A 66,071-nucleotide genomic window follows, 5' to 3' on the forward strand; every position below is an offset into this window, starting at 1 on the left:
CAGCAAAATGTGCTTAAGAGCATGGCAAATGCTCTGCAAACAAATGTGGATAGGGAAATGAACAGGGGTCAAGTCCTGGGAAAAAAAGTGTGGGAACTCACCCAAGATCCACTGCAAACACCCCCCCCCCCCCCCCCCCCCGAAAAAATATATATATATTTTGCTGAAAATTCAGTGCAACATTTATTGTAAAGTGCCAGTTTACACAAACAACTGCAAAATTAACATGAAATAAACAAATATATATAGGGACCCTCACCTATCAGACAATGGGGGCATATCCTAGCGATATGCCCCCATTGTCTGAGATGGAAAACCCCTTTAAAATACAATACATGTGAATGGGCTTTTGAAAGCTACGTGTAGCGGGGGAAAAAAAAGCACAGAAAATCTAGCATGCTGTACATTTGTGTCGCTGCAGACTGAGCCAAATGTACACATTGTGATCAAAACAAAACAAAAACTCCCCTTATATATAATTTACTTACAGTTCTGAAGTCTCAGGGGTGCTGACAGGCTTGGCCTCAGTGGTGCTGACAGGCTTGGCCAAGCAGAAGGAGTGTGGGACTGTGAGGCCTTTTTTCTCCAAGCTGCTCCGGATCAGTGCTCTAGGCAGCTGGGCTCAGGGCTGGAAGTGGGCACCGCACAATAAGAAAAAAATATTTTTCATTACACCTCAGGTCAGACCACCAATCAGACCCCCAATGTTAATAAGACCCCAATAATACCCCAATAAGACCTCAGATCAGAACCCAATATGAATGACCCCTAATCGGACCTCAGATAAGACCCCCATGCCTCATAGCAGCCCCCAGTGCCTCTCCATCAGCCCCCCGTCAGTGCCTCTCCATCAGCCCCCCCGTCAGTGCCTCTCCATCACCCCCCCCGTCAGTGCCTCTTCATCAGCCCCCCGTCAGTGCCTCTTCATCAGCCCCCCCGTCAGTGCCTCTTCATCAGCCCCCCCGTCAGTGCCTCTCATCAGCCCCCCCGTCAGTGCCTCTCATCAGCCCCCCATCAGTGCCTCTCCATCAGCCCCCCCGTCAGTGCCTCTCCATCAGCCCCCCCGTCAGTGCTTCTCCATCAGCCCCCCCGTCAGTGCCTCTTCATCAGCCCCCCCCATCAGTGCCTCTTCATCAGCCCCCCCATCAGTGCCTCTCATCAGCCCCCCCCCCCCGTCAGTGCCTCTCATCAGCCCTCCCCCCGTCAGTGCCTCTCATCAGCCCCCCCCCCCTCAGTGCCTCTCATCAGCCCCCACCCCCGTCAGTGCCTCTCATCAGCGCCTATAGTATAAATAAAATATGGAAAAAAAAAAAACACTTACACTTACCTCTCCTGCTCCTGGACGCAGACGCTCCTCTTCTACTGCTGTAGGCTGCGCACGGAGTGACGTCACAGAGCGACTCACTCGGCTCCTGTGCGCAGCCCTCACAGCCGACAGCCGAGGACCAGGAAGGCGGCGGTGAGTACAAAGCCTTCACCGCTTCCTCCTGGTCCTTTTGCCCTGAAAGGGAACGGCGTTCCTGCCATGAAAAAAGTGCAGGAACGCCGTTCCCACGCGTTCCCCCTCGACTCGACCGCTGGAAATGAATTAATAAAACATATAAGACCTTAAAAAAAAAATTAGGAATGATGTAGCAGGAAGAGGTTGAGGAGGCGGTGAATGGGTGGATGTGGCCGTGTAGGCTCACGTGGGGATCTAGGTGGAAGCGGCAGCGAAGGAGGAATAGGTAGCCACACAGATGTTTGGTATTTTGTATTTTTACATAGGGGTGTCCCCCAAAATATTGGAAGATATAAAAAAAAGAAGGAATAAGTGCACTTGAGTACAAGGATGGATGGTTGAGGCTGTTAGAACTGTCTATTCTGCACAAGGTACAGACAAGTCCTGAGGGATCCAAGTCTGGTTCATTTTATTGAACGTGAGCTTGTCCACGTTGGCTGTGGACAGGCGGCTGCGTCTGTCTGTAATGATGCCTCCTGCCGTGCTAAATACACGTTCAGAGAGTACACTGACTGCAGGGCAGGCCAGCACCTCCAAGGCATACAGGGAAAGCTCTGGCCATGTAGACAATTTGGAGACCCAGAAGTTAAATGGGGCAGAACCATCAGTCAGTACGTGAAGGCGTGTGCACAGGTACTGTTCCACCATGTTGTTCAAATGCTGCCTCCTGCTGACACGCTCCATATCAGCAGTTGGGGCCGGTTGTTGCGGTGAGGTGACAAAGCTTTTCCACATGTCGGCCATGCTAACCCTGCCTTCTGAGGTGCTGGCGCTGACACAGCTGCGTTGGCAACCTCTTCCTCCTCCCCTGCCTTCCCCTTGTGCTTCCACTTGTCCACTGGCGTCTGTCAGGAATGCTCTCAGGAGCGCATCTACCAGCGTGTGCCTGTAATCGCGCATCTTCCGATCACGCCCTAGTGAGGGAATTAAGGACGGCACATTGTCTTTGTAACGGGGATCCAGCAGGGTGGCCACCCAGTAGTCAGCACACATTAAAATGTGGGCAACTCTGCTGTCGTTGCGCAGGCACTGCAGCATGTAGTCGCTCATGTGTGCCAGGCTGCCCAGAGGTAAGGACAAGCTGTCCTCTGTGGGAGGCGTATCGTCTGCGTCCTCTGTATCCCCCCAGCCACGCACCAGTGATGGGCCCGAGTTGCGTTGGATGCCACCCCGCTGTGAACATGCTTCATCCCCATCCTCCTCCTCCTCGTCCTGCAGTAGTGGGCCCTGGCTAGCCAAATTTGTACCTGGCCTCTGCTGTTGCAAAAATCCTCTTTCTGAGCCACTTCTAAAAGACTGGCCTGAAAGTGTTAGAGATGACCCCTCTTCCTCCTCCTTGTCCTGGGCCACATCCTCTTCCATCATCGCCCTAAGTGTTTTCTCAAGGAGACATAGAAGTGGTATTGTAACGCTGATAACGGCGTCATCGCCACTGGCCATGTTGGTGGAGTACTCGAAACAGCACAACAGGGCACACAGGTCTCGCATGGAGGCCCAGTCATTGGTGGTGAAGTGGTGCTGTTCTGCAGTGCGACTCACCCGTGCGTGCTGCAGCTGAAACTCCACTATGGCCTGCTGCTGCTCGCACAGTCTCTCCAGCATGTGCAAGGTGGAGTTCCACCTGGTGGGCACGTCGCATATCAGGCGGTGAGCGGGAAGGCCGAAGTTACGCTGTAGAGCAGACAGCCGAGCAGGGGCAGGATGAGAATGCCGGAAGCGCGCACAGATGGCTCGCACTTTATGCAGCAGCTCTGACATGTCAGGGTAGTTGTGAATTAATTTCTGCACCACCAAATTCAGCACATGCGCCAGGCAAGGGATGTGTGTCAAACCGGCTAGTCCCAGAGCTGCAACAAGATTTCGCCCATTATCGCACACCACCAGGCCGGGCTTGAGGCTCACTGGCAGCAACCACTCGTCGGTCTGTTGTTCTATACCCCGCCACAACTCCTGCGCAGTGTGGGGCCTGTCCCCCAAACACATCAGTTTCAGAACGGCCTGCTGACGTTTACCCCGGGCTGTGCTGAAGTTGGTGGTGAAGGTTTGTCGCTGACCGGATGAGGAGGTGGTAGAGGAGGAGGAGGAAGCCGAGTAGGAAGAGGAGGCAACAGGAGGCAAAGAATGATGCCCTGCGATCCTTGGCGGCGGAAGGACGTGCGCCAAACAGCTCTCCGCCTGGGGCCCAGCCGCCACTACATTTACCCAGTGTGCAGTTAGGGAGATATAGCGTCCCTGGCCGTGCTTACTGGTCCACGTATCTGTGGTTAGGTGGACCTTGCCACAGATGGCGTTGCGCAGTGCACACTTGATTTTATCCGTTACTTGGTTGTGCAGGGAGGGCACGGCTCTCCTGGAGAAGTAGTGGCGGCTGGGAACGACGTACTGTGGGACAGCAAGCGACATGAGCTGTTTGAAGCTGTCTGTGTCCACCAGCCTGAATGACAGCATTTCAAAGGCCAGTAGTTTAGAAATGCTGGCATTCAGGGCCAGGGATCGAGGGTGGCTAGGTGGGAATTTATGCTTTCTCTCAAAGGTTTGTGAGATGGAGAGCTGAACGCTTCCGTGTGACATGGTGGAGATGCTTGGTGACGGAGGTGGTGTTGTTGGTGGCACATCCTATGTTTGCTGGGCGGCAGGTGCCAACGTTCCTCCAGAGGCGGAGGAAGAGGCCGAGGCAGCAGCAGAAGAGGGAGCAGGAGGGGCCTGAGCCCTTTCTTGGTTTTGAAGGTGTTTACTCCACTGCAGCCCGTGTCTCGCATGTAGATACCTGGTCATGCAGGTTGTGCTAAGGTTCAGAACGTTAATGCCTCGCTTCAGGCTCTGATGGCACAGCGTGCAAACCACTCGGGTCTTGTCGTCAGCACATTGTGTGAAGAAGTGCCATGCCAGGGAACTCCTTGAAGCTGCCTTTGGTGTGCTCGGTCCCTGGTGACGGTGGCCAGTAGCAGGAGAACTGTTTTGGCGACGGCTGCTCTTCTTTTGCACCCTGCTCCCTCTTTTACTACGCTGTTGGCTCGGTCTCACCACTGCCTCTTCCTCCGAACTCTGAAAGTCAGTGCCACGACCTTCATTCCATGTGGGGTCTAGGACCTCATCGTCCCCTGCATCGTCTTCCACCCAGTCTTCCTCCCTTACCTCCTTTTCAGTCTGCACACTGCAGAAAGACGCAGCAGTTGGCACCTGTGTTTCGTCATCATCAGAGACGTGCTGAGGTGGTATTCCCATGTCCTCATCAGGAAATATAAGTGGTTGTGCGTCAGTGCATTCTATGTCTTCCACCCCTGGAGAAGGGCAAGGTGGATGCCCTTGGGAAACCCTGCCAGCAGAGTCTTCAAACAGCATAAGAGACTGCTGCATGACTTGAGGCTCAGACAGGTTCCCCGATATGCACGGGGGTGATGTGACAGACTGATGGGCATGGGTTTCAGGCGCCACCTGTGTGCTTTATGCAGAAGACTGGGTGGGAGATAATGTGAACGTGCTGGATCCACTGTCGGCCACCCAATTGACTAGCGCCTGTACTTGCTCAGGCCTTACCATCCTTAGAACGGCATTAGGCCCGACCAAATATTGCTGTAGATTCTGGCAGCTACTGGGACCTGAGGTAGTAGGTTCAGTAGGACGTGTAGCTGTGGCAGAATGGCCACGTCCTCTCCCTGCACCAGAGGCTCCACCAACACCACCACCACGATCATGACCGCGTCCCTTATTAGATGTTTGCCTCATAGTTAGCGTTCACCAAGCAAAGTAAAAAGTGGTTAAGTCAACTAAGAGAGGCCATAGGCCTAACTAACTGGGACAAAGTCCTCAAAAATAAAAATACAGCCACAAAATGGGATATCTTTAAAAACATCCTAAAATCTCATTGTGAGAGGTACATAGGGTATGGGAATAAAAGGTTAAGGAACAAAAAGAAACCAATGTGGATAAACAGAACTGTAAAGAAAGCAATAAATGACAAAAAGAAAGCATATAAACACTAAAACAGGAGGGTGGCACGGAAGCACTGAAAAACTATAAGGAAAAAAACAGAACATGTAAAAAACAAATAAAAGCGGCCAAACTAGAGACCTAGAGATTAATTGCCAAAGAGAGTAAAACTAACCCTAAAATGTTCTTCAATTATATAAATGTTAAAAAGTATAAATCTGAAGGTGTCGGCCCTTTAACCACCTCAGCCCCCAGTGCTTAACCCTTTCATGACCACGGGTCATTGATGCCCCAGTGTCCAGGTCAAAATTTACAAATCTGACATGCGTCACTTTAAGTGGTAATATCTTTGAAACACTTTTACTTATCCACGCCATTCTGAGATTGTTTTCTCGTGACATATTGTACTTCATGACAGTCATAAATTTGAGTCAATATATATCACCTTTATTTATGAAAAAATCCCAAATTTACCAAAAATAAATAAAAATTTGCAATTTTCTAAATTTCAATTTCTCTGCTTCTAAAACAGAAAGTGATACCTCATAAAATATTTATTACATAACATTCCTCATATGTCTACTTTATGTTGGCATTATTTTGGAAATGTTATTTTATTTTTTTAGGACGTTAGAAGGCTTAGAAGTTTAGAAGCAATTCTTTAAATTTTTAAGAAAATTTCCAAAACCCACTTTATAAGGACTAGTTCAGGTCTGAAGTCACTTTGTGGGGCCTATATAGTAGATACCCCCATAAATGACCCCATTGTAGAAACTAGACCCCTCAAGTTACTTAAAACCAATTTTACAAATGTTATTAACCCTTTAGGTGTTCCACAAGAATTAAAGGAAAATGGAGAGGAAATTTCTAAATTTCACTTTTTTAGCAGATTTTCTATTTTATAAATTTTTTTTCTTTAACACATTAAGGGTTAACAGCCAAACAAAACTCAATCTTTATTACTCTGATTTTGCAGTTTACAGAAACACCCCACATGTGGTCGTAAACTGATGTAAGGGCACACGGCAGGGCGCAGAAGGAAAGGAACACCGTATGGTTTTTGGAAGGCAGATTTTGCTGGATTGGTTTTCTGAACGCCATATGTTTTTTATTTTTCTACCAATCGTCTTGTGCAGGGGCTTATTTTTTGCAGAAAGAGTTGAGGTTTTTATTGGTACCATTTTTAGGTACATAGGATTTTTTGATCATTCATTATTACACTTTTATCTGAGGGGTTACAGCGTTCATCTGAGGGGTTAGGTCATGTAACAGTTTTATAGAGCAGATCGTTACGGACGTGGCAATACCCAATATGTATACTTTTTCTTATTTATTTAAGTTTTACACAAGAATAGCATTTCTGAAACCAAAAAAATGATGTTTTAGTGTCTCTATAGTCTGAGAGCCATAGCTTTTTTATTTTTTGGGCGATTGTCTTAAATAGGGTATCATTTTTTGCGGGACGAGGTGACGGTTTGATTGGCATGCCTTTTTGATCGCTTGCTGTTGCACTTTTTGTGATGTAAGGTGACGAAAATAGCTTTTTTGGCACTGTTTTTTTTATTTTATTTTTATGGTGTTTATCGGACGGGGTCTATCATGTGATATATTTATAGAGACGGTCGTTACGGACGCGGTGACACCTAATATGTGTATTTTATTTTTTAATTTTTTTTATAGGAAAAGGCAATTTCTTTTTTTAATTTAAATTTTTTTAAATTTATTTTTACTTTTATTATTTTCACTTTTTTTATCAGTTCCCTCTTGGATCTTGAAGATCCAATGGGGCTGATAGTTGTACTATACTTTGCAATGCTCTTGCATTCCAAAGTATAATACTTCCAGATGTCCTGTAGGTGGCAGCACTGGACGCCTTTGCCATGGCAACCATCGGGTGCTGCAATCACAGCGCTGCAGCCCCGATGGTTGAGAGAGGGAGCTCCCTCCCTCTGTTAACCCCATGGATGCCGCAACCGCAGCATCTATGGGGTTACAGGAGAGTGTCAGCATAGAGCTGACACTCTCTGCTGATGGCGGCGGCTCAGTAATGGAGCCGCCGCCATCACACACAGCAGGGGGATCGGGGGCAGCGCTGGAAAGGGGGGGGGGGGATCGGGGGTACGGCCGCCAATATTGCTGCGGCAGGAGAGACTGAATGCGTGGGGCGGGGAGGGGGCGGACCGCATCAGGGCAGCTGCCTCTAGGAATTAGCTGCAGGCAGACACAAGGGGGGGCACAGCCACAGATTGGGGGAACAGATCGGGGGGGGGGTATTACGAGGACCCTACCTGATTTCATACTCTGATCTGCAGAGCGCAGATCAGAGCATGAAACCGGCATTTTTTTCACTGCCGCGATCCGATTGGTTAGTCTGCACAGACTAACCAATCGGATCGATTGTCGGCAAGGGGCCACTCTGATTGGTCCCTTGCCGGCATTACTGGCCTGTATGCTGTCCGTGACAGCAGCAGGACACGGGCAGAAGCTTTAATCCAAGCGCTTTGCAGCGCTTGGATTAAAGAGCTGGCTTGACATCTATATACGTGGTAGCTGCACGGGGTATGTGCAGCTATCACGTATATATACAGATTGCGGTCGTGAAGGGGTTAAACACCCTGAAAGACCAGGCCACTTTTTACACTTCTGACCTACACTACTTTCACCGTTTATTGCTCGGTCATGCAACTTACCACCCAAATGAATTTTACCTCCTTTTCTTCTCACTAATGGAGATTTCATTTGGTGGTATTTCATTGCTGCTGACATTTTAACTTTTTTTGTTATTAATCGAAATTTAACGATTTTTTTGCAAAAAAATGACATTTTTCACTTTCAGTTGTAAAATTTTGCAAAAAAAAACGAGATCCATATATAAATTTTGCTCTAAATTTATTGTTCTACATGTCTTTGATAAAAAAAAAATGTTTGGGTAAAAAAAAATGGTTTGGGTAAAAGTTATAGCGTTTACAAACTATGGTACAAAAATGTGAATTTCCGCTTTTTGAAGCAGCTCTGACTTTCTGAGCACCTGTCATGTTTCCTGAGGTTATACAATGCCCAGACAGTACAAACACCCCACAAATGACCCCATTTCGGAAAGTACACACCCTAAGGTATTCGCTGATGGGCATAGTGAGTTCATAGAACTTTTTATTTTTTGTCACAAGTTAGCGGAAAATGATGATTTTTTTTTTTTTCTTACAAAGTCTCATATTCCACTAACTTGTGACAAAAAATAAAAAGTTCTATGAACTCACTATGCCCATCTCGAAATACCTTGGGGTCTCTTCTTTCCAAAATGGGGTCACTTGTGGGGTAGTTATACTGCCCTGGCATTCTAGGGGCCCAAATGTGTGGTAAGGAGTTTGAAATCAAATTCTGTAAAAACTGACCAGTGAAATCCGAGAGGTGCTCTTTGTAATATGGGCCCCTTTGCCCACCTAGGCTGCAAAAAAGTGTCACACATCTGGTATCTCCGTACTCAGGAGAAGTTGGGGAATGTGTTTTGGGGTGTTATTTTACATATACCCATGCTGGGTGAGAGAAATATCTTGGCAAAAGACAACTTTTCCCATTTTTTTATACAAAGTTGGCATTTGACCAAGATATTTATCTCACCCAGCATGGGTATATGTAAAAAGACACCCCAAAACACATTCCTCAACTTCTGCTGAATACAGAGATACCAGATGTGTGACACTTTTTTGCAGCCTAGGTGGGCAAAGGGGCCCATATTCCAAAGAGCACCTTTCGGATTTCACTGGTCATTTTTTACAGAATTTGATTTCAAACTCCTTACCACACATTTGGGCCCCTAGAATGCCAGGGCAGTATAACTACCCCACAAGTGACCCCATTTTGGAAAGAAGACAGGTATTCGCTGATGGGCATAGTGAGTTCATGGAAGTTTTTATTTTTTGTCACAAGTTAGTGGAATATGAGACTTTGTAAGAAAAAAAAAATAATCATCATTTTCCACTAACTTGTGACAAAAAATAAAAAATTCTAGGAACTCGCCATGCCCCTCATGGAATACATTGGGGTGTCTTCTTTCCAAAATGGGGTCACTTGTGTGGTAGTTATACTGCCCTGGCATTTTCCAGGGGCCCTAATGTGTTGTAAGTAGGTAAATGACCTGTGAAATCCGAACCCATGCTGGGTGAGATAAATATCTTGGTCAAATGCCAACTTTGTATAAAAATATGGGAAAAGTTGTCTTTTGCCAAGATATTTCTCTCACCCAGCATGGGTATATGTAAAATGACACCCCAAAACACATTCCCCAACTTCTCCTGAGTACGGAGATACCACATGTGTGGCACTTTTTTGCAGCCTAGATGCGCAAAGGGGCCCACATTCCTTTTATGAGGGCATTTTTAGACATTTGGATCCCAGACTTCTTCTCACGCTTTAGGGCCCTTAGAATGCCAGGGCAGTATAAATACCCCACATGTGACCCCATTTTGGAAAGAAGACACCCCAAGGTATTCAATGAGGGGCATGACGAGTTCATAGAAATTTTTTTTTTTGGCACAAGTTAGCGGAAATTGATTTTATTTATTTTTTTCTCACAAAGTCTCCCTTTCCGCTAACTTGGGACAAAAATTTCAATCTTTCATGGACTCAATATGCCCCTCACGGAATACCTTGGGGTGTCTTCTTTCCGAAATGGGGTCACATGTGGGGTATTTATACTGCCCTGGCATTCTAGGGGCCCTAAAGCGTGAGAAGAAGTCTGGAATATAAATGTCTAAAAATTTTTACGCATTTGGATTCCGTGAGGGGTATGGTGAGTTTATGTGAGATTTTATTTTTTGACACAAGTTAGTGGAATATGAGACTTTTTAAGAAAAAAAAATAATAATTTCCGCTAACTTGGGCCAAAAAAATGTCTGAATGGAGCCTTACAGGGGGGTGATCAATGACAGGGGGGTGATCAATGACAGGGGGGTGATCAATGACAGGGGGGTGATCAGGGAGTCTATATGGGGTGATCACCCCCCTGTCATTGATCACCCCCCCTATAAGGCTCCATTCAGATGTCCGTATGTGTTTTGCGGATCCGATCCATGTATCCGTGGATCCGTAAAAATCATACGGACATCTGAATGCAGCCTGACAGGGGGGTGATCAATGACAGGGGGGGTGATCAATGACAGGGGGGGTGATCAATGACTGGGGGGTGATCAGGGAGTCTATTTGGGGTGATCACCACAGTCATTGATCACGCCCCTGTAAGGCTCCATTCAGATGTCCGTATGCGTTTTGCGGATCCGATCCATCTATCAGTGGATCCGTAAAAATCATGCGGACATCTGAATGGATCTTACAGGGGGTAACCAATGACAGGGGGGTGATCAGGGAGTCTATATGGGGTGATCACCACAGTCATTGATCACGCCCCTGTAAGGCTCCATTCAGATGTCCGTATGCGTTTTGCGGATCCGATCCATCTATCAGTGGATCAGTAAAAATCATGCGGACATCTGAATGGAGCTTTACAGGGGGGTGATCAATGACAGGGGGGTAATCAATGACAGGGGGGTGATCAGGGAGTCTATATGGGGTGATCACCACAGTCATTGATCACGCCCATGTAAGGCTTTATTCAGACGTCCGTATGCGTTTTGCGGATCCGATCCATCTATCAGTGAATCCGTAAAAATCATGCGGACATCTGAATGGATCTTACAGGGGGGTAATCAATGACAGGGGGGTGATCAGGGAGTCTATATGGGGTGATCACCACAGTCATTGATCACGCCCCTGTAAGGCTTTATTCAGACGTCCGTATGCGTTTTGCGGATCCGATCCATCTATCAGTGGATCCGTAAAAATCATGCGGACATCTGAATGGATCTTACAGGGGGGTAATCAATGACAGGGGGGTGATCAGGGAGTCTATATGGGGTGATCACCACAGTCATTGATCACGCCCCTGTAAGGCTTTATTCAGACGTCCGTATGCGTTTTGCGGATCCGATCCATCTATCAGTGGATCCGTAAAAATCATGCGGACATCTGAATGGAGCTTTACAGGGGTGTGATAAATGACAGGGGGGTGATCAGGGAGTCTATATGGGGTGATCACCACAGTCATTGATCACGCCCATGTAAGGCTTTATTCAGACGTCCGTATGCGTTTTGCGGATCCGATCAGTCTATCAGTGGATCCGTAAAAATCATGCGGACATCTGAATGGAGCTTTACAGGGGTGTGATCAATGACAGGGGGGTAATCAATGACAGGGGGGTAATCAATGACAGGGGGGTAATCAATGACAGGGGGGTGATCAGGGAGTCTATATGGGGTGATCAGGGGTGATCAGGGGCTAATAAGGGGTTAATAAGTGACGGGGGGGGGGTGTAGTGTAGTGTAGTGGTGCTTGGTGCTACTTTACTGAGCTACCTGTGTCCTCTGGTGGTCGATCCAAACAAAGGGGACCACCAGAGGACCAGGTAGCAGGTATATTAGACGCTGTTATCAAAACAGCGTCTAATATACCTCTTAGGGGTTAAAAAAAACACATCTCCAGCCTGCCAGCGAACGATCGCCGCTGGCAGGCTGGAGATCAACTCTCTTACCTTCCGTTCCTGTGAGCGCGCGCGCCTGTGTGCGCGCGTTCACAGGAAATCTCGGCTCGCGCGAGATGACGCATATATGCGTGACTCTGCGCAGGGCTGCCACCTCCGGAACGCGAATCTGCGTTAGGCGGTCCGGAGGTGGTTAAAGAGTAATAAGGGGGATTCGCAGAGAGCGACGAGGAGAAAGTAAAGCTGTTAAATATTTTTTTCTCCAGTGTATTCACTGAAATGCTGAATGTTGAAATAAATTTGCCATTAAAAGTGTCCTGTCTGACCCAGGAAGAAGTACAACAGCGACTTAAAAAGATCAAAATAGACAAATCGCCAGGACCGGATGGCATACACCTCCGTATCCTAAGGGAATTAAGTAATGTCATAGCCAGACCCTTATTTCTGATATTTGCGGACTCTATACTGACAGGGAATGTCCCCACAGGATTGGCGCATGGCAAATGTGGTGCCAATATTCAAAAAGGGTCCAAAAACAGAGCCTGCAAACTATAGGCCGGTAAGTTTAACATCTGTTGTGGGTAAACTGTTTGAAGGTTTTCTGAGAGATGCTATCTTAGAGCATCTTAACGGAAATAAGCAAATAACGCCATATCAGCATGGCTTCGTGAGGGATCGGTCATGTCAAACTAATTTAATCAGTTTCTATGAGGAGGTAAGTTCTAGACTTGACAGCGGCGAATCAATGGATGTTGTATATCTGGACTTCTCCAAAGCATTTGACACTGTACCACATAAAAGGTTAGTATATAAAATGAGAATGCTTGGACTGGGAGAAAACGTCTGTAAGTGGGTAAGTAACTGGCTCAATGATAGAAAACAGAGGGTGGTTATTAACGGAACTCACTCAGATTGGGTCACTGTCACTAGCGGAGTACCTCAGGGGTCAGTATTGGGCCCTATTCTCTTCAATATATTTATTAATGATCTTGTAGAAGGCTTGCATAGTAAAATATCAATTTTCGCAGATGACACTAAACTGTGTAAAGTAATTAACACTGAAGAGGACAGTATACTACTACAGAGGGATCTGAAAAAACAAAGAAAGGGAGCCAAAGCGCCAAATAATAAATGTGATAAATCTTTTATTGAGAAGAAACAAGTATAAAATACATATAAAAAACATGTGAGAATGCGGGGGGACAAAAAGAGGGGGGAGCAGGGAGGAGAAAAAGAGCGCCACCCTGGGGGGACCACTCCGGTCTGGATAATGAAAAATATGAGAGGTCAGCGGGATGAAAATGTATAGTGAATAGGTAACCTACCCGCAGACAACTCTGATGGTATAATAATCAGATGGGTCAGTATGAATAACAGAGCCCGAAACCAGGCTGAATGTTAGCGCCCGGCCATAGCAAAAATCAAACATAAAAATCAGTAAATGAGTGAATAAAGACCGGGAGAAACAGTAAAGCAAGACCTCACCTCAAACAGACAGGAGTGGACCGACCAGGATGGCGCTACCCCAACGCGCGTTTCGGCGTGCCTTCGTCAGGGGGTGAAGAGGGATCTGGATAGATTGGAGGCTTGGGCAGATAAGTGGCAGATGAGGTTTAACACTGACAAATGTAAAGTTATGCACATGGGAAGAAATAATGCAAGTCACCCGTACATACTAAATGATAAAACACTCGGTAACACTGACATGGAAAAGGATCTAGGAATTTTAATAAACAGCAAACTAAGCTGCAAAAAACAGTGTCAGGCAGCTGCTGCCAAGGCCAATAAGATAATGGGTTGCATCAAAAGGGGCATAGATGCCCGTGATGAGAACATATTCCTACTACTTTACAAATCATTAGTCAGACCACACATGGAGTACTGTGTACAGTTCTGTAGGAAAAGAGAAATGTAGCAGCTCTCACCTGCCCTTCCTTTAGTTGTGAGCACGGATGGCCCGTGTCAGGTGCGGGCAGCAAATGCAGAAAGAAGTTGAGAAAAATCCAGCTCCACATTAAAGGAATTGCGTTTATTCAGCTTGCGGTTAAAAACTCATCCAAGAAATACAAAATTTAGCAGTCTTGTCTTGTCTACATGTTTCGGGCTATCGGAGACATTTCCAGCCCTTCTTCATGACACAGAAAGACATTAAAAGTGAGACCTTTTAAAGGGGAGGGTGCACCTGTGTTCACTGATTGTTTCCACAGGCCTGTAACCGCCCCCAGGAAAAGGTGCCACACTTCCAGTTAACTCTTCTCATGAAAATTAAATGAAAGAAAAAACAAAAATATATAACCATATGTATGCATAGAGAAAATAAAAGTATAATCACTACGAAAAAAACTATGTCATACAAGGGTATACATATATAGAGGATACATGGGGTATGAGCCAGATATACAGCAATATTCTAGCAAACCATGGTGGAATGTAATGGAAATCAGGTCACCAGAAATGTGTTGTAGCATTCTCAGGAAAGGAAGAAATTCACATGCCAAAATATTATTAGCATGAGAATTATTGCTGCAAAATCAGATCTAGGCGTTTATTGAGCCCCTCAGGTTGGCGTGTATTCAGTGAAAAAATCCAAAAGGATTCCCTGTTTAATAATTTTCTTCTATGGTCTCCTCCACGTTTAGGCAGAAAAACTTTTTCTATGCCTTGTACTATCATATCTGATGTGTCCCCACCATGGCAGACAGCAAAATGCAGACTAGCTGCAGACACATTGCGACTGCCATGGTGGGGCACATCAGAGATGTGTTTGCGTATCCTAGATTTTATTGCATTAATAGTACAACCCACGTATTGCAGTTTGCACTTTGTGCAGGTGATCAAATATACAGCGTGGGTTGTATTGCAGTTAAGATACGCTTTCATTGGAAAGACTCTGTTGTTTGCAGTTGAGGAAAAGGTTTTGGATTTCATCATATGTGTGCAGCAAATGCATCTGTGGTGTCCACACCTATAACTCCCCTTGGTCCTAAGCCACACAGGTTGCGACTTTTTGTCTTCTTGGTATAGGCTAGGGCTGACATAGTTTGCAATTGTGGGCGCCCGTCTGGCTGCGCATTTAACCCCATCTGCAACTATGTCAGTCCATTCTCTGTCATAAGACAGGACAGGAAAATGTTTTTTTATAATATGACATATCTGTTGGTACTCTGTACTATATTGTGTTACAAACAGATTCCTTTTGTCCTTGTCCTTGATGATGTTGTTTGTGTTTCTATTTTTGTTTTCACTATTAGTGCCTATATCCAGTAGTGGAACCTCCTTATGCACAGGATTTTGCTGTTTAGGATAAAGGAGGGATCCCCTTTCAATGGTTGAGACCTGAGCTATAGCATCTTTTACATGTTTAATGCTGTAGCCTCTTTTACCCAGTCTATGGCAAATATGTCCAGCTTCCTCCATGAAGCCAATTTCCTCCGTGCAATTCCTTTTTGCACGGATGATTTCCCCCCTGGGTATATTGGCAGTTACATGTTTAGGATGACATGATGTCGCATGTAATGTGGTATTACCTGCCATAGGTTTCCTATATGTGCAGGTGGATACCTGACTGGTGGCGGGGTCCCCCCTCAGGCGCAAATCCAAAAAGGCCACCTCCAGCGTGTCAAAATGGACACTAAAGGAGATGGTATCCACACAGGAATTGATGTAACCACAAAAGGATGGTATGGCCGCCACATCGCCCGTCCAGATCAGGATCAGGTCATCGATGTAACGGCCATACCACCTGATGTGGTGCCAGAAAGGGTGGGTGTCGATGAAGAGAAAACACCTCTCCCACCATGCCATAAAAATATTGGCGATGGAGGGAGAGAATTTAGCCCCCATCGAAACCCCCGATGTCTGGAGATAAAATTTGTTGTTGAACATGAAGAAATTGCGCCTGAGGAGGAAGTCCACCACCATCAGGACATATTCCTGCAAGCCTGCAGTAATGTTGCCATATATCTGTAGGAACCAGGTTAGGGATTTAATGGCCAATTCATGGGGAATATTGGTATACAGGGACACCACGTCTGCTGTGATCCAAACATAATTTGAGGACCATTCAATGTTATCGATTGTTTGTAAAACAGACGTGGTGTCCCTGAGATAACCCGGTATTAATGGTATGAGTGGCTGAAGTATGGAATCAACCCATTGTGACATTCTCTCTGAAAAGGAGCCAATGCCCGCTACAATTGGCCTAAGGGGAGGTGGAAAAACATTTTTATGTGTTTTGGGAAGTGCATGGAACACTGGGATGACTGGGGACATGGTATAAATATACTCTGATTCTTTTTTGGTTAGGAAGCCTGATTGGATCCCTAACAGTACAGTTCTGGGCTCCAGTGAACAAGGCAGACATAGCAGAGCTGGAGAGGGTCCAGAGGAGGGCAACTAAAGTAATAACTGGAATGGGGCAACTACAGTACCCTGAAAGATTATCAAAATTAGGGTTATTCATGTTAGAAAAAAGACGACTGAGGGGAGATCTAATTACTATGTATAAATATATCAGGGGTCAGTACAGAGATCTATCCCATCATCTATTTATCCCCAGGACTGTGACTGTGACGAGGGGACATCCTCTGCGTTTGGAGGAAAGAAGGTTTGTACACAAACATAGAAAAGGATTCTTTATGGTAAGAGCAGTGAGACTATGGAACTCTCTGCCTGAGGAGGTGGTGATGGTGAGTACAATAAAGGAATTCAAGACGGGCCTGGATGTGTTTCTGGAGCGTAATAATATTACAGGCTATAGCTACTAGAAAGGGGTCGTTGATCCAGGGAATTATTCTGATTGCCTGATTGGAGTCGGGAAGGAATTTTTTATTCCCCTAAAGTGAGGAAAATTGGCTTCTACCTCACAGGGTTTTTTTGCCTTCCTCTGGATCAACTTGCAGGATAACAGGCCGAACTGGATGGACAAATGTCTTTTTTCGGCCTTATGTACTATGTTACTATGTTACTATGTAAGTCTTTTAAAAATACCTAACCGCCAATAAAAACCCTGATGTAGGGTATTGCACTCAACTTTTTTTTTTTACTCTATATGACAGCTGTATTTGTTGCCTAAATTTCACAGTAACTTATGCACGTCTAATCCCAGATGTCCAGTATATCAGAGGGTTTTTTAACCCCAGTAAGCAAAAAGCCGTATTTGTGGCCTAAATATGACACTCACTTATGCAAGTCTAATCCCAGATGTGCAGTATATCAGAGGGGTTTTTTAACCCCAGTAACCAAAAAGACGTATTTCTGGCCTAAATGTGACACTCACTTATGCACGTCTAATCCTAAATGTGCAGTATATCAGAGGGTTTTTTCACCCCAGTAAGCAAAAAGCCGTATTTGTAGCCTAAATTTCACAGTCACTTATGCACGTCTAATCCCAGATGTGCAATATATCAGAGGGTTTTTTCACCCCAGTAAGCAAAAAGCTGTATTTCTGGCCTAAATGTGACACTCACTTATTCACGTCTAATCCTAGATGTGCAGTATATCAGAGGGTTTTTATAACCCCAGTAACCAAAAAGCCGTATTTCTGGCCTAAATGTGACACTCACTTATGCATGTCTAATCCCAGATGTGCAGTATATCAGAGAGTTTCACCCCAGTAAGCAAAAAGCCGTATTTCTGGCTTAAATGTGACACTCACTTATGCACGTCTAATCCCAGATGTGCAGTATATCAGAGGTTTTTTTCACCCCAGTAAGCAAAAAGCCGTATTTGTAACCTAAATTTCACAGTCACTTATGCACGTCTAATCCCAGATGTGCAGTATATCAGAGGGTTTTTTCACCCCAGTAAGCAAAAAGCTGTATTTCTGGCCTAAATGTGACACTCACTTATTCACGTCTAATCCTAGATGTGTAGAATATCAGAGGGTTTTTATAACCCCAGTAACCAAAAAGCCGTATTTCTGGCCTAAATGTGACACTCACTTATGCACGTCTAATCCCAGATGTGCAGTATATCATAGGGTTTTTTCACCCCTGTAAGCAAAAAGCCATATTTCTGGCCTAAATGTGACACTCACTTATGCACGTCTAATCCAAGATGTGCAGTATATCAGAGGTTTTTTTAACCCCAGTAAGCAAAAAGCCGTATTTGTGGCCTAAATTTTACAGTCACTTATGCACGTCTAATCCCAGATGTGCAGTATATCAGAGGCTTTTTTCACCCCAGTAAGCAAAAAGCTGTATTTCTGGCCTAAATGTGACACTCACTTATGCACGTCTAATCCCAGATGTGCACTATATGAAACAGTGTTTTTTCTTTCTCCCCAGTAAGCAAAAAGCTGTATTTCTGGCCTAAATGTGACACTCACTTATGCACGTCTAATCCCAGATGTGCAGTATATCAGAGGGTTTCACCCCAGTAAGCAAAAAGCTGTATTTCTGGCCTAAATGTGACACTCACTTATGCACGTCTAATCCTAGATGTGAACTATATGAAACAGATGTTTTTTTTCCAACCCAGTATGCCCCAGTATGAGAAATCCGTATTTGTGGCATAAATTTCACAGTCACTTATGCATGTCTAATCACAGATGTGCAGTATATCAGAGGGTTTTTTCACCCCAGTAAGCAAAAAGCTGTATTTCTGGCCTAAATGTGACACTCACTTATGCACGTCTAATCCCAGATGTGCACTATATGAAACAGATGGGTTTTTTTTCATCCCAGTAAGCAAAAAGCTGTATTTCTGGCCTAAATGTGACACTCACTTATGCACGTCTAATCCTAGATGTGCACTATATGAAACAGATGTTTTTTTTTCTCCCCAGTAAGCAAAAAGCTGTATTTCTGGCCTAAATGTGACACTCACTTATGCACGTCTAATCCTAGATGTGCACTATATGAAACAGATGTTTTTTTTCACCCTAGTAAGCAAAAAGCTGTATTTATGGCCTAAATGTGACACTCACTTATGCACGTCTAATCCTAGATGTGCACTATATGAAACAGATGTTTTTTTTTCTCCCCAGTAAGCAAAAAGCTGTATTTCTGGCCTAAATGTGACACTCACTTATGCACGTCTAATCCTAGATGTGCACTATATGAAACAGATGTTTTTTTTCACCCCAGTAAGCAAAGTGCTGTATTTCTGGCCTAAATGTGACACTCACTTATGCACGTCTAATCCTAGATGTGCACTATATGAAACAGATGTTTTTTTTCACCCCAGTATGCCCCAGTATGAGAAAGCCGTATTTGTGGCATAAATTTCACAGTCACTTATGCATGTCTAATCCCAGATGTGCAGTATATCAAACTGAAGTAAAAAAAAGTTCGTTTTCAGTAGTGGTTGGCTCAGGGCAGGCTTAAAAAATTGTGCACTGCACCCACAAAACACATTTGCTGTAGATCGCTGAGTAAAAAAGCAGTTCTTCATAAGATTTCTCCCTGATCTCTCCCTCAGAGCAGCTGCAGCCTATCTCTACACTAATACAAGCAGAGTCACGGGCTGCGCTACGTGACTCCAGCTTAAATAGAGGCTAGGTCATATGCTGCAGTTAACCAATCACAGCCATGCCAATAGTAGGCATGGCTGTGATGGCCTTTTGGGGCAAGTAGTATGACGCTTGTTGATTGGCTGGTGTGCAGCCTTTCAAAAAGCACCAAAAAAGCACCGAACTCGAACTTTTACGTAAATGTTCGGGTTCGGGTCCGGGTGCCGAAAAACCTAAAGTTCGGTATGAACCCGAACTTTACAGTTCGGGTTCGCTCAACTCTAGTCATCAATTCTTGGAGCGAGAAGTTGATTTCCTGAAGTTCCAGAAGGTCCAATACTAATCCCCTCAAATACTAAATAGAGATGTCCTGAACTATTTGCCGGCGAATAGTTCCCGGCGAACATAGCTTGTTCGCGTTCGCCACGGCGGGCGAACATATGCGATGTTCGGTCCGCCCCCTATTCGTCATCATTGAGTAAACTTTGACCCTGTACCTCACAGTCAGCAGACACATACCAGCCAATCAGCAGCAGACCCTCCCTCCCAGACCCTCCCACCTCCTGGACAGCATCCATTTTAGATTCATTCGGAAGCTGCATTCTTAGTGAGAGGAGGGACAGTGTAGCTGCTGCTGATTTAATAAGAAAAATTGATAGCTAGGCTAGTGTATTCAGTGTCCACTACAGTCCTGAAGGACTCATCTGATCTCTGCTGTAAGGACAGCACCCCAAAAAGCCCTTTTTAGGGCTAGAACATCAGTCTGCTTTTTTTTCCCTGTGTAATCTAATTGCAGTTGCCTGCCTGCCAGCATGTGTGTCAGGCTCACAGCGTATACTGTGTCCACTTGCCCAGTGCCACCACTCATATCTGGTGTCACAATAGCTTGCATTAAAAAAAATATATATATTTTTGGACTGTGAAATAATAGCAGTCAGTTGCCTTAACGCGTGTGTGTTTCAGGCCCTGCCAGTGCAAAGTGTCACACCAGTGCAACTCATATCTGGTGTAACAGTAGTGTACATTAAAAAAAAACTAGAAATTTGACTGTGAAATAATAGCAGTCAGTTGCCTTCACGCGTGTGCGTTTCAGGGCCTGCCAGGGCACAGTGTCACACCAGTGCAACTCATATCTGGTGTAACAGTAGTGTATATTTAAAAAAATAAATAAATTTTGACTGTGAAATAATAGCAGTCAGATGCCTTCACGCGTGTGCGTTTCAGGGCCTGCCAGGGCACAGTGTCACACCAGTGCAACTCATATCTGGTGTAACAGTAGTGTACATTAAAAAAAATATATACAATTTTGACTGTGAAATAATAGCAGTCAGTTGCCTTAACGCGTGTGTGTTTCAGGGCCTGCCAGTGCACAGTGTCACACCAGTGCAACTCATATCTGGTGTAACAGTAGTGTACATTTAAAAAAAAACTAGAAATTTGACTGTGAAATAATAGCAGTCAGTTGCCTTCACCCGTGTGCGTTTCAGGGCCTGCCAGGGCACAGTGTCACACCAGTGCAACTCATATCTGGTGTAACAGTAGTGTACATTTAAAAATAATAATACAATTTTGACTGTGTAAGGACAGCACCCCAAAAAGCCCTTTTTAGGGCTAGAACATCAGTCTGCTTTTTTTTTTTCCTGTGTAATCTAATTGCAGCTGCCTGCCTGCCAGCGTGTGTGTCAGGCTCACAGCGTATACTGTGTCCACTTGCCCAGTGCCACCACTCATATCTGGTGTCACAATAGCTTGCATTAAAAAAATATATATAATTTTTTGACTGTGAAATAATAGCAGTCAGTTGCCTTAACGCGTGTGTGTTTCAGGGCCTGCCAGTGCACAGTGTGACACCAGTGCAACTCATATTTGGTGTAACAGTAGTGTACATAAAAAAAAAACTAGAAATTCGACTGTGAAATAATAGCAGTCAGTTGCCTTAACGCGTGTGTGTTTCAGGGCCTGCCAGTGCACAGTGTGACACCAGTGCAACTCATATTTGGTGTAACAGTGGTGTACATAAAAAAAAAAACTACAATTTTGACTGTGAAATAATAGCAGTCAGTTGCCTTCACGCGTGTACGTTTCAGGGCCTGCTAGGGCACAGTGTCAAACCAGTGCAACTCATATCTGGTGTAACAGTAGTGTACATTTAAAAAAAATAATACAATTTTGACTGTGTAAGGACAGCACCCCAAAAAGCCCTTTTTAGGGCTAGAACATCAGTCTGCTTTTTTTTTTCCTGTGTAATCTAATTGCAGTTGCCTGCCTGCCAGCGTGTGTGTCAGGCTCACAGAGTATACTGTGTCCACTTGCCCAGTGCCACCACTCATATCTGGTGTCACAATAGCTTGCATTAAAAAAAAAAACTTTTTTGACTGTGAAATAATAGCAGTCAGTTGCCTTCATGCGTGTGCGTTTCAGGGCCTGCCAGGGCACAGTGTCACACCAGTACATAAAAAAAAAAACTAGAAATTTGACTGTGAAATAATAGCAGTCAGTTGCCTTCACGCGTGTGCGTTTCAGGGCCTGCCAGGGCACAGTGTCACACCAGTGCAACTCATATCTGGTGTAACAGTAGTGTACATTTTAAAAAAAAAATACAATTTTGACTGTGAAATAATAGCAGTCAGTTGCCTTCACGCGTGTGCATTTCAGGGCGTGCCAGGGCACAGTGTCACACCAGTGCAACTCATATCTGGTGTAACAGTAGTGTACATTTAAAAATAAAATAAAATTTTGACTGTAATAGATTGAATAGCAGTTAGTTGACTGCAAGTGTGTGTCAGGCCTACAGCGTCTGCTCTGCCAACTTCTGCCAGTGCACAGTGCCACTCATATCTGATGTCACAGTAGCTTGTACGCATAGTACCACTAATCGAAAAAAAAATGATAGGCAGAGGCAGGCCCCCCCGCAGGGGCCGTCGTGGTCGTGGTGCTGTGATTCCCTTTGGCCCTAGAATAATGCCCAGTGTTCAGAGGCCACTGTACTCTGAGGACATAGTTGACTGGCTAACACAGGACACCCAATCTTCTACAGCTTCCGATCGGAACCTTGACGCACCATCCTCCTCCAGCTCAGCTTCGGGCACCTCTCAAGTTACCACTCGCCCACCTGCCACCACCACAAACACTAGCACCACAGCCGCTTCACTTGATCTGTCAGAGGAGTTATTTACACATCAGTTGGAAGAAATGATTGATGCGCAACCATTATTGCCAGAGGATGTAGATAACAGGGATATGTCTCAGTCAGGCAGCATTACACACATGGACGTACGGTGTGATGATGATGATGTTGTACCCGCTGCTGCTTCCTTTGCTGAGTTGTCAGATACAAGTGAAGCAGTTGATGATGACGATGTGTCTGTGGATGTCACGTGGGTGCCCGCTAGAAGAGAAGAAGAACAGGGGGAAAGTTCAGATGGGGAGACAGAGAGGAGGAGGAGATGAGTTGGAAGCAGGGGGAGGTCGTCGCAAGGAGCTAGTGGCACAGTCAGACAGCATGCATCGGCACCCGGGGTCAGCCAGACAGCACGCCAATCAACGCATGCTGTTGCCACCACCAGAATGCCGTCATTGCAGAGCTCAGCAGTGTGGCATTTTTTTTGTGTGTCTGCCTCTGACAACAGCGATGCCATTTGCAACCTGTGTCAAAAGAAACTCAGTCGTGGGAAGTCCAACACCCACCTAGGTACAACTGCTTTGCGAAGGCACATGATCGCACATCACAAACGCCTATGGGATCAACACATGAGTACAAGCAGCACACAAACTCAAAGCCGCCATCCTCCTCCTGGTCCAGCATCTTCAGCCACGTCAACCACTGCTGTCCTCCTTGCCCCCTCTCAACCATCCGCCACTCCGTCTCTCGCCTTGAGCAGTTCCTGCTCATCTGCCCACAGTCAGGTGTTTGTCAAGGACATGTTTGAGCGTAAGAAGCCAATGTCACAAAGTCTCCCCTTTGCCCGGCGTCTGACAGCTGGCTTGTCTGAACTCTTAGCCCACCAGCTTTTACCATACAAGCTGGTGGAGTCTAAGGCGTTTCAAAAATTTGTAGCTATTTGGACACCGCAGTGGAAGGTACCCGGCCGAAATTTCTTTGCACAAAAGGCAATCCCCAACCTGTACTCGATTGTGCAAAAGGAAGTAATGGCATGTCTGGCACACAATGTTGGGCAAGGGTCCATCTGACCACTGATACCTGGTCTGCAAAGCACAGTCAGGGAAGGGAAATCACCTACACTGCGCATTGGGTAAACCTGCTGAAGGCTGCCAAGCATGGAATGCGTGGCTCTGCAGAGGAGTTGGTGACACCGCCACAACTTGCAGGCAGGCCTGCTGCCACCTCCTCTACTCCTCCTACTCCATCCTCTTCCATAACCTCCTCGGCTGAGTCCTCTTCTGCTGCTGCATCTTGCTCCACATCAACTGCACCCCCCCAGCTCCCCAGGGGCTATTCCACATCCCGGATACGGCAGTGTCACGCCGTCTTGGGGTTGACTTGCCTGAAAGCAGAGAGTCACACCGGACCAGGACTCCTGTCCGACCTGAACGCACAGGTGGATCAGTGGCTGACTCCGCACCAACTGGAGATCGGCAAAGTGGTGTGTGACAACGGAAGCAATTTGTTGGCGGCATTGAATTTGGGCAAGTTGACACATGTGCCGTGCATGGCACATGTGTGTAATCTGATCGTACAACGCTTTGTGCATAAGTACCCAGGCTTACAGGACGTCCTGAAGCAGGCCAGGAAGGTGTGTGGCCATTTCAGGCGTTCCTACACGGCCATGGCGCACTTTTCAGATATCCAGCGGCGAAACAACATGCCAGTGAGGCGCTTGATTTGCGACAGCCCGACACGTTGGAATTCAACACTCCTAATGTTCAACCGCCTGCTCCAACAAGAAAAAGCCGTCAACGAGTATTTGTATGACCGGGGTGCTAGGACAGCCTCTGCGGAGCTGGGAATTTTTTTGCCACATTACTGGACGCTCATGCGCAATGCCTGTAGGCTCATGCGTCCTTTTGAGGAGGTGACAAACCTAGTCAGTCGCACCGAAGGCACCATCAGCGACATCATACCATTTGTTTTCTTCCTGGAGCGTGCCCTGCAAAGAGTGCTGGATCAGGCCGTAGATGAGGAAGAGGAAGAGTTGTGGTCACCATCACCACCAGAAACAGCCTTATCAGCATCGCTTGCTGGACCTGCGGCAACGCTGGAAGAGGATTGTGAGGAAGAGTAGTCAGAGGATGAATGTGGCTTTGAGGAGGAGGAGGAAGACCAACCACAACAGGCATCCCAGGGTGCTCGTTGTCACCTATCTGGTACCCGTGGTGTTGTACGTGGCTGGGGGGAAGAACATACCTTCAGTGACAGGGGCGTAACTAGAAGTGACTGGGCCCCACAGCAAATATTTGTAAGGGCCCCCCTCCCAGCGCGCTTCGCACCTTCCTCCTCCTGTGTAAACCCCACTCCTTTGGCACAGTGTAGCGGTATACTGTATATTGTGTGGCACAGTGGATGCTATATGTGTATAACAAACATATTTCACATGAAAACTTACAGTTACTTGACCCTTGGGGATCTCGGACGCCACTTCCACACTTTGGCCGGGGGCTCGTGGAGCTGATGTTGTGCTTTATCCTAATGAGAAAGATTTCATAATAAGGATTTGGAGAAGGGGCAGAGGGATAGCAGAGCAGGGAGAGGCTGGTGCTGCTACTAGGGGGTCATACCATGGGGGAGTAATAAAGCCCACCATAATGCCCCCCCCCCCCCCCAGTAGTAATAATTCTCCTTATAATGTGACAGTGCAAAAATACCCCCTTGTAATGCCCCCAGTTGAGCTAATGTCCCCACAGTGCCCCCATAATGTCCCAGTATAAAATACCCCTATATAGTGCCCCCAGTAAATGCCTCCATAGTGCTCCTCTCCCCCCTTCCTGCTAGTGCCCCCCATAATGTACCAGTATAAAATGGCCTATATATAGTGCCCCAGTAGATGCCCCTCAGTGTCCGGCCTCTGATAGGCTGCCGGCCTAGTGTCCCCCATAATGCCCCCCCATCAAATGCCAGTATCAAGTGCCTCTCTCCTCCCCCCATGTGCCAGTATCAGGTGCCAACCCCCCCTCCCCCCCAGGTGCCAGTATCAGGTGCCAACCCCTCTCCCCCCCATGTGCCAGTATCAGATGCCTCTCTCCCCCCCATGTGCCAGTATCAGGTGCCAACCCCCCCTGACCCCCCAGGTGCCAGTATCAGGTGCCTCCCCCCATGTGCCAGCATCAGGTGCACCCCCCCCCATGTGCCAGTATCAGGTGCCAACCCCCCCTCCCCCCCCAGGTGCCAGTATCAGGTGCCTCTCTCCCCCCCCCATGTGCCAGTATCAGGTGCCTCTCTCCCCCCCCCCCATGTGCCAGTATCAGGTGCCAACCCCCCCTCCCCCCCAGGTGCCAGTATCAGGTGCCAGTATCAGGTGCCAACCCCTCTCCCCCCCCCCATGTGCCAGTATCAGGTGCCTCTCTTCCCCCCCCCACCATGTGCCAGTATCAAGTGCCCCCCCCCCCCGCTCCCCCCATGGCAGTAACAGTCGGGTATTAAAAAAAAATATATAAACACTTCTACTTACCTCCATGTCAGCGATGCGATGCAGCCTTTTCCTGTGTCCGGCCCTGTATGTCCATATATGGAGTCAGTGCTTATATTTCAGAAAAGGTTTCTGCTGGGATAAGACCTTCTGTATCAGAGGCAAAGCATCTAACCACTAGACCATAGGAGACACCTTGCTGCTGACTGAAAAAACTTGAGACTTCTACTGTTATAGCTGGCTAAGTGTAAATCTATACACATGACAGCTGCTCATATATAGAGATATAGCAGAGCTGAGTGTGCTGGGATAGCTGTCATATAGAGATATAGCAGTGCTGGGTGTGTTGGGGCAGCTGTCATGTGTATAGCTGTACACTTAGCCAGCTATAACAGTAGAAGTCTAATTTTTTTTCAGTCAGTTGTAATGCAGCTTTTATGGTTGTGAGGGTTAATGCTTTGCCTCTGATACACTCAGATTTTGGAGGTTGTGGGTTCGAATCCCAGACACATCAGAAGACTTTAGGAGACAAGAAAGATTAGATCATATTAGCGAGGGGGCCTGGTCAGCTGCTGTGAAGGGGCCCTGAACAGTAAGACATCGATAGAACTTGAATATAAACTGTCACACACGCTGCCCGACGCCGGACCACCTTGGCAGCCCGGGCCCCGAAGCAGCTGCTTCCCCGGTAGTTACGCCACTGTTCAGTGAGATCACTGAGGATGAGGAATAGGACATGAGTAGCTCGGCATCCAACCTTGTGCAAATGGGGTCTTTCATGCTGTCGTGCCTGTTGAGGGACCCTTGTATAAAAAGGCTGAAGGAGAACGACCTGTACTGGGTGTCCACGCTACTAGACCCCGGGTATAAGCAGAAAGTGCCTGAAATGTTACCGAATTACCGCAAGTCGGAAAGGATGCAGCAGTTCCAAAATAAATTAAAAAGTATGCTTTACACAGCGTATAAGGGTGATGTCACAGCACAACGGGAATCTAACAGGGGAAGAGGTGAAAGTAATCCTCCTAACACGACCACGCCGGCAAGGACAGGACGCTTTACAGACATGTTGTTGATGGAGGACATGCAGAGCTTTTTAAGTCCTACGCATCGCCACAGCCCTTCGGGGTCCACCCTCAGAGAGCGACTCGACCTACAGGTAGCAGACTACCTCGCCTTAACTGCAGATATCGACACTCTGAGGAGCGATGAACCCCTTGACTACTGGGTGTGCAGGCTTGACCTGTGGCCTGAGCTATCCCAATTTGCGATAGAACTTCTGGCCTGCCCCGCTTCAAGTGTCCTGTCAGAAAGGACCTTCAGCGCAGCAGGAGTTATTCTCACTGAGAAGAGAAGTCGCCTAGGTCAAAAAAGTCTAGATTACCTCACCTTTATTAAGATGAATGAGGGATGGATCCCGAAGGGACTGACAGTGGATGATACATTCGACTAAAAAAGGCCTGATGAGATAAGCTGCCTTGGGCTAAAAATGGTCCACACACTGCTGTATTTTATCTCTGAATGCCGGATGACTTACGTGACTTATCCGCCACCATCTAGGGTTCCAGCCGCAATGTTTTAGGGCACTTTCTGCCTGGGAAACAAACATAAATTTTTCTTGCGGCTGCAACAATACCTAATTTTTCAGGCATGTGTACATGCCTAATTTTGCTGGCCTCTGGTGCTGCACTGTGGCTTCAAAAACCAAAAAAAAAAAAGCCACATACATGTGTCAATTCCCCTTCTTGATCGTTACCTTGTTGTGGTGAAGGGGCTTGCGTATCACAATGAAGCGACCACCTCTATGAGTGTGTTGGCAATGGCAATGTTGGCACACCCCAGATGATAAGGTCGTTGCTTCATTGTGAACAGACCAAAAGCGATCGGCTGGATAATTTTGCATAGGAAAAACATAAATTTTCTTTGTGATTATCTAAGGTGATCATTAAAGCCTACTAGGCCAACAATGGGCCCACACTGCAGAATCATTGTTTTATGGGTCACTTAACTGTCACTGAACTACCTCAGCACGACCATAGGCTTTGAAAAACCCCCATCGCCTGCAATCTCCCAAACGTGCGCACGAGCAAGATTGACGTATAGAGGTATAAAATTTATGTCATGAGTGTGTCAACTATTGACAACTCTTTGCGGTTGTCTAAAATCTATTCCATACACGTCCCCTGATAGGGGACGTAACAGGGATTAAACTGATAAGAATAGTACTACTTAACACACCACTCATATCTGGTGGCACTTTAGATTGCACGCGCAGTGCTCCAAATTTGAAGCAGGAGGACCGACCAAGCATCTTTTTCCATCTCCCGGTTCCTAAAATCGATGCCATATACACGTCCCCTAATAGGGGACGTAACAGGGATTAAACTGATAAGAATAGTACTACTTAACACACCACTCCTATCTGGTGGCACATTAGATTGCACGCTCAGTGCCCCAAATTTGAAGTAGGAGGACCGAACAAGCATCTTTTTCCATCTCCCGGTTCCTAAAATCGATCCCATATACACGTCCCCTAATAGGGGACGTAACAGGGATTAAACTGATAAGAATAGTACTACTTAACACACCACTCCTATCTGGTGGCACATTAGATTGCACGCGCAGTGCCCCAAATTGGAAGTAGGAGGACCGACCAAGCATCTTTTTCTATCTCCCGGTTCCTAAAATCGATGGCATATACACGTACCCTGATAGGGGATGTAACAGGGATTAAACTGATAAGAATAGTACTACTTAACACACCACTTCTATCTGGTGGCACATTAGATTGCACGCGCAGTGCCCCAAATTTGAAGTAGGAGGACCGACCAAGCATCTTTTCCCATCTCCCGGTTCCTAAAATCGATTCCATATACACGTCCCCTGATAGGGGATGTAACAGGGATTAAACTGATAGGAATAGTACTACTTAACACACCTTATAATAATAATAATAATAATAATAATACTAGTGGAAGTAACAGGGATTAAACTGATAGGAATAGTACTACTTAACACACCTTATAATAACGCAAAGAGAGACAACGCAGAGAGAGGAGTCTGAAGAAGAGGAGTCAGAGGAGGAAGGTGGCTTTGAGGAGGTGGAAGACCAAACACAGCAGGTGTCCCAGGGGGCTTGTTGTCACCTTTCGGGGACCCTTGGTGTTGTACGTAGCTGGGTGGAGGAAGAGACCTTCAATGACATCAGTGAGGACAAGGAACGGGACATGGCTAGCTTGGTATCCAACCTTGTGAAAATGGGGAGTTTGCGGTTGTGAAAATGGACTGTTTGCGGTTGTTTGCGGTGCGTTAAACAGGGAGTTTGGTCTGTCATAGTTTGGTCTGTCACTGTGAAGCGGGCATAACCCTTACACTACCTGATCGATACAACATCATACCTGATGTTTTAAAGCACGTTATTTCAAACAATTTAGGAATGTTAGGTGATTTATGCCGTTTATGGATTAAAATCAGACTCTGCGTCAACTATGTAATTTTCCATGGGAGTTTTGCCATGGATCCCCCTCCGGCATGCCAGAGTCCAGGTGTTAGTCCCCTTGAAACAACTTTTCCATCACTATTGTGGCCAGAAAGAGTCCCTGTGGGTTTTAAAATTTGTTTGCCTATTGAAGTCTATGGCGGTTCACCCAGTTAGCCCGTTCGCGAACATTTGAGAAAATTTGCGTTCGCCGTTCGCGAATGGGAAATTTTATGTTCGCGACATCTCTAATACTTAACTGCAGTGGCCTATGGCCTATGAAACTGAATGGCAGGGCACGGGAGTCATTGGATCCCGTTATTCACCAAAGTATTCAACTTTATCGCCACCCAGAGGAGAGCAATACAGTTGTATATGTAGCATAAATCCAAGCTGACTCTTGGATTTTTGACAAGGGCATGGTGTAGTTTTAATTCCTGTTGATGCGCGCAAATGTTTAGCCCTTCCGTCTTTCAATGAGGCTTACCCTCTGCTTTTCCATGCAGAACGCACTGAAATCAGTTGAGTGTTACTTATTTCGCTGGAAAATGTGTTAACCATCAGGCCAAAAGTGCAGTTGAATATTTCCCAATTTTGGTGGCCTTCCAGGCTGTCAGTGGTGTGGCGTTGTGGCTTAGCTGGTTAAAGTGCCTGTCTAGTAAACAGGAGATCTTGAGTTCGAATCTCAGCAGTGCCTTTTCATTCGGGTCTTTAAAAAAAAATTATCAAGCCACTAGATTTTGACCTCGGATTTTCCTTTCTGAACAGTTGCTCTCAACAGACAGTTCACACACACAGATTTAAAGAGGACCTGTCATCACACTTCACATGTTTGTTAATTTAGGATTTTGTGATTCAACTCTGATAGATCAGGAATAGGGATGAGCGAACCCAAACTGTATAGTTCGGGTTCGTACCGAATTTTGGGGTGTCCGTGACACGACCCGAACCCGAACAAAAGTCCGGGTTCGGGTTCGGGGTTCGGCGCTTTCTTGGCGCTTTTTGAAATGCTGCAAAGCAGCCAATCAACAAGCGTCATACTACTTGCCCCAAGAGGCCATCACAGCGATGCCTACTATTGGCATGGCTGTGATTGGCCAGTGCAGCATGTGACCCAGCCTCTATATAAGCTTGGGTCACGTAGCGCTGCACGTCACTCTGCTGTGCTTAGTGTAGGGACATGTTGCAGCTGCGACTGTTGTTATGGCGAGATTAGGCAGTGATTAACTCCACCAAAACACTTAAGACAGTGATCGATCTACAGCTGTGGATCATTGAACTGCTGCTATTCAATTGCTCACTGTTTTTAGGCTGCCCAGAGCGTTTTTCAATCACTTTTTTCTGGGGTGATCGGCGGCCATTTTGTGGCTTGTGGTGCGCCAGCACAAGCTGCCACCAAGTCCATTTAACCATCAATAGTGTGGTTATTTTTTGCTATATCCTACATCAGGGGCAAGCTGTCACCAAGCCCATTTAACCATCAATAGTGTGGTTATTTTTTGGCTATATCCTACATCAGGGGCAAGCTGCCACCAAGTCCATTTAACCATCAATAGTGTGGTTATTTAAATCTATCCATAAAAGGGTATATTAGATTCAAGGTGCTGATAGGGTCATTCTCAATAACTTCACACACACGCTACTGTGCATATCCAAGTCTAATTCTGTCCGTAAACGTATACCTGTCACTCAGCGCCTAAATAATAGGCCTCAAATTTATATTCAGCTAAATCTGTGGCTATTGCTGTAGCTGGTCAAGTTATTTTGTGTCCGTAAAAGCACAGTTTTTGTTCTGGTTTGAAATACAATTCCCAACCTAGCAATTTCCTAAATTAGTGGTTTCTGCTGTATCAGGCCTACTTTAAATCTATCCCTAAAAGGGTATATTAGATTCAAGGTGCTGATAGGGTCATTCTCAATAACTTCACACACACGCTACTGTGCATATCCAAGTCTAATTCTGTCCGTAAACGTATACCTGTCACCCAGCGCCTAAATAATAGGCCTCAAATTTATATTCAGCTAAATCTGTCATTACTGCTGTGCCTGTATTAGTGTAATACGGTACCTAAATAGATAGCCAGATAGTGTTAGGTGTCTGTAAAAAAAGGCCTGAATTTGAATTCAATACATTGGGCCAAATAATATTTTTCTTATTGTGGTGAACGGTAACAATAAGGAAAACATCTAGTAAGGGACGCGGACGTGGCCGTTCTGCCACAGCCACACGTCCTAGTGAACCAACTACCTCAGGTCCCAGTAGCCAGCAGAATTTACAGCCATATTTGGTGGGGCCCAATGCCGTTCTAAGGATGGTAAGGCCTGAGCAGGTACAGGCATTAGTCAATTGGGTGGCCGACAGTGGATCCAGCACGTTCACATTATCTCCCACCCAGTCTTCTGCAGAAAGCGCACAGATGGCGCATGAAAACCAAGCCCATCAGTCTGTCACATCACCCCCATGCATATCAGGGAAACTGTCTGAGCCTCAAGTTATGCAGCAGTCTCTTATGCTGTTTGAAGACTCTGCTGGCAGGGTTTCCCAAGGGCATCCACCTAGCCCTTCCCCAGGGGTGGAAGAGATAGAATGCACTAACGCACAACCACTTATGTTTCCTGATGATGAGGACATGGGAATACCACCTCAGCACGTCTCTGATGATGACGAAACACAGGTGCCAACTGCTGCGTCTTTCTGCAGTGTGCAGAATGAACAGGAGGTCAGGGATCAAGACTGGGTGGAAGACGATGCAGGGGACGATGAGGTCCTAGACCCCACATGGAATGAAGGTCGTGCCACTGACTTTCACAGTTCGGAGGAAGAGGCAGTGGTGAGACCGAGCCAACAGCGTAGCAAAAGAGGGAACAGTGGGCAAAAGCAGAACACCCGCCGCCAAGAGACTCCGCCTGCTACTGACCGCCGCCATCTGTGACCGAGCACCCCAATGGCAGCTTCAAGGAGTTCCCTGGCATGGCACTTCTTCAAACAATGTGCTGATGACAAGACCCGAGTGGTTTGCACGCTGTGCCATCAGAGCCTGAAGCGAGGCATTAACGTTCTGAACCTTAGCACAACCTGCATGACCAGGCACCTGCATGCAAAGCGTGAACTGCAGTGGAGTAAACACCTTAAAAACAAGGAAGTCAGTCAGGCTCCCCCTGCTACCTCTTCTGCTGCTGCCGCCTCGGCCTCTTCTGTTGCTGCCGCCTCGGCCTCTTCCTCCGCCTCTGGAGGAACGTTGGCACCTGCCGCCCAGCAAACATGGGATGTACCACCAACACCACCACCTGCGTCACCAAGCATCTCAACCATGTCACACGGCAGCGTTCAGCTCTCCATCTCACAAATATTTGAGAGAAAGCGTAAATTCCCACCTAGCCACCCTCGATCCCTGGCCCTGAATGCCAGCATTTCTAAACTACTGGTCTATGAAATGCTGTCATTTAGGCTGGTGGACACAGACAGCTTCAAACAGCTCATGTCGCTTGCTGTCCCACAGTATGTTGTTCCCAGCCGGCACTACTTCTCCAAGAAAGCCGTGCCTTCCCTGCACAACCAAGTATCCGATAAAATCAAGTGTGCACTGTGCAACGCCATCTGTTGCAAGGTCCACCTAACCACAGATACGTGGACCAGTAAGCACGGCCAGGGACGCTATATCTCCCTAACTGCACACTGGGTAAATGTAGTGGCGGCTGGGCCCCAGGCAAAAGAGCTGTTTGGCGCACGTCCTTCCGCCGCCAAGGATCGCAGGGCAACATTCTTTGCCTCCTGTCTCCTCCTCCTCCTACTCAGCTTCCTCCTCCTCTTCTTCCACCTGCTCATCCAGTCAGCCACACACCTTCACCACCAACTTCAGCACAGCCCGGGGTAAACGTCAGCAGGCCATTCTGAAACTCATATGTTTGGGGGACAGGCCCCACACCGCACAGGAGTTGTAGCGGGGTATAGAACAACAGACCGACGAGTGGTTGCTGCCGGTGAGCCTCAAGCCCGGCCTGGTGGTGTGCGATAATGGGCGAAATCTCGTTGCAGCTCTGGGACTAGCCGGTTTGACGCACATCCCTTGCCTGGCGCATGTGCTGAATTTGGTGGTGCAGAAGTTCATTCACAACTACCCCGACATGTCAGAGCTGCTGCATAAAGTGCGGGCCGTCTGTGCGCGCTTCCGGCGTTCACATCCTGCCGCTGCTCGCCTGTCTGCGCTACAGCGTAACTTCGGCCATCCCGCTCACCGCCTCATATGCGACGTGCCCACCAGGTGGAACTCCACCTTGCACATGCTGGACAGACTGTGCGAGCAGCAGCAGGCCATAGTGGAGTTTCAGCTGCAGCACGCACGGGTCAGTCGCACTGCGGAACAGCACCACTTCACCACCAATGACTGGGCCTCCCTGCGAGACCTGTGTGCCCTGTTGCGCTGTTTCGAGTACTCCACCAACATGGCCAGTGGCGATGACGCCGTTATCAGCGTTACAATACCACTTCTATGTCTCCTTGAGAAAACACTTAGGGCGATGATGGAAGAGGAGGTGGCCCAGGAGGAGGAGGAGGAGGAAGAGGGGTCATTTTTAGCACTTTCAGGGCAGTCTCTTAGAAGTGACTCAGAGGGAGGCTTTTTGCAACAGCAGAGGCCAGGTACAAATGTGGCCAGACAGGGCCCACTACTGGAGGACGAGGATGAGGAGGAGGTGGAGGAGGATGAGGATGAAGCATGTTCACAGCGGGGTGGCACCCAACGCAGCTCGGGCCCATCACTGGTGCGTGGCTGGGGGAAACGCAGGATGATGACGATACGCCTCCCACAGAGGACAGCTTGTTGCCACCCTGCTGGATCCACGGTACAAAGGACCCTACTTCCTGCACTGGAGCGTGATAGGAAGATGCGCGAGTACAAGCGCACGTTGGTAGACGCGCTACTGAGAGCATTCCCAAATGTCACAGGGGAACAAGTGGAAGCCCAAGGCGAAGGCAGAGGAGGAGCAAGAGGTCGCCAACGCAGCTGTGTCACGGCCAGCTCCTCTGAGGGCAGGGTTAGCATGGCAGAGATGTGGAAAAGTTTTGTCACCACGCCACAGCTAACTGCACCACCACCTGATACGGAACGTGTTAGCAGGAGGCAACATTTCACTAACATGGTGGAACATTACGTGTGCACACTCCTCCACGAACTGACTGATGGTTCGGCCCCATTCAACTTCTGGGTCTCCAAATTGTCCACGTGGCCAGAGCTAGCCTTTTATGCCTTGGAGGTGCTGGCCTGCCCGGCGGCCAGCGTTTTGTCTGAACGTGTATTCAGCCAATGCAGGGGGCGTGATTACAGACAAACGCAGACGCCTGTCTACAGCCAATGTGGACAAGCTGACATTCATAAAAATTAACCAGGCATGGATCCCACAGGACCTGTCCATCCCTTGTGCAGATTAGACATTAACTACCTCCCCTTAACCATATATTATTGTACTCCAGGGCACTTCCTCATTCAATCCTATTTTTATTTTTATTTTACCATTATATTGCGGGGCAACCCAAAGTTATATGTTTATAGTAAGTGTCTATGGAATAGACCCACTATAAAGTATTCTCAGTGGTCTCAAATAAATGTTGTTAATTAACTGAGTGTGCCTTGTTGTATTTATATTAAGATTAAACTTTTATTTTTACCATTTAAAATAATGATGAGACGGCTGAGTTCAATGGAACTGCTGCGCTATTTATATTAGAGAGAGGGAGAGGAGGGACCAGTTACATAGTAGTGGTTAAAGCTTGTCTGTCTAGAAGGCTTATTGTATATAGGGGGAGAACCTAGTTTATTTCACTAGAAGTCCCTATGCCCTTACCCTACTTGACCTAGTCTAGTCAGGGTGATAGCCTTAATGGCTGTAGTCGGAGCACTCGTCTTGAGAAAGACGACCCCCAGCCTCAGGAACCTCGGGCCTGTACTAAGAGTCCCTATGCTCTTACCTCTCTATTGTTTGTTGTCCTTTTTCATCCGACGCGTTTCGCCAGGTATGGCTCTTCAGGGAATGACGAGGATGTTCAGGTGATGAAGGCAGTAGCTCTCACCTGTATCGATCATGCGGCAGTGGCGGCGTTGTGGAGCTGTGCGTCTCTTTTTGTGCGTCTCGCTCCTCCCCTGCATGGAATTAACCAGTGAGCTGGTGAGGGCCAGGCGCATACTTGACACTCCCCCCTTGTATGTCACCTGTCTGCTTCTCGGCGGAGACATGCGCAGACAAGTCCCGCTTGTTCCGTCGAACGGCCTGGCTATGCTCTGCTCTAGTGCGGAAGTGACGTAGTGTTTGGGAGTGGTTAGTTGTCATGGGGATCTCATACCGCGTCCCCGGCCGGCTTTTTGTTTAGCAAGGTTACTTTTACCTGAAAGGTATTGATAGTTAGGTTAAATTTGTTCAAAATTGGCAAAATACACTCTAACTGGGCATCGATTATAGAGTACTATCATTTCTTTAAACTTATATTATATTTTGTGAATTGTTTGATTGCTGTCATATTGATATTTTTATCGCAATCATATTTACATTTTTGGTTATAGTTTGGTGCATATCTGCATGGACACATTGTTGCTTGTCATTTTAATACCTATATATACCATAGAGGGCCATTTAGGATTATCCTCCATACGTATATTGTATATTTATAGGAAGGGTTTGTAGGAGAGATATTCATTGAGGCCATTGGGTGTAACTGACTTCAATCTATAAATCCATCTGGCTTCTGCCTTCAGGATTAGTTTATCCCAGTCCCCCCCCCCCCTCCTGGGTTTAGGGACATGTTGGATACCTATAAACTGAAGGCATGCCGTATTACCACCATGGCATTGGTTGATGTGCCGTGCCACTGATGTATCTTTTTTGTTTTGAACATCATTATAGTGATCATATAAGTTGAATGAACCTCTCCTCTGTCTGGGTGCCGGGGCCTAAAAATATCTGACAGTGGCCTGTTCCAGTGGTGGGTGACATGAAGCCGGATTCTATGTTATGGGACCTCTCTCCTCTGTCTGGGTGCCGGGGCCTAAATTATATGACAATGGACTGTTCCAATGTTGGGTGACATGAAGCATGATTCTCTGCTATGACATGAAGACTGATTCTCTGCTGACATGAAGCCAGATTCTCTGCTATGGGACCTCTCTCCTCTGCCTGGGTGCCTGGGCCTAAATATCTGACAATGGACTGTTCTAGTGGTGGGTGACGTGAAGCATGATTCTCTGCTATGACATGAAGCCTGATTCTCTGCTGACATGAAGCCAGATTCTATGTTATGGGACCTCTCTCCTCTTTCTGGGTGCCGGGGCCTAAATTATATGACAATGGTCTGTTCCAATGTTGGGTGACGTGAAGCATGATTCTCTGCTATGACATGAAGACTGATTCTCTGCTGACATGAAGCCAGATTCTATGTTATGAGATCTTCTCTCCTCTGCCTGGGTGCCGGGGCCTAAATATCTGACAATGGACTGTTACAGTGGTGGGTGACGTGAAGCCTGATTCTCTGCTATGACATGAAGACTGATTCTCTGCTGACATGAAGCCAGATTCTCTGCTATGGGACCTCTCTCCAATTGATATTGGTTAATTTTTATTTATTTTATTTTTATTTTTATTCATTTCCCTATCCACATTTGTTTGCAGGGAATTTAACTACATTTTGCTGCCTTTTGCAGCCCTCTAGCCCTTTCCTGGGCTGTTTTACAGCCTTTTTAGTGCCGAAAAGTTCGGGTCCCCATTGACTTCAATGGGGTTCGGGTTCAGGACGAAGTTCAGGTCGGGTTCGGATCCCGGACCCGAACATTTCCGGGAAGTTCGGGCCAAACTTCTCGAACCCGAACATCCAGGTGTTCGCTCAACTCTAATCAGGAACCATAGGTAACAACAAAAATAATCATTACCTAAAACAAATAAATTCTGGTTCCATCCTGGTTGAATTAATATAGGGGTCTGAATTAAATTATAAGTCTAGGGCCTGAGATAAGTTATGGGTCTTTTCTAGAATCTAAATCAATTCAGGATTTTTAATTTATTTTGAGTTGGGGTCTGGGTTTCATGTCTCTCATGATCTCATCCTACATTTCCTACTTACCGTTGTTTGTGGACTATAAGATGCACTATTTAGCTAGAAAACATCTTTCCAAAATGCGATTGTTTTTTACAGTTTGTAGTCAGGATGATCCAGCAGTGCCAGAAGTACTCACCTCACTCATTACTAGCTAATGGCAGAGATGGTAACATGATTCCCTTTCCTTACTCTTTCCCTCCCATAGCTTCAGTTCCTCTATCATCTCTGTCTATTCTTTTTTGTTCCAATCTAGAAATATTTTTGGAGTAACCATATGGGATTTAAAAAATGTAACCCCTTAAGGACTTATGACGTACCGGTATGGCATCTTTGCCGAGTCCTTAAGGACCCATGACGTACCGGTACGTCATAAATTTAAAACTAGCTTGCGGCGCGGCGGGGGTTAATAGGAACAGGATGTCTGCTGAAATCATTCAGCAGGCATCCTGTCACAACGCCGGGGGGTCATGTGACCCCCCTGTATTGGCGATCGCAGTAAACCGCAGGTCAATTCAGACCTGCGGTTTGCTGCGTTTCCGGTCCATACGGGTCTCCGGTGACCCAGAAAAGGACGGTGATCGGTGGTGTGATTACACACCACCAATCACAGTCCGAGCATTTGGGGGCAGCGGTGCTGTCCTTGGTGCTGGCGGTGCTGTCCTTGGTGCTGATTGGTGCGGGGAGAGAGGCAGGAGATTCAAACTCCCGGTGCTCCTCTCTCCCCTCCTCTTCCTGCTGCTGCTCCTGCACCCTTCTGCACCAGCTCCTGTGATCCCCCCGTCGGCACCCATCACCCTCCTGCACCCATCACCCTCCAGGTAGGTTAGGGTCAGTGAGGGAGAGGCACGATTAGGTAGGGATAGAAGGGAGAGTTAGTTAGGGGGGGAAAAAAAACTTTATCTGATTTATTGTTTCTGGTGGTTGGGGTCCACAGCACTTAGCTGTGAGACCCTAGACCCACCCAGGAGTGCTGCCTCTTGCCCCCCCCCACCCTCCCCCACCACCAGCATGACCCCACCTTCCTCTTGTCATCCGCATCCTCCTCATCATCATCTGATGATGATGAGCCCCCAAGGCAGCGGAGACGCGGCCAGGCGGAGCCAGGGGCTCCACATGCTAGGGACCCTGTGGCCCACACCAGTACGAGCCGCCCTGGGGCTCGTACAGGTTTCCCGGCCCACCAAATTAGCCCACTGGAGCCCCCTACCGGTGAACTTAGCTGGTGTCCCCCGGTGGATTTTGAGCCCGAGATTCCGGATTTTGTTTGCAATCCAGGAATCCAGATTCCCACAGTGGGCTTCACTGAAATGGACTTTTTTATTTTATTTTTTCAGTGACACATTTGTGAATCTGATGGTGGAGCAGACGAACCTGTATGCCCAACCTGTACGCTCCTTTTTGGCTAGACCCAGTGGCTGGACGCCTGTCCCTGTGCGAGGTACCGCTGAAATGGTCCTCAAGCCCGTTTGTATCGTCGACTACAATCGGTATATGGGAGGAGTTGATCTCTCTGATCAAGTCTTCAAGCCAAATAATGCCATGCGCAAAACCCGGGCATGGTACAAAAAAGTTGTGGTCTACTTGGTACAGGTTGCCTTGTACAACTCTTTTGTACAATCCCAAAGCGCTGGCAGCACAGGGACATTCCTCCAATTCTATGAGGCAGTCCTCAAGGACCTGATTTTTTCAGACCGGGAAAGAGCAGGCCAGAGTACCTCGGGAATTGGAGGCTCCCGGATCGTCCCTGGCCAACATTTTCCAGGTGTGGTCCCCCATTCTGGAAAGAAGGGACGAACCCAAAAAAGATGCAGAGTGTGTCACAGGAGGGGGATATGTGACACTTGCCCCGATCATCCGGGCCTCTGCGTTATCGATTGCTTCAGGGAGTATCACACTTCCATGGAGTACTACATTTTTATAATCCCCAACAGTCCCCTAGAGAACATAAAAAACTATGGTTCTCAGACTTTGGAGACACGGAAACAAATTTATTTTTCCAAAAATATTAGTTTTAGTGCAGGCATCCTCAAACTGCGGCCCTTCAGATGTTGTTAAACTATAACTCCCAGCATGCCCAGACAACCTACAGCTATCAGCAGGGCATGGTGGGAATTGTAGTTTTACAACATCTGGAGGGCCGCAGTTTGAGGATGCCTGCTTAGTGTCTCCAAAGTCTGAGAGCCAAAGATATTGGGCATCGCCACATCCGTAAAAATCTTCTCTATAAATATAACATTTAACCCAACCCCCCCGGATGAACAGCGTTTAAAAAAAAACGTGTAAAAAAAAAGCAATTTTTTTTGTCACCTAACCTCACAAAAAGTGTAATAGCAAGCGATCAAAATGTGATATGCACCCCCAATTAGTGCCAATAAAACCACCATCTCATCCCGCAAAAAATGAGCCCCTACATTAGATAGTCGCCCAACAGAAAATATAAAATTGTAGCTCCCAGGCTATGGAGATACTAAAATAATTTTTTTTTGTTCCTAAAATGATAATATAGTGTAAATCGAAATAAACTTTACAACGTAGACATATTAGGTATCGCTGCATCCGTAAGAATCTGCCCTATAAAAATAACATTTGACCAAACCCCTCGGATTTTTGGCAAAATTTCCATTTGACTCCTTTTTTTCCGGTAATAAAGCAAGGGTTAACAGCCAAACAAAACTAAATATTTATTGCCCTGATTCTGTAGTTTGCATAAACATCCCATATGTGGTCGTAAACAGCTATATAGACACACGGCAGGGCATAGAACGAAGGGAACGCCATATGGTTTCTGGAAGGCAGATTTTGATGGACTGGTTTATTTACACCATGTCCCATTAGAAGCCCCCCTGATGTAGGCTAGACTAGAAACTCCAAAAAAGTGACCCCATCTAAGAAACTACACCCCTCAAGGTATTCAAAAGTTACTTTACAAACTTTGTTAACCCTTTAGGTGTTCCACAAAACTTAATAGCGAATGTAGAAAATTTTAGAATTACATTTTTTTGCTACCTTGCCTCAAAAAAGTGTAATATAGAGCAACCAAAAATCATATTTACCCTAAAACAACAACCACCTTATCCCGTAGTTTCCTAGATGGGGTCACTTTTATGGAGTTTCTACTCTAGGGGTGCAGCAGGGGGCTTGAAAGGGTAAATGGTGTAAATAAACCAGTACAGCAAAAACTGCCTTCCAAAAACCATATGGCGTCCCCCTTCTTCTATGTCCTGTCGTTTAGCCAAATAATAGTTTACGACCACATATGGGGTGTTTCTGCAAACTACAGAATCAGGGCAACCCACATTGAGTTTTGTTTGGCTGTTAACCCATTTTTTCCAGTAATAAAGTAAGGGTTAAAATGGAAAATTTTCTAAAATATTGAAATTCCAAAATTGTTTCTCCATCTGCCATTAACTCTTGTGGAACACCTAAAGGTTTAACAAAGTTTGTAAACACAGTTTTGAATACCTTGAGGGGTGTACTTTCTTAGATGGAGTCACTTTTTTGGAATTTCTATTCTAGGGGTGCAACGGGGGGCTTGAAATAGGACATGGTATAAACAAAATCAGTCCTGCAAAATCTGCCTTCCAAAACCCATATTGCGTTCCCCTCCTTCTATGTCCTCCCGTTTGGACAAACAGTAGTTTAGGACACATTATGGGGTGTTTTTGCAAACTACAGAATCAGGGCAACCCATATTGAGTTTTGTTTGGCAGTTAACCCTTACTTTATTACTGGAAAAAATTCATTAAAATGGAAAGTTTTCCAAAAAATAGAAATTCGAAAATTGTTTCTCTATCTGCCATTAACTCCGGTGGAACACCTAAAGGGTTAACAAAGTTTTTAAACACAGATTTGAATACCTTGAGGGGTTTACTTTCTTAGATTGAGTCACTTTTTTGGAATTTCTATTCTAGGGGTGCAACGTGGGGCTTGAAATGGGACATGGTATAAACAAAACCAGTCTTGCAAAATCTGCCTTCCAAAACAATTTTTGAGGGTATTACTATGTATTACAGAAGTAGAGAAACTGAAAATTTGAAATTTGCTAATTTTCCCAAATTTTTGGTAAATTTGGTATTTTTTTATGTAATAAAATGAACTTTTTTTTACCCAATTTTAGCAGTGTCATGAAGTACAATATGTGACGAAAAAACAATCTCAGAACGGCCTGGGTAAGTAAAGGCGTTTTAAACATAAAGTGACACTGGTCAGATATTCAAAAAATGGCCAAGTCCTTAAGGTGAAATAGGGCTGAGTCCTTAAGGGGTTAAAGAGATCCTACAGGCCTGGGCAAATATAGGCTGCAGAAAGGTGAGAAAAATAAAGATACATTACAAAGTTTCATCTTTTTACATGTACTATTTACTAATGAAACAAAAGAAAACAAAAAATAACACTAGGCTTCCAGGCCTTCCAAGCTGTCAGTGGTGTGGCGCTGTGGCACTGGCAAATGTGTTAAGCATCAGGCCAAAAGTGCAGTTGAATATTTCCCAATTTTGATGGCCTTCCAGGCTGTCAGTGGTGTGGCGTTGTGGCTTAGCTGGTTAAAGCGCCTGTCTAGTAAACAGGAGATCCTAAGTTCAAATCTCAGCAGTGCCTTTTCATTCAGGTCTTTATGTCACATGAACAAATATGATCAAGCCACTAGATATTCACCTCAGATTTTCCTTTCTGAACGGTTGCTCTCAACAGACAGTTCACACACAGATTTAAAGAGCAACTGTCATCACACTTGACATGAATGTTAATTTAAGAGTTTGTGATTCAACTCTGATAGATTAGGAACCATAGGTAACAAAAAAAATAATCATTACCTAAAACAAAGAAATTCTGGTTCCATCCTGGTTGAATTAATATAGGGGTCTGAATTCAATTATAAATCTAGAGCCTGAATTAATTTATGGGTCTTTTCTAGAATCAAAATGAATTTAGGATTTTTTATTTATTTTGAGTTGGGGTCTGGGTTTCATGTCTCTCATGATATCATCCTACATTTCCTACTTACCGTTGTTTGTGGTCTATAAGATGCACTATTTAGCTAGAAAACATCTTTCCAAAATGTGACTGTTTTTTATAGTCTGTAGTCAGGATGATCCAGCAGTGCCAGACCCCTGGCTGCTGCCTTAACTACTCACCTCACTCATTACTTGCTAAAGGCAGTGAGATGGTAACATGATTCTCTTTCCCTCCCATAGCTCCAGTTCCTCTATCATCTCTGTCTATTCTGTTTTGTTCCAATCTAGACAGATTTTTGGAGTGACCATATGGGATTTTCAAAATTTAAAGAGATCCTACAGGCCTGGGCAAATATAGGCTGCCGAAAGATACATTACAAAGTTTCATCTTTTTACATGTACTATTGATTAATAAATTGATTAATAAAACAAAACAAAACAAAAAATAACACTGACAAGCACATTTAGATTTTTTTTTTAAATACTTTCTCCTTATTTCAAGCTGCATTTGAACACATAGGAACGTTGATAATGATGTGAATTCATTGTAAAACAGCTTAATTGTGCCTCACTTTCTTTATATGATAGCAACAGTTTATGGAAAAAAATAGTCCTTTAGTCAATAGTACTATCAAACGTAGTCGGCAGGATTTAAACCTACGCGGGAAAACACTAATGGATTTCGAGTCTATCGCCTTAACCACTCGGCCACAACTACTGATAAGCAGAAAGAGTTTTGGCAGTTTGTCAGGCTGTCAGGCTGTCAGGCTGTCAGTGGTGTGGCGCTGTGGCTTAGCTGGTTAAAGCACCTTTCTAGTAAACAGGAGATCCTGAGTTCAAATCTCAGCAGTGCCTTTTCATTTGGGTCTTTATGTCACATGAAAATATATGATTAAGCCACTAGATTTTCACCTCAGATTTTCCTTTCTGAATGGTTGCTCTTAACAGACAGTTCACACACACAGAATTAAAGAGGACCTGTCACCACACTTGACATGTCTGTTAATTTAGGAGATTGTGATTTAACTCTGTTAGATTAGGAACAATAGGTAACAAAAAAAATAATCATTATCTAAAACAAAGAAATTCTGGTTCCATCCTGGTTTAATTAATATAGGGGTCTGAATTAAATTATAAGTCTAGAGCCTGAATTAATGTATGGGTCTTTTCTAGAATCAAAATTAATTTAGGATTTTTAATTTACTTTGAGCTGGGGTCTGGGTTTCATGTCTCTCATGATATCATCCTACATTTCCCTTTTGACAAGGGCATGGTGTAGTTTTAATTCCTGCTGATGCGCGCAAATGTTTAGCCCCTCCGTCTTTCAATGAGGCTTACCCTCTGCTTTTCCATGCAGAACGCACTGAAATCAGTCGAGTGTTACTTATTTCGCTGGCAAATGTGTTAAACATCAGGCCAAAAATGTCAAGTCGAATATTTTCAAATTTTGATGGCTTCCAGGCTGTCAGTGGTGTGGTGCTGTGGCTTAGCTGGTTAAAGCACCTGTCTAGTAAACAGGAGATCCTGAATTCAAATCTCAGCAGTGCCTTTTCATTTGGGTCTTTATGTCACATGAAAAAATATGATCAAGCCACTAGATTTCGACCTCAGATTTTCCTTTCTGAACAGTTGCTCTCAACAGACAGTTCACACACAGATTTAAAGAGGACCTGTCATCACACTTGACATGTCTGTTAATGTAGGAGTTTTTGATTCAACTCTGATAGATTAGGAATAGGGATGAGCGAACCCGAACTGTATAGTTCGGGTTCTACCGAATTTTGGGGTGTCCGTGACACGGACCCGAACCCGAACATTTTCGTAAAAGTCTGGGTTCGGTGTTCGGCGCTTTCTTGGCGCTTTTTGAAAGGCTGCAAAGCAGCCAATCAACAAGCGTCATACTACTTGCCCCAAGAGGCAATCACAGCCATGACTACTATTGGCATGGCTGTGATTGGCCAGTGCAGCATGTGACCCAGCCTCTATTTAAGCTGGAGTCACGTAGCGCCACACGTCACTCTGCTCTGATCAGTGTAGGGATAGGATGCAGCTGCTGCTGTTAGTGCCAGATTAGGCAGGGATTTACTTACTGAAGTGATCGATGTACAGCTGTGTATCATACAACCTCTGCTATTCAAATGCTCACAGTTTTAAGGCTGCCCAGAGCGTTTTTCAGTCACTTTTTTCTGTGGTGATTGGCAGCCATTTTTGTGTCTTGTGGTGCGCCAGCACAAGCTGCCACCAAGTACATTTTTAACCAACAAAAGTGTGTTGTTTTTTTTGCTATATCGTACATCAGGTGCTTGGCTGTGCTAGCTATTTTATTGAGGGGTAAAATACAATTGCCAAAATAGCAGTACCCTAAATCTGGTGTTTCAGCTGTGGCTAGCCAATTGTAATACTGTCTGCTGTCTGGCAAAGGATATATTTTTGTTCTGGGTTGAAATACAATTCCCAACTTAGCAATTCCCTAAATCAGTGGTTTCTGCTGTATCAGGCCAAGTTTAAATCTATCCATAAAAGGGTATATTAGATTGAAGGTGCGGATAGGGTCATCCTCAATAACTTCACACGCTACCGTGCATTCCAAGTCTAATTCTGTCCGTAAACGTATACCTGTCATCCAGCGCCTAAATAATAGGCCTACAATTTATATTCAGCTAAATCTGTCGTTACTGCTGTGCCTGTATTAGTGTAATACGGTACCTAAATAGATAGCCAGATAGTGTTAGGTGCCTGTAAAAAAAGGCCTTTGAATTCAATACATTGGGCCAAATAATTTTTTTCTTATTGTGGTGAACGGTAACAATGAGGAAAACATCTAGTAAGGGACGCGGACGCGGACATGGTCGTGGTGGTGTTAGTGGACCCTCTGGTGCTGGGAGAGGACGTGGCCGTTCTGCCACAGCCACACGTCCTAGTGAACCAACTACCTCAGGTCCCAGTAGCCGCCAGAATTTACAGCGATATTTGGTGGGGCCCAATGCCGTTCTAAGGATGGTAAGGCCTGAGCAGGTACAGGCATTAGTCAGTTGGGTGGCCGACAGTGGATCCAGCACGTTCACATTATCTCCCACCCAGTTTTCTGCAGAAAGCGCACAGATAGCGCCTGAAAACCAAGCCCATCAGTCTCTCACATCACCCCCATGCATATCAGGGAAACTGTCTGAGCCTCAAGTTATGCAGCAGTCTCTTATGCTGTTTGAAGACTCTGCTGGCAGAGTTTCCCAAGGGCATCCACCTAGCCCTTCCCCAGCGGTGGAAGACATAGAATGCACTGACGCACAACCACTTATGTTTCCTGATGATGAGGACATGGAAATACCACCTCAGCACGTCTCTGATGATGACGAAACACAGGTGCCAACTGCTGCGTCTTTCTGCAGTGTGCAGACTGAAGTGTGTCAGGGAGGAAGACTGGGTGGAAGACGATGCAGGGGACGATGAGGTCCTAGACCCCACATGGAATGAAGGTCGTGCCACTGACTTTCAGAGTTCGGAGGAAGAGGCAGTGGTGAGACCGAGCCAACAGCGTAGCAAAAGAGGGAGCAGTGGGCGAAAGCAGAACACCCGCCGCCAAGAGAGTCCGTCTGCTACTGGCCACCGCCATCTGGGACCGAGCACCCCAAAGGCAGCTTCAAGGAGTTCCCTGGCGAGGCAGTTCTTCAAACAATGTGCTGACGACAAGACCCGAGTGGTTTGCACGCTGTGCCATCAGAGCCTGAAGCGAGGCATTAACGTTCTGAACCTTAGCACAACCTGCATGACCAGGCATCTGCATGCAAAGCATGAACTGCAGGAGAGTAAACAGTCCCGTAACAGAGAATCTGGCTTCATGTCAGCAGAGAATCAGTCTGCATGTCCTAGCAGAGAATCATGCTTTATGTCACCCAAGTCACCCAACACTGGAACAGTCCATTGTCAGATATTTAGGCCCAGGCACCCAGGCAGAGGAGTGAGGGCCCGTAACAGAGAATGTGGCTTCATGTCAGCAGAGAATCAGTCTTCATGTCATAGCAGAGAATCAGGCTTCACATCACCCACCACTGGAACAGGCCACTGTCAGATATTTTTAGGCCCCGGCACCCAGACAGAGGAGAGTGGTCCCATAACAGAGATTCAGGCTTCATGTCAGCAGAGAATCAGTCTTCATGTCATAGCAGAGAATCTGGCTTCACGTCACCCACCACTGTAACAGTCAATTGTCATATATTTAGGCCCCGTCACCCAGGCAGAGGAGAGAGGTCCTATAACAGAGAATCTGGCTTCATGTCAGCAGAGAATCAGTCTGCATGTCCTAGCACAGAATCATGCTTTACGTCACCCAACACTGGAACAGTCCATTGTCAGATATTTAGGCCCAGGCACCCAGGCAGAAGAGAGAGGTCCCGTAACAGAGAATCTGGCTTCATGTCAGCAGAGAATCAGTCTGCATGTCCTAGCAGAGAATCATGCGTTACGTCACCCAACACTGGAACAGTCCATTGTCAGATATTTAGGCCCAGGCACCCAGGCAGAGGAGAGAGGTGCCGTAACAGAGAATGTGGCTTCATGTCAGCAGAGAATCAGTCTTCATGTCATAGCAGAGAATCAGGCTTCATGTCACCCACCACTGGAACAGGACACTGTCACATATTTAGGCCCTGGCAACCAGGCAGAGGAGAGAGGTCCCATAACAGAGATTCAGGCTTCATGTCAGCAGAGAATCAGTCTTCATGTCATTGCAGAGAATCAGGCTTCACGTCTCCCACCACTGGAACAGGCCACTGTCACAAATTTAGGCCCTGGCAACCAGGCAGAGGAGAGAGGTCCCATAACAGAGATTCAGGCTTCATGTCAGCAGAGAATCAGTCTTCATGTCATAGCAGAGAATCAGGCTTCACGTCACCCACCACTGGAACAGGCCACTGTCACATATTTAGGCCCTGGCAACCAGGCAGAGGAGAGAGGTCCCATAACAGAGATTCAGGCTTCATGTCAGCAGAGAATCAGTCTTCATGTCATAGCAGAGAATCAAGCTTCACGTCACCCACCACTGGAACAGGCCACTGTCACATATTTAGGCCCAGGTACCCAGGCAGACGACAGAGGTCCCATAACAGAGATTCAGGCTTCATGTCAGCAGAGAATCAGTCTTCATGTCATAGCAGAGAATCAGGCTTCATGTCTCCCACCACTGGAACAGGCCACTGTCAGATATTTTTAGGCCCCGGCACCCAGACAGAGGAGAGGTTCATTCAACTTTGGGTTGCCCCGGAATATAATGGTAAAATGAAAATAAAAATAGGATTTAATGAGGAAGTGCCCTGGAGTACAATAATATATGGTTAAGGGGAGGTAGTTAATGTCTAATCTGCACAAGGGATGGACAGGTCCTGTGGGATCCATGCCTGGTTCATTTTTATGAACGTCAGCTTGTCCACATTGCTGTAGACAGGCGGCTGCGTTTGTCTGTAATGACGCCCCCTGCCGCGCTGAATACACGTTCAGACAAAACGCTGGCCGCCGGGCAGGCCAGCACCTCCAAGGCATAAAAGGCTAGCTCTGACCATGTGGACAATTTGGAGACCCAGAAATTGAATGGGGCCGAACCATCAGTCAGTACGTGGAGGGGTGTGCACAGGTACTGTTCCACCATGTTATTGAAATGTTGCCTCCTGCTAACACGTTCCGTATCAGGTGGTGGTGCAGTTAGCTGTGGCGTGGTGACAAAACTTTTCCACATCTCTGCCATGCTAACCCTGCCCTCAGAGGAGCTGGCCGTGACACAGCTGCGTTGGCGACCTCTTGCTCCTCCTCTGCCTTCGCCTTGGGCTTCCACTTGTTCCCCTGTGACATTTGGGAATGCTCTCAGTAGCGCGTCTACCAACGTGCGCTTGTACTCACGCATCTTACTATCACGCTCCAGTGCATGAAGTAAGGTCCTTTGTACCGTGGATCCAGCAGGGTGGCAACCCAGCAGTCCGCACACGTTAAAATGTGGGCAACTCTGCTGTCGTTGCGCAGGCACTGCAGCATGTAGTCGCTCATGTGTGCCAGGCTGCCCAGAGGTAAGGACAAGCTGTCCTCTGTGGGAGGCGTATCGTCATCGTCCTGTGTTTCCCCCCAGCCACGCACCAGTGATGGGCCCGAGCTGCGTTGGGTGCCAGCCCGCTGTGAACCTGCTTCATCCTCATCCTCCTCCACCTCCTCCTCATCCTCGTCCTCCTCGTCCTCCAGTAGTGGGCCCTGTCTGGCCACATTTGTACCTGGCCTCTGCTGTTGCAAAAAACCTCCCTCTGAGTCACTTCGAAGAGACTGGCCTGAAAGTGCTAAAAATGACCCCTCTTCCTCCTCCTCCTCCTGGGCCACCTCCTCTTCCATCATCGCCCTAAGTGTTTTCTCAAGGAGACATAGAAGTGGTATTGTAACGCTGATAACGGCGTCATCGCCACTGGCCATGTCTTTAAGTACTCGAAACAGTGCAACAGGGCACACAGGTCTCGCATGGAGGCCCAGTCATTGGTGGTGAAGTGGGGCTGATCCGCAGTGCGACTGACCCGTGCGTGCTGCAGCTGAAACTCCACTATGGCCTGCTGCTGCTCGCACAGTCTGTCCAGCATGTGCAAGGTGGAGTTCCACCTGGTGGGCACGTCGCATATGAGGCGGTGAGCGGGAAGGCCGAAGTTACGCTGTAGCGCAGACAGGCGAGCAGCGGCAGGGTGTGAACGCCGGAAGCGCGAACAGACGGCCCGCACTTTATGCAGCAGCTCTGACATGTCAGGGTAGTTGTGAATGAACTTCTGCACCACCAAATTCAGCACATGCGCCAGGCAAGGGATGTGCGTCAAACCGGCTAGTCCCAGAGCTGCAACGAGATTTCGCCCATTATCGCACACCACCAGGCCGGGCTTGAGGCTCACTGGCAGCAACCACTCGTCGGTCTGTTGTTCTATACCCCGCCACAACTCCTGTGCGGTGTGGGGCCTGTCCCCCAAACATATGAGTTTCAGAACGGCCTGCTGACGTTTACCCCGGGCTGTGCTGAAGTTGGTGGTGAAGGTGTGTGGCTGACTGGATGAGCAAGTGGAAGAAGAGGAGGAGGAAGCTGAGTAGGAGGAGGAGGAGACAGGAGGCAAAGAATGTTGCCCTGCGATCCTTGGCGGTGGAAGGACGTGCGCCAAACAGCTCTCCGCCTGGGGCCCAGCCGCCACTACATTTACCCAGTGTGCAGTTAGGGAGATATAGCGTCCCTGGCCGTGCTTACTGGTCCACGTATCTGTGGTTAGGTGGACTTTGCCACATATGGCGTTGCGCAGTGCACACTTGATTTTATCGGATACTTGGTGGTGCAGGGAAGGCACTGCTCTCCTGGAGAAGTAGTGCCGGCTGGGAACAACATACTGTGGGACAGCAAGCGACATGAGCTGTTTGAAGCTGTCTGTCTCCACCAGCCTAAATGACAGCATTTCATAGGCCAGTAGTTTAGAAATGCTGGCATTCAGGGCCAGGGATCGAGGGTGGCTAGGTGGGAATTTACGCTTTCTCTCAAATGTTTGTGAGATGGAGTGCTGAACGCTGCCGTGTGACATGGTTGAGATGCTTGGTGACGCAGGTGGTGGTGTTGGTGGTACATCCTATGTTTGCTGGGCGGCAGGTGCCAACGTTCCTCCAGAGGCGGAGGAAGAGGCCGAGGCGGCAGCAGCAGAAGAGGCCGAGGCGGCAGCAGCAGAAGAGGTAGCAGGGGGAGCCTGAGTGACTTCCTTGTTTTTAAGGTGTTTACTCCACTGCAGTTCATGCTTTGCATGCAGGTGCCTGGTCATGCAGGTTGTGCTAAGGTTCAGAACGTTAATGCCTCGCTTCAGGCTCTGATGGCACAGCGTGCAAACCACTCGGGTCTTGTCGTCAGCACATTGTTTGAAGAAGTGCCATGCCAGGGAACTCCTTGAAGCTGCCTTTGGGGTGCTCGGTCCCAGATGGTGGCGGTCAGTAGCAGGCGGAGTCTCTTGGCGGCGGGTGTTCTGCTTTTGCCCACTGCTCCCTCTTTGTCTTTTGCTACGCTGTTGGCTCGGTCTCACCACTGCCTCTTTCTCCGAACTGTGAAAGTCAGTGGCACGACCTTCATTCCATGTGGGGTCTAGGACCTCATCGTCCCCTGAATCGTCTTCCACCCAGTCTTGATCCCTGACCTCCTGTTCAGTCTGCACACTGCAGAAAGACGCAGCAGTTGGCACCTGTGTTTCGTCATCATCAGAGACGTGCTGAGGTGGTATTCCCATGTCCTCATCATCAGGAAACATAAGTGGTTGTGCGTTAGTGCATTCTATCTCTTCCACCCCTGGGGAAGGGCTAGGTGGATGCCCTTGGGAAACCCTGCCAGCAGAGTCTTCAAACAGCATAAGAGACTGCTGCATAACTTGAGGCTCAGACAGTTTCCCTGATATGCATGGGGGTGATGTGACAGACTGATGGGCTTGGTTTTCATGCGCCATCTGTGCCCTTTCTGCAGAAGACTGGGTGGGAGATAATGTGAACGTGCTGGATGCACTGTCGGCCACCCAATTGACTAATGCCTGTACCTGCTCAGGCCTTACCATCCTTAGAACGGCATTGGGCCCCACCAAATATGGCTGTAAATTCTGGCGGCTACTGGGACCTGAGGTAGTTGGTTCACTAGGACGTGTGGCTGTGGCAGAACGGCCACGTCCTCTCCCAGCACCAGAGGGTCCACTAACACCACCACGACCATGTCCGCGTCCGCGTCCCTTACTAGATGTTTTCCTCATTGTTACCGTTCTCCACAATAAGAAAAATATTATTTGGGCCAATGTATTGAATTAAAATTCAGGCCTTTTTTTACAGACACCTAACACTAAGTCTATCTGGCTATCTATTTAGGTACCGTATTACACTAATACACGCACACCAGTAATGACAGATTTAGCTGAATATAAATGTGAGGCCTATTATTTAGGCGCTGGGTGACAGGTATACGTTTAATCACAGAATTAGACTTGGATCTGCACTGTAGCGTGTGTGTTAAGTTTTTGAGAATTACCCTATCAGCACCTTGAATCTAATATACCCTTTTAGAGATAGATTTAAAGTAGGCCTGATACAGCAGAAACCACTAATTTTGAGAATTGCAAATTTAGGAATTTTTTCCAACCCAGAACAAAAACTGTGCTTTGACGGACAGTAAAACTAACTTGACCAGCTAAAACAGTACAGATTTGGATGAATATAAATGTGAGGCCTATTATTTAGGCGCTGGGTGACAGGTATACGTTTAATCACAGAATTAGACTTGGATCTGCACTGTAGCGTGTGTGTTAAGTTTTTGAGAATTACCCTATCAGCACCTTGAATCTAATATACCCTTTTAGGGATAGATTTAAAGTAGGCCTGATTCAGCAGAAACCACTAATTTTGAGAATTGCAAATTTGGGAATTGTTTTTCAACCCAGAACAAAAACTGTGCTTTGACGGACAGTAAAACTAACTTGACCAGCTAAAACAGTACAGATTTGGATGAATATAAATGTGAGGCCTATTATTTAGGTGCTGGGTGACAGGTATACGTTTAATCACAGAATTAGACTTGGATCTGCACTGTAGCGTGTGTGTTAAGTTTTTGAGAATTACCCTATCAGCACCTTGAATCTAATATACCCTTTTAGGGATAGATTTAAAGTAGGCCTGATACAGCAGAAACCACTAATTTTGAGAATTGCAAATTTGGGAATTGTTTTTCAACCCAGAACAAAAACTGTGCTTTGACGGACAGTAAAACTAACTTGACCAGCTAAAACAGTACAGATTTGGATGAATATCAATGTGAGGCCTATTTTTTAGGCGCTGGGTGACAGGTATACGTTTAATCATAGAATTAGACTTGGATCTGCCCTGTAGCGTGTGTGTGAAGTTCTTGAGAATTACCCTATCAGCACCTTGAATCTAATATACCCTTTTAGGGATAGATTTAAAGTAGGCCTGTTACAGCAGAAACCACTAATTTTGAGAATTGCAAATTTGGGAATTGTTTTTCAACCCAGAACAAAAACTGTGCTTTGGATTAATATAAATGTGAGGCCTATTTTTTAAGCGCTGGGTGACAGGCTCAACTTGCCCCTGATGTAGTATATGGCCAAAAAATAACCACACTATTGATGGTTAAATGCACTTGATGAAAGCTTGACCCTAATGTAGGATATAGCAAAAAATAACCACACTATTGATGGTTAAATGCACTTGGGTGACAAGGTCCTTCCGCCGCCAAGGATCGCAGGGCAACATTCTTTGCCTCCTGTTGCCTCCTCCTCCTACTCGGCTTCCTCCTCCTCTTCTTCCACCTGCTCATCCAGTCAGCCACACACCTTCACCACCAAATTCAGCACAGCCCGGGGTAAACGTCAGCAGGCCATTCTGAAACTCATATGTTTGGGGGACAGGCCCCACACCGCATAGGAGTTGTGGCGGGGTATAGAACAACAGACCGACGAGTGGTTGCTGCTGGTGAGCCTCAAGCCCGGCCTGGTGGTGTGCGATAATGGGCGAAATCTCGTTGCAGCTCTGGGACTAGCCGGTTTGACGCACATCCCTTGCCTGGCGCATGTGCTGAATTTGGTGGTGCAGAAGTTCATTCACAACTACCCCGACATGTCAGAGCTGCTGCATAAAGTGTGGGCCGTCTGTGCGCGCTTCTGGCGTTCACATCCTGCCGCTGCTCGCCTGTCTGCGCTTCAGCGTAACTTCGGCCTTCCCGCTCACCGCCTCATATGCGACGTGCCCACCAGGTGGAACTCCACCTTGCACATGCTGGACAGACTGTGCGAGCAGCAGCAGGCCATAGTGGAGTTTCAGCTGCAGCACGCACGGGTCAGTCGCACTGCGGAACAGCACCACTTCACCACCAATGACTGGGCCTCCATGCGAGACCTGTGTGCCCTGTTGCGCTGTTTTGAGTACTCCACCAACATGGCCAGTGGCGATGACGCCGTTATCAGCGTTACAATACCACTTCTATGTCTCCTTGAGAAAACACTTAGGGCGATGATGGAAGAGGAGGTGGCCCAGGAGGAGGAGGAAGAGGGGTCATTTTTAGCACTTTCAGGCCAGTCTCTTAGAAGTGACTCAGAGGGAGGCTTTTTGCAACAGCAGAGGCCAGGTACAAATGTGGCCAGCCAGGGCCCACTACTGGAGGACGAGGAAGACGAGGATGAGGAGGAGGTGGAGGAGGATGAGGATGATGCATGTTCACAGAGGGGTGGCACCCCACGCAGCTCGGGCCCATCACTGGTGCGTGGCTGGCGGGAAACGCAGGACGATGACAATACGCCTCCCACAGAGGACAGCTTGTCCTTACCTCTGGGCAGCCTGGCACACATGAGCGACTACATGCTGCAGTGCCTGCGCAACGACAGCAGAGTTGCCCAAATTTTAACGTGTGCGGACTACTGGGTTGCCACCCTGCTGGATCCCCGGTACAAAGACATTGTGCCCACCTTACTTCCTGCACTGGAGCGTGATAGGAAGATGCGCGAGTACAAGCGCACATTGGTAGATGCGCTACTGAGAGCATTCCCAAATGTCACAGGGGAACAAGTGGAAGCCCAAGGCGAAGGAAGAGGAGGAGCAAGAGGTCGCCAACGCAGCTGTGTCACGGCCAGCTTCTCTGAGGGCAGGGTTAGCATGGCAGAGATGTGGAAAAGTTTTGTCACCACGCCACAGCTAACTGCGCCACCACCTGATACGGAACGTGTTAGCAGGAGGCAACATTTCAATAACATGGTGGAACAGTACGTGTGCACACCCCTCCACGTACTGACTGAAGGTTCGGCCCCATTCAACTTCTGGGTCTCCAAATTGTCCACGTGGCCAGAGCTAGCCTTTTATGCCTTGGAGGTGCTGGCCTGCCCGGCGGCCAGCGTTTTGTCTGAACGTGTATTCAGCGCGGCAGGGGGCGTCATTACAGACCTTGATTCAATCAGAGTGAGACCTGGGAACCACGGTCGGCTCTGGACAACTGCGGTTAACAGCGATCTGGTAGTCATTTAGTCATATAGTTTTTTCAATATGGTTCCTATGCGGTTTTTGATGCGGTTTTTTATTATTTATTTCTCTGGCTATCAAGAGAGCTCTTTATTAATCCTGAACAGGATCTTGTGGATCCAATAGTCTTTTGGTCAAGCAGCTTTTTCACCATAATTCCTATGTGGTTTTCTGGTGCGTTTTTTTAGTGCGGTTTTTTCTGCGGTTTTTTTCATGCGGTTTCTTACAAAAATCTCATAAATTCTTTTATAACCACACATAACTCTATTTGCAATGAATCGCTTTTGTGGGAACTGGTTATATTCTCACATTAACTCGCTTTTCCTTTGAAGGTAGGAAATCAAACATCTGAGCGACATCTAAATAATTTATATATAATTATACATATCAATGGTAATGCATAAGATGGACCCATGCCCTAGACAATATAGGATCACCTATAGATTTGGCGTATCTGGTAGGTGGGTTAATCTCAGTATGCATTACCTGATATCTATCATAAAAATATAAAATAAACATATATATAATTTAATAAATATCATAAAAAGTTTTTTAGCTAAAAATTTATTAAAACATTTCTAAATTTTATTTCAAGAGAGAGACATACATGTGAGTAAAGCAGGGAGGTCTGTGGGAGAAATTTTGCAGAGGGTTCCCACTTAGAGACTTAGGTAGTGGATTATTAACCCTGTATGGTCCATTTATCGTATACTCTATTCTGGTGTGCAGTAGTAGTCAAGGGAATACTAGATGATTTCATGTAAGTATTCCTCTTACATGAAATCATCTAGTATTCCCTTGACTACTACTGCACACCAGAATAGAGTATACGATAAATGGACCATACAGGGTTAATAATCCACTACCTAAGTCTCTAAGTGGGAACCCTCTGCAAAATTTCTCCCACAGACCTCCCTGCTTTACTCACATGTATGTCTCTCTCTTGAAATAAAATTTAGAAATGTTTTAATAAATTTTTAGCTAAAAAACTTTTTATGATATTTATTAAATTATATATATGTTTATTTTATATTTTTATGATAGATATCAGGTAATGCATACTGAGATTAACCCACCTACCAGATACGCTAAATCTATAGGTGATCCTATATTGTCTAGGGCATGGGTCCATCTTATGCATTACCATTGATATGTATAATTATATATAAATTATTTAGATGTCGCTCAGATGTTTGATTTCCTACCTTCAAAGGAAAAGCGAGTTAATGTGAGAATATAACCAGTTCCCACAAAAGCGATTCATTGCAAATAGAGTTATGTGTGGTTATAAAAGAATTTATGAGATTTTTGTAAGAAACCGCATGAAAAAAACCGCAGAAAAAACCGCACTAAAAAAACGCACCAGAAAACCACATAGGAATTATGGTGAAAAAGCTGCTTGACCAAAAGACTATTGGATCCACAAGATCCTGTTCAGGATTAATAAAGAGCTCTCTTGATAGCCAGAGAAATAAATAATAAAAAACCGCATCAAAAACCGCATAGGAACCATATTGAAAAAACTATATGACTAAATGACTACCAGATCCACAAGATCCACTCCAGGGTTAATAAACAACCCTCTTTGATAGCCAGAGGAATAAAAGCCGGATATCCAGGCAGTTCTTACCAAAGCCACTGAGGAAGAAGGTAGTCCAACCTTCGAAACGCGTCTGGCGTGGACGGATAAGAAACTAATCCTGGCAGAAAACCGGCAGAACTAGATTTTCAATATGATGATTGATATCTAGAAAAAGCGCTTCCACCAAACTAATACCAGATCTACTGGCCATAGTCTGGTAACACATGGATAGCAGAAATCAGCTGGAGTAATTAAACCAACCACATGGAGCAGTGAGAAACGCCCAGTGCAGACGCATCCAGATTCTGCCCTTGATTCAATCAGAGTGAGACCTGGGAACCACGGTCGGCTCTGGACAACTGCGGTTAACAGCGAAAACGGACCATAGAGTCAAGACATACTAGCAAGGTACCTCCTTATATCATACGTGAGGTAAGCCTTCTTACAGCCACGCTACAGATCGGAATATACCATCAAGCGTGAGTACTACTACAAGGTGCAGCGATTGTTAAATAATTGACATTTTATTTTCTCTGCATTTTCTCTGGTTGATTATGGAGAGCATTTAACACTGACCAGACCATTGGAACAAAATAGCTATACCCGGAGGTATTAGCTACAGTTGTGGAATAGCCACTACAAAATCTTGTTGAATACGGGCAGCATATGCACTTTAAATAGTGATTGACTATCACCTATTCATATACAGCAACATTGCACAATCTAAATTGACTTTTTTGTCTCTTTTTTCACGGAAAAGTGATCACCAGCATCTTATAATTTTTATTTATTTCTATTATACCCCCTTTTCCTGGTTTTATTTGTATTATATTGCACTTGGATTATTGCATTATATTGCACTTCACGTTTATATATTTCTTTGTGTAACACATCACTTGGGGATTATTTGCAGGTGCCTATTACCCGCCCGACTTATTCAACCATTGTAACCGGAGATTGTTCTGGTGGCAGCTTATTACTAGTTTTATCTACCCCATCTATAGCGGCTATTAGAATTAATATAAGATTGTTCATATTTTGTTTGTAGGCCTATTTTAGATATTGGATTCATTGATTGTATTTTATGATATTGCTATTATTTGTTTTACTCTGATTAAATATTATGAACAAATTACTCGGTGGTTCTGGATATTAGAGTGCCCATCTACTATTGTTATAATATTTTGGTGCTTTGAGTGCGACATCAGATAGGTGCACCTGACCATCTCAAACCAGGAGGCAGAGCCGTCCTTTATCTTGATTTCAAAATACTCATTTGCCTAATAATTCTGCACGCAGTGTATTGGCAGAAACCGTACGTTTCGGTTGTGCAGGACCTTCATCTGCGGTTTTATCTATAATACAATAATGGACATGAGCTGGATAGTGGCATATATAGCAGTAGAATTAAGTGCATATAATAATGTTGTTTTTTATATAAAAAAAAGTCATAGAAAAAATCATAGTGTCATAGAAAAATCAAACAAAAAAGGATTTCCTTAGAAAAGAATCATACATTGCATAAGGGGTATGTGGAACACACTGTGCACATCAGATACATCAAATGACAGCTATATGGATAAAAAGCATGTCATAGCCTTATATTAGCCAAGTGGACCATGTCATAGTGAAAACCAATATCAAATTTAAGTATTGATGTGTCTCAATGTGTTCCATTCACCCATGCCCTGAAATGGTATAACATATATAACGTCACCACCTGGACCAAAGAATGACCACATATAATCATAGCCCCTCATAATATATAGCCTGGCACATTAAATACGGTAACTTAGTCGATAGTCGTCCGGATATTGCGGAAGGACATGCCGGTATAACCGCCTGTGCTGGGGTCTTGTATAGCGGGCCAGTATATAAATAAATAGAAGAGGAAGAAGCTGAAAAGAAAAACATCTTGTTAGAGTCATATTTACAACAGACTGTACCTGCTCAGACGGATGTGTGTGAGTGGGGCGCTGGATGCATGGTTTGTGTTACGAGCGGCCGTTCTTAAATATGTATGGGCTGCCCGGAGGTTCCGGTCATGTGAGCGGATATCATGTGGTCATAGGGGCGGGCCTATGCGTTCCACTCTATTGTTTGCGTTCCACTGGGAGGTTGCTGAAAGTTCCGGTCATGTGACCACAGTACACATGATCGCTGTGGAATATATGTATGCGTTCTAGCTGGATTTAGATGCAAACGCTACGTTCCATTATATTTTTCAGTGGCTAGCCATAAATGGGGATCATTAATGAATATAGAACTATATGAAATCATAGGGACTTGGCAATACTATGTTGCTTCTATGGTCTAATTTATGGCGGAGATAGATGACATGGAGAATATAATGTGGTACAAAGTCAAGTTGTGTTAGATGTATTAAATGAGAAATATAGTCATAAATATAAGGAGCTAAAACTATAGTCGAGGATAGGTGGTAGGTAAAGAGTAATGGGGAAAGAGGGAGGGCAGGGAGAAAAAGGGGGGGAGGGAGGGGGGAGGGGAAAGTCAGTCTCACCCACACCCGTTGTAGACAAAAAACAATTTTCAGCGAGTCTGTGGAAAAAAGAAAGATATTTAGAACATCTCCAATTACAATAACGACAGATAATAGATATGACATGGACATCAGATATTAATGAGAGGACATGAGGACCAATTGAGTATTGTCTCAAGTATTAATGAAAAAGTCACATTCCCGATTCAAGCCGTTTGGTGAAAGTGTTCCTAATTTATGAATCCAAAAGGCCTCCTTTTGCTTAAGGAGGATGGTCCGATTGCCGCCCCTCCTGGGTCGGTCCACTTGTTCCAAAATTTGTAACCGAAGTTGCGATATTTAATGTTTCTTCTCGAGGAAATGGTGGGGGATTGGCAAAAATTTCTGTTGGAGTCTGATGGTGGACTTATGTTTACTTATTCTATCTCGCACGTGTTGGGTAGTCTCCCCAACATATGCGAGGCCACATGGACATTTTATTAAATATACAACGTAACTGGATTCGCAAGTGTAAAACCCCTGAATGGCAAATGTCTGTCCAGTACGTGGATGTGTAACATATTCTCCTTTGGTCACATTGGAACACTGTGCACAGTGCAAGCAAGGATATGTGCCATTGCGCTTACTCCGTAGGTAAGTCTGTGTTGGTGGTCTGGTGAGGCTCCCTATGTCTGCTCTAACTAATTTATCCCGAATGTTGGGGGGTCTTTTGTAGCAGGTCAAAAGGGGTTGTTGAAATTCCTCTATTTTTGGATAGGATTTAGCTAATACAGACCAATTTTGTTTGAAAGCCTGCTGAATTTTTGGCATGAGTGGATGGTATGTGGTTATGCACGCTATCCTCTTTTGATTTGTGGGGCGTGGTTTGCGAGTCTCACCAAGGCTATTGAGGGCTTTCTTTAAAATGGTATCTATTATTGTATTATAGATAAAACCGCAGATGAAGGTCCTGCGCGACCGAAACGTACGGTTTCTGCCAATATGTGTATAATCTGAAAAAGATTGGGCCTATGGATGACAGCATTATATGCTAATGAATAAATGCCCCAGTTTTGCAACTCAAAAAATTGTGTGCCTCAAATTTACTTCTATACTATGATTCTCTACTATGACATGAAGCCTGATTCTCTGCTATGGGACCTCTCTCCTCTGTCTGGGTGCCGGGGCCTAAAAATATTTGACAGTGGCCTGTTCCAGTGGTGGGTGACGTGAAGCCTGATTCTCTGCTATGACATGAAGCCTGATTCTCTGCTATGACTTGAAGCCTGATTCTCTACTATGACATGAAGCCTGATTCTCTGCTATGGGACCTCTCTCTTCTGTCTGGGTGCCGGGGCCTAAAAATATCTAACAGTGGCCTGTTCCAGTGGTGGGTGACGTGAAGCCTGATTCTCTGCTATGCCATGAAGCCTGATTCTCTGCTATGGGACCTCTCTCCTCTGTCTGGGTGCCGGGGCCTAAATATCTGACAATGGCCTGTTCCAGTGGTGGGTGACGTGAAGCCTGATTCTCTGCTATGACATGAAGCCTGATTCACTGCTATGACTTGAAGCCTGATTCTCTGCTATGACATGAAGCCTGATTCTCTGCTATGGGACCTCTCTCCTCTGTCTGTGTGTCGGGGCCTAAAAATATCTGACAGTGGCCTGTTCCAGTGGTGGGTGACGTGAAGCCTGATTCTCTGCTATGCCATGAAGCCTGATTCTCTGCTATGACTTGAAGCCTGATTCTCTGCTATGACATGAAGCCTGATTCTCTGCTATGACTTGAACCCTAATTCTCTGCTATGACATGAAGCCTGATTCTCTGCTGTGGGACCTCTCCCCTCTGTCTGGGTGCCGGGGCCTAAAAATATCTGACAGTGGCCTGTTCCAGTGTTGGGTGACATGAAGCATGATTCTCTGCTATGACATGAAGCCTGATTCTCTGCTATGACATGAAACCTGATTCTCTGCTATGGGACCTCTTCCCTCTGTCTGGGTGCCGGGGCCTAAAAATATCTGACAGTGGCCTGTTCCAGTGTTGGGTGACATGAAGCATGATTCTCTGCTATGACATGAAGCCTGATTCTGTGCTATGGGACCTCTCTCTTCTGTCTCGGTGCCGGGGCCTAAAAATATCTGACAATGGCCTGTTCCAGTGTTGGGTGACATGAAGCCTGATTCTTTGCTATGACTTGAAGCCTGATTCTCTGCTATGACATGAAGCCTGATTCTCTTCCATGAGACCTCTCTCCAATTGATATTGGTTAATTAAAATATATTTTATTTTTATTTTAGTTCATTTCCTTATCCACATTTGTTTGCAGGGGATTTACCTACATTTTGCTGCCTTTTGCAGCCCTCTAGCCCTTTCCTGGGCTATTTTACAGCCTTTTTAGTGCCGAAAAGTTTGGGTCCCCATTGACTTCAATGGGGTTCGGGGCGAAGTTCGGGTCGAGTTCGGATCCCGAACCCTAAAATTTCCGGGAAGTTCGGCCGAACTTCTCGAACCCGAACATCCAGGTGTTCGCTCAACTCTAATCAGGAACCATAGGTAACAACAAAAATAATCATTACCTAAAACAAATAAATTCTGGTTCCATCCTGGTTGAATTAATATAGGGGTCTGAATTAAACTATAAGTCTAGGGCCTGAATTAAGTTATGGGTCTTTTCTAGAATCTAAATGAATTTTGGATTTTTAATTTATTTTGAGTTGGGGTCTGGGTTTCATGTCTCTCATGATCTCATCCTACATTTTCTACTTAACGTTGTTTGTGGACTATAAGATGCACTATTTAGCTAGAAAACATCTTTTCAAAATGTAACTGGTTTTTATAGTCCGTAGTCAGGATGATCCAGCAGTGCCAGATTCCTGACTGCTGCCTTAAGTACTCACCTTACTCATTACTTGCTAAAGGAAGTGAGATGGTAACATGATTCGCTTTCCTTACTCTTTCCCTCCCATAGCTCCAGTTCCTCTATCATCTCTGTCTATTCTTTTTTGTTCCAATCTAGACAGATTTTTGGAGTGACTGACCTTATGGGATTTTCAAAATTTAAAGAGATCCTACAGGCCTGGGCAAATATAGGATGCCGAAAGGTGAGAAAAATGAAGATACATTACAAAGTTTCATCTTTTTACATTTACTATTGATTAATGAAACAAAAGAAAACAAAAAATAACACGGACAACTAGGGATGAGCGAACCCGAACTGTATAGTTCGGGTTCGTACCGAATTTTGGGGTGTCCGTGACACGGACTTGAACCCGAACATTTTCGTAAAAGTCTGGGTTCGGGTTCGGTGTTCGGCGCTTTCTTGGCGCTTTTTGAAAGGCTGCAAAGCAGCCAATCAACAAGCATCATACTACTTGCCCCAAGAGGCCATCACAGCCATGCCTACTATTGACATGGCTGTGATTGGCCAGTGCAGCATGTGACCCAGCCTCTATATAAGCTTGGGTCACGTAGCGCTGCACGTCACTCTGCTGATACAAGTGTAGGGAGAGGTTGCAGCTGCGACGTTAGGGCGAGATTAGGCAGTGATTAACTCCTCCAAAAGACTTCATTCAGTGATCGATCTACAGCTGTGGATCATTGAACTGCTGCTATTCAATTGCTCACTGTTTTTAGGCTGCCCAGAGCGTTTTTCAGTCACTTTTTTCTGGGGTGATCGGCGGCCATTTTGTGGCTTGTGGTGCGCCAGCACAAGCTGCCACCAAGTACATTTAACCATCAATAGTGTGGTTATTTTTTGCTGTATCCTACATCAGGGTCAAGCTGTCATCAAGTGCATTTAACCATCAATAGTGTGGTTATTTTTTGGCCATATACTACATCAGGGGCAAGCTGAGCCTGTCACCCAAGTGCATATAACCATCAATAGTGTGGTTATTTTTGGGCTATATCCTACATCAGGGTCAAGCTGTCATCAAGTGCATTTAACCATCAATAGTGTGGTTATTTTTTGGCCATATACTACATCAGGGGCAAGCTGAGCCTGTCACAAAATGCATTTAACCATCAATAGTGTGGTTATTTTTTGGCTATATCCTACATCAGGGTCAAGCTGTCATCAAGTGCATTTAACCATCAATAGTGTGGTTATTTTTTAGCCATATACTACATCAGGGGCAAGCTGAGCCTGTCACCAAGTGCATTTAACCATCAATAGTGTGGTTATTTTTTGGCTATATCCTACATCAGGGTCAAGCTGTCATCAAGTGCATTTAACCATCAATAGTCTGGTTATTTTTTGGCCATATACTACATCAGGGGCAAGCTGAGCCTGTCACGAAGTGCATTTAAACATCAATAGTGTGGTATTTTTTTGGCTATATCCTACATCAGGGTCAAGCTGTCATCAAGTGCATTTAATCATCAATAGTGTGGTTATTTTTTGGCCATATACTACATCAGGTGCAAGCTGAGCCTGTCACAAAGTGCATTTAACCATCAATAGTGTGTTTTTTTTTTGGCTATATCCTACATCAGGTCAAGCTGTCATCAAGTGCATTTAACCATCAATAGTGTGGTTATTTTTTGGCCATATACTACATCAGGGGCAAGCTGAGCCTGTCACAAAATGCATTTAACCATCAATAGTGTGGTTATTTTTTGGCTATATCCTACATCAGGGTCAAGCTGTCGTCAAGTGCATTTAACCATCAATAGTGTGGTTATTTTTTGGCCATATACTACATCAGGGGCAAGCTGAGCCTGTCACTAAGTGCATTTAACCATCAATAGTGTGGTTATTTTTGGGCTATATCCTACATCAGGGTCAAGCTGAGCCTGTCACCAAGTTATTCTCAATAACTTCACACACACGCTACTGTGCAATTCCAAGTCTAATTCTGTGTGTAAACGTATACCTGTCACCCAGCGCCTAAAAAATAGGCCTCACATTTATATTCATCCAAATCTGTCATTACTGCTTTAGCTGGTCAAGTTATTTAGTGTCCGTCAAAGCACAGTTTTTGAAGGCATGAATTTAAATTCAATACATTAGCCCGAATAATATTTTTCTTATTGTGGTGAACGGTAACAATGAGGAAAACATCTAGTAAGGGACGTGGACGCAGACGCGGAGATGGTCGTGGTGGTGTTAGTGGACCCTCTGGTGCTGGGAGAGGACGTGGCCGTTCTGCCACAGCCACACGTCCTAGTGTACCAACTACTCAGGTCCCAGTAGCCGCCAGAATTTACAGCCATATTTGGTGGGGCCCAATGCCGTTCTAAGGATGGTAAGGCCTGAGCAGGTACAGGCATTAGTCAATTGGGTGGCCGACAGTGGATCCAGCACGTTCACATTATCTCCCACCCAGTCATCTGCAGAAAGCGCACAGATGGCGCATGAAAACCAAGCCCATCAGTTTGTCACATCACCCCCATGCATATCAGGGAAACTGTCTGAGCCTCAAGTTATGCAGCAGTCTCTTATGCTGTTTGAAGACTCTGCTGGCAGGGTTTTCCAAGGGCATCCACCTAGACCTTCCCCAGCGGTGGAAGACATAGAATGCACTAACGCACAACCACTTATGTTTCCTGATGATGAGGATATGGGAATACCACCTCAGCACGTCTCTGATGATGACGAAACACAGGTTCCAACTGCTGCGTCTTTCTGCAGTGTGCAGACTGAACAGGAGGTCAGGGATGAAGACGATGCAGGGGACGATGAGGTCCTAGACCCCACATGGAATGAAGGTCGTGCCACTGACTTTCACAGTTCGGAGGAAGAGGCAGTGGTGAGACCGAGCCAACAGCGTAGCAAAAGACAAAGAGGGAGCAGTGGGCACCCCAAAGGCAGCTTCAAGGAGTTCCCTGGCATGGCACTTCTTCAAACAATGTGCTGACGACAAGACCCGAGTGGTTTGCACGCTGTGCCATCAGAGCCTGAAGCGAGGCATTAACGTTCTGAACCTTAGCACAACCTGCATGACCAGGCACCTGCATGCAAAGCATGAACTGCAGTGGAGTAAACACCTTAAAAACAAGGAAGTCACTCAGGCTCCCCCTGCTACCTCTTCTGCTGCTGCCGCCTAGGCCTCTTCTTCTGCTGCCCCCGCCTCGGCCTCTTCCTCCGCCTCTGGAGGAACGTTGGCACTTGCCGCCCAGCAAACATGGGATGTACCACCAACACCACCACCTGCGTCACCAAGCATCTCAACCATGTCACACGGCAGCGTTCAGCTCTCCATCTCTGGTCAAGTTATTTGTAGCGACCGTAAAAGCACACTTTTTTTTCTGGGTTGAAAAACTATTCCCAAATTTGCCATTCTCAAAATAACTAGTTTCTGGTATTTGAGGCCTACTTGAAATCTTACCCTAAAAAGGATATCTTACATTGAAGGTACTGATAGTGTCATTCAGAAAAACCTAAGACACACGCTACCGTGCAGATAGAAGTCTGATTCTGAGATTAAACCTTAACCTGTCACACAGTGCAAAAAAAAACAGGTCTCACATATTTATTCAAGCAAATCTGTACTGTTTTAGCTGGTCAAGTTATTTGTAGCGACTGTAAAAGCACACTTTTATTTCTGGGTTGAAAAACTATTCCCAAATTTGCCATTCTCCAAATAACTAGTTTCTGGTATTTGAGGCCTACTTGAAATCTATCCCAAAAAGGATATCTTACATTGAAGGTACTGATAGTGTCATTTTAGAAAAACCTAAGACACACGCTACCGTGCAGATAGAAGTCTGATTCTGAGATTAAACGTTAACCTGTCACACAGTGCAAAAAAAAACAGATCTCACATATTTATTCAAGCAAATCTGTACTGTTTTAGCTGGTCAAGTTATTTGTAGCGACCGTAAAAGCACACTTTTTTTTCTGGGTTGAAAAACTATTCCCAAATTTGCCATTCTCCAAATAACTAGTTTCTGGTATTTGAGGCCTACTTGAAATCTATCCCAAAAAGGATATCTTACATTGAAGGTACTGATAGTGTCATTCAGAAAAACCTAAGACACACGCTACCGTGCAAATAGAAGTCTGATTCTGAGATTAAACCTTAACCTGTCACACAGTGCAAAAAAAAACAGGTCTCACATATTTATTCAAGCAAATCTGTACTGTTTTAGCTGGTCAAGTTATTTGTAGCGACCGTAAAAGCACACTTTTTTTTCTGGGTTGAAAAACTATTCCCAAATTTGCCATTCTCTAAATTATGGTGAACGGGAACAATGAGGAAAACATCTAATAAGGGACGCGGACGTGGACATGGTCGTGGTGGTGTTAGTGGACCCTCTGGTGCTGGGAGAGGACGTGGCCGTTCTGCCACAGCCACACGTCCTAGTGTACCAACTACCTCAGGTCCCAGTAGCCGCCAGAATTTACAGCCATATTTGGTGGGGCCCAATGCCGTTCTAAGGATGGTAAGGCCTGAGCAGGTACAGGCATTAGTCAATTGGGTGGCCGACAGTGCATCCAGCACGTTCACATTATCTCCCACCCAGTC

At 45.9% G+C, this 66,071-nt stretch overlaps 4 non-coding genes across 4 annotated transcripts; 3 read left to right on the forward strand and 1 right to left on the reverse strand.

Annotated features, from left to right (window-relative positions):
• The first annotated feature begins 30,099 nt into the window (after positions 1–30,099).
• TRNAT-AGU lies at positions 30,100–30,173 on the forward strand. The gene has a single exon. It is a non-coding gene; the product is annotated as a tRNA-Thr (tRNA).
• Positions 30,174–42,078: 11,905 nt separating this feature from the next.
• TRNAT-AGU lies at positions 42,079–42,152 on the forward strand. Its single transcript has one exon. It is a non-coding gene; the product is annotated as a tRNA-Thr (tRNA).
• A 992-nt stretch (positions 42,153–43,144) lies between these two features.
• Positions 43,145–43,226, reverse strand: TRNAS-CGA. The gene has a single exon. It is a non-coding gene; the product is annotated as a tRNA-Ser (tRNA).
• Positions 43,227–43,289: 63 nt separating this feature from the next.
• Positions 43,290–43,363, forward strand: TRNAT-AGU. The gene has a single exon. It is a non-coding gene; the product is annotated as a tRNA-Thr (tRNA).
• The last annotated feature ends 22,708 nt before the right edge of the window (positions 43,364–66,071 follow it).

Source organism: Bufo bufo, chromosome 1 (assembly GCF_905171765.1).
Source record: "Bufo bufo chromosome 1, aBufBuf1.1, whole genome shotgun sequence".
NCBI lineage: Eukaryota > Metazoa > Chordata > Amphibia > Anura > Bufonidae > Bufo > Bufo bufo.